Here is a 70,258-nt window from a genome sequence, read left to right as displayed (position 1 = left end):
GAACATTCTATGCCTATGAGCAGTCCCGCTGCCCCGGGTCTGACACAATCATTTCACCGGACCATTGCCCTCTTCCGTACCAATCATTTCACCGGACCATTGCCCTATGAGATCGGCATGCTCCACAATTTAGACACTCTTGATATCTCTTACAACAGATTCACTAGACATTTGCCTTTTGGGATTGGTATGTTTAGTCATTGACAGGCATGGACCTAAGCTACAATAACCTTAGTGGTGTTATAAGCCTGCACATTGATGGCTTGTCAATATTAACGATGACAGACTTGTCAAGAAATTTCATGGAGATTGAGGTGGTTCCAGAGTGGTTGCCCACATTCAGACTTGAGTAAAATGTACTAGAGGTCTACTAATTTGTAAGGGTGTGTCATTTAGGTCCACAAATTTTAAAAGTGTATTTTTAGGTCCATCAACTTGTAATTTATGTCAGTTAGGTCCATAAACTTTAAAAATATAGGTCCATAAACTCTGAAAGTGCACTTTAGGTCCATAAATTTGTAATTTGTGTCACTTAGGTCCATAAAATCCACAAGTGTATTTTTAGATCCATAAACTTCATCCATGAGCAGTCATGTTGCCACAGATGCGCCCACAAAGGTAGCTCCAATATCGTTGTCGATGAATATCTTTCAACCACTCTTCAAGAACCACTCTGGATTGACCCAAGTCTAACGTCGTCACGAGATTTTTTATCGCAACACCTAGCACCACCATATCCGTCTACCCACGCCCCGGAGGAAATAATATCTTCTACCATGGTATACATGTTGTTGAGTCTCTCTATGACATCCCCCACGTTTCCCAACCATCACTGCCTCCTCTCCATCCATATTATGGGGTAGTATCTTGATCTAAGCTCCAAAACTCACTGATGGCAGTCCGTAAGCTCCCCTCTAAATCCTGATACAAGTCAATAACCTCCAAAATAAATCTTTCATCCCTCCTATCTCCTCTCCATATGCTCTTGATTCAAAATCAGAGCTCAAATTTCACCCTTCTAGCGAAACCCTAGCAACATGTGGACATCGTGTAGATTCATATTGGTATGATATTAGTGCATGAAAGCTAGGTGGAGAGGTATGGACCTAGGTGACATAAATTACAAGTTTATGGACCTAGAAATAGACTTTCATAGTTTGTGGACCTAAATGACACAAATTACAAATTTATGGACCTAAAAATGTAATTTCGAAGTTAATGGACCTAAGTGACACTCTCCTACAAATTGATGGACATCTGGTGCATTTTACTCTTCAGACTTTATCATGCATCTTTTCGATCCTGCCATTTGGGTCCTTCATTCCCTCCTGGCTACAGTCACAAACCAATATTGATGTGCTAGATATATCAGGTGCATCTATATTTGTTTTGCTTCCAAATTGGTTTTCTACCACCTTCTTAGAGGCTCGGGAGTTGTATATTTCAAACAACGGAATCAACGACACATTGCCAACAAACATTGAGAACATAACATCATTAGTTAAACTCTCTTTGGATTCAAACAAACTAACTGGCCAAATACCTCGGTTGCCAACAAATCTCTATGCATTAGACATCTCCATGAACTATTTGTCAGGGCCACTACCATCAAATTTTGGAGCCCCAAACCTATCAGACCTGAGCCTATTCTCCAATCACATCACTGGTCATATTTTACATCTATTTGTGAATTGAACGTGGGTGCCTTGGACTTGGCTGATAATCATTTGGAGGTAGAATTCCCACAATGTTCTGAGCCAAGGATGACCTCAACACTAATATTAAGTAACAATATGCTATCCGGTAAGTTGGATACAATCTTAGAAGCATACACAGGACTAAATATTCTTGATCTGTCATGGAATAAGTTCACTGGAAGCATTCCAAAAACAATAACCAATCTTTGAGGTCTATCTCATCTAAATTTGGCAGGAAATTTCGTGGGAATGAAAGGTACACGAGATGAATTTCCAATATTAAATGAAGTCATCAAACCACTTAACTAGAGTAATTCCAGAAGAAATAAGCTCACTATATGGAGTTGACAATTTGAATTTATCAAGGAATAATCCGACTGGAAAAATTTCAGAAATGATTGGAGCCATGCAATCACCGGAATCGCTCGACCTCTCTAAAAACAAGCTTTCGGGAGGAATCTCTGAAAGCCTGTCAAATCTATCATATGTAAAAGCCTTATAGACTTATCGCGCAACAATCTCACAGGAAGAATCCCATCGGGGGGGGGGGGGTGAGTGGGGGCAGCTCTACATGCTCTAAACGTAGAATCCACTTATGTATGATGGAAACATTGGCCTTTGTGGATATCCCCTTCAGAAGAATTGCACCAATAATAGAGAACCAAAGCATGTTGATCAAAAGAGAGGTGGACATAATTATGAGGCACATGCATTTTCCTTTGGACTTGGTGTAGGATATGTGGTTGGTCTCTAGGTGGGTGGTGTTCTGTATCATCTTATTCAATAAATCATGAAGGATTGCTCCTTTCCACCTCTTCGACAAAGCATTTGACAATGTCTATGTGTTTGCCGTTGTTATATGAGTAAGGTGGGCCAAACAGACAACCACACATCAACCCAATTTGTAAACTGGGTAAAATGCAATTACACATTTATCATGCTACAAATAAAGGTGGATCCACAGATATAAGTAGCCGTCTAAATTTAGTTGTATCATTTTCTGTTGTTTTTTTGTGTGCATGATAATATAATGAAGTTTGGAGCTCTGGGATGAATGAAGGTAGATCCAAAGAACAGAAGGCAGTGCTATTGATTTACTTATTCGTGTGCTTTCTAGCTTTGGAGGCCATGACCATCTCTGTATTTTTTACTCGCAAGCATTGTTTATGATTCCAACTTCAGGGCCATGGCCTCCTAGACTAATCTCAAAATTCTAATTGTACCTTGTGATTTGCGCAGACCAAAATTAAAGGCTACCCTAGTTTCCAGTTTCAGGAAGTTAATTCCATACACTAGAGCTCTAATAACCAAAGGTTAGTAGAATAGTAGGAGTATACGAGAGTTAATGGTGCTTCCGCTAGCATGTAATCCTCGTGTTTCCCTTTCCTGAAACATCAAGATTGAGCGGGCAATTTGATCTCTAGTCTGACATGCTGATCAAACCTTCCAGCTTCGATTGACAGGAACAACTGCACCTGATGATCCTAATATAGGAGATAGAGTCAAGAAGAGAAGATTCCTTCCACTCTGCATTTCCAGTTTCTTTCTTTCTTGTTTTTTTACGGAAACAGGATCAGAGGGAGTAAGAAGGATAAGCTTTGCCAACTCAGAGGTGGAGTGCCCCCTACAACACAGTTGTGTGGGGCAAGTGCCAGTGGCGTCTCTGCATCTGGGCGACTCGATGGCGGTTGCCGAGATGGCAAGTGAAGAAGATGGGTAGTTGGGTGCAGACCTGCAGTTGTTCTGGCCCAATAGATACCAGGTTGTAGCCCACCCACCAAAGCTCTGAGGCATGAAGCATTTGCTGAGTCCATGTAGACATGAAATCAGGAAGATTTATTTCAAAAAGAAAAAGAAATCAAGAAGACACTAGAAACAGTTAACATAGAATTTAATAGAGTAAATTGCACCCGCGGTCCCTAAACTTGTTGTGTTGTTTCGTTCGGGTCCCCAAACTCTGAAATCGTCCGCTTAGATCCCTAAACAGCGTTTACGGGCCCAAATACGGTCCAAAACCCGTCTGCGTGGTGTGCTTTGCCTGTGTGGCATGCCACCTGGGATGCCGGTTTGCAAAAAAGCCCCTGCCCCTCCATTCCCGTCATATCTGACTCCTCAGCCTCCTCTGTCTCCTCGGCGAGGGAGGAGAGGCGACATGCGGCGGCGGGTTCGGCGCGACCAGGAGGGCAACGGGGGTTTGGCCGACGGCGAGGGCTAGGGGGTTTGCGGTCGCGACGGAGACGGGCTTCGGCTGGGAGGCGCACGGAAGGGGCCATTGGACCCGGCAAGGAGCTCCCCGCCGCCCCCCACGACCCAATCGGCTAGGGTTCCGGTGAGGTCGCTCTCCCCGGTGCAATGTATGGCCAAGCGAGCGCGTCGGGCTCCAATCCGGTGAGTGTTGCTCAGCTCCCGCTCATCATGTGCACAGAATGCGGACGTAGCAGAGTCGTTCAGCGTACGTCGCGGAAGGAGTGGAGCAAGGGCCGAATTTTCTTTTGTTGCCCGTTCTGCAAGGTTAGTGATTCGTCCTCGCTAATTCTGGTTTGTGGTGGATGATGTGCTGAATGATTTCATCAAGAGTACTCTTTCATCAATGTAGATGGATGGCTCATGCTGTGCTTTTTGGTACTGGGAAGAGGATTACATGAAGATCCTGGAGACGAAGGGCATTCTCACTAGTTCTGGCGGCAGGATGGTAGCTGAAGCTAGCGGCACAGATGTGGCTCGGAATGGATTGCCAGTGGAAGGAAGTGTAGTTGGTCAAGATGTAGTGATCCTACTCAAGTATATGTGCTTTGTTTGTACTTGTATGCTATTTGTGATGGTGCTTAACCTGTTTGTGGTCCTGATGAAGTGAAAGAAATAGGAGCATTATCCTTGGCCCTGCTGTCAAAGGATGCATACATATTCCATGGACATCTAGCTGCACAATGTGCTCTAACCCTCCTCTGATCATTCCTTGGCAACTTTATTTCTACTCTTTCCTTCAAAGAGTATTCTGTGATAGCTTTCCTCAACATCTGAACATAAGGAAATAACATCCCCACCTTGAATATTGGATTGCTCATGTCTTCATCCTTAAAGATTCTGAATTTCAGCCCTTTCCCCTCAGGTGTCTCTGGCAACTCGAGTTCATCATCTATTGAAGCATAATCACCATCTATATCATAGGACACTAAACCAACCTTTTCTGACTTCTTGCCCTTTGATGCACCCTTACTTGTTTCACCCTCCTCCTCTACATTGTCCACATACAGATCAAAATCATCATCTGAAACCTCATAGTCACTGTCCACAAAGTCAGAGTCTTCCTCATCCTCACTTTCTGTCTCACCACCTGAAACCTTGTCATAAGCATCATCCTCTCTGCGCTTCAGGTTGCTATAAAATGCTGGTAGTTTCTCACCCTCAGTTTTGTCAATGTGAGTAACTTTGCTGGGACTCACCACCTTGGGCAATACAGCAATTGGGTCAAGCACAACATCATCAGAGTTCTTTGCAACAAGATTGTTGTGATCAAAATATAGCACAAAGTTTTTAACCTTATGAGTAATCTGCTTCATCACTACTGTTTCTGAATCTGACTGAACAATCCTTAAGCCATCACCCAAAGACAAGCCAGGGAGTAACCAATATATCCTCAGGTTGGGTGCAGAGACAGCGTATCCTAGCATCGCACTAATCTCTTCAATCCAGAAAAAAGACCAACTTTCTGACTGACAATGATCAAACCAAGAAACTTTTCCATCAACATAGGTACGGTTGGCACCAACCCCACAAAAGAACCCCGAATGATGGACCTCTACTGAGAACTCTGTGGATTCAGGGCCTACATCGACAATGACCAACTCAATTTATAGCAAAAGAATTGAATCTACCCATTAATTCAGGAAAAAATGGCCATTCAAACACTAACGCTACCTTCAACAACATCAAATGAGCGCATTGGAGCCAACAATTTGCCCTAATCCAACCTAACCCTAGTTTCATCCACGACAAAGGAACTCACCATAGTCAGGTGCCGGTTCCCCTTCCGCGCGCTGAATCAGAGCCATGGAGCTCCTTGCCAGGTCCAATGGCCCCTTGCATGCGCCTCCCAGCCAAAGCCCGTCTCCGTCGCGGCCGCGAACCCCCTAGCCCTCGCCGTCGGCCAAACCCCCCTTGTCCTCCTGGTCGCGCCGAACCCGCCACCGCCTGTCGCCTCTCCTCCCTCGCCGAGGAGACAGAGGAGGCTGAGGAGTCGGATATGACGGGAATGGAGGGGCAGGGTCCTTTTTGCAAACCGACATCCTAGGTGGCATGCCACAAAGGCAAAAGCGCCACGCAGGCAGGTTTTGGACCGTATTTGGGCCCGTAAACACTGTTTAGGGACCTAAGCGGATGATTTCAGAGTTTGGGGACCCGAACGAAACAACACAACAAGTTTAGGGACCACGGGCGCAATTTACTCAATTTAATATCTACCTCTCGTATGAGCCTAGCAGTACCTTGGATAGTAACATGAATTTAAAACTCAAAATTGTTGAAGCTATCAATTTTCTGGATAAAAGCTGATAAAGATAAACCACCCTCCAGTCGGTTCCTCTAAAAAAACTACCATCTAGCTGCGCATAGCATATATTCCTGGAGGAAGGGCTATGTAAATGACTAACTAATTCCTTGTTCCCTTTTGTTGTCGAATAATTTCTTTTAATGTGACATACCAACTAACTCCATGTTTTTGGTTTCCTATAATACATTATATTCCAAATCAGAAATCTCTTTCTTTTTGTTCATGAAATTTCTTCCTTTTGATATTTTATATTCGCTAGGGGGCATCCCTCTTGTTTTATAAGAAAATGTGGATCTTCCCTCATATTTATAACCCTCAAACCATAAAATTAACATGAATATGGCATTATTATATGTAGGTACTTTGAAGGGAAGTTGGGAATGGACAGATGATAAATAACTTTGAGGTATGAATAACAATCAGATCAAAAGATTATAGAAGGTACATTTTGTTACATGATCGGATAAAAATCCCAGCCTCTACCAAGAGAAGTGTTTGTGGCTATTCATTATTATTAGAATAGTTATGTAGTCGCTACAAGACCACCAAATGATACTTCTCATAGAAGTGCTCAATCACAGAAAGCTTCTCATTGCGCTAACCTCCCTTTCACACCAATTTCACTTCAATTACCACAGCATGCTAGTGATGAACCGATGAACCCGGCCCCTTGATGATCTTTTCCAGGAAGTTACATGGCCGTACGTCTCTGTGACCGCCTGTGGGTGATCAAAGAATGACAAACTAGCTAGGCAACATCAGATGGAACTGCATGTCCAGCTCGTAATAATAACCTCAATGCAAGCATTTACCATTGTATGCACACAGACCAGCACCATCATCCATTAGGTCACGAAATCTCCCGATCGAGATTCCCCCACCATATGAGTTGATCTTGGCCAGTCATGGTTGCATACTTGTATGTATTCCAAAATGACGTAGCAAACCAATGTGATGGGAGGAATATCTTTATTTTTTTTTGGAGGGGGGGGGGAGGAAGGGCTATAAGTGTGTTCATCAATAGTAAAGATTATCGTTGTCTCCGTAACTAAGCTTTATCCATGTGTCATAGAGACAAAGCACTAAACACAATTCATCCCTCAATAAATCGTCTCTAATATTAGAATGATTTGATTTCAACATTTTTTAAGAAATTGGAAAGAATCTACTGTTACTTTTGTATAAAATGGAACCATTCATCATTTGTTCAATCTGAGTGTCACTTTGCTATCCAAGTTCATTTAGTGTATAGCCAAAAATTGACATTGGCCTAGATTGATTTAGAAGTAGTAGAATAGAGGAGAAACACATTCTGGTCTCTTGTAGGCTATAGGGTTCTGTCAAAATGACACCAATTTAAGAAGTCAATGATCTCCTTTATTATTTATAAAGTTTTTTAAGTGCATACACTGGTTAAGATTTTGGAGACCGTTGTAAAAGGCAGCAGCTAGAGGATATTATGTAGGCATGCCATTCCATATATAGAAGTGGTTTCCATGAACCTTTTTTAATTTTATCAAGAATGGTGTGGCGGTTTCACACAGTATACTATGTATTTGATGTCGCATGTAGGCTTTCTTTCATTTTATTTTAACCCGTTATGTTATTATGCAGTTGAATGATTGTAATATGTAATAATACCGACTGTGTACACATCACGATATGGAAAAAGCCGGAACTTATCCTTTATCTAAAAAATAACATTTATTAATAAAGTGGCCAACCTTTTCTCTCTTCTGGTGAATACGTGATCAGATCAAGCCTCCCAGTTGCAGCCTCGCAGCTGGGCGATGTGAATATGTGATCAGGCCGGCCTCCCAATAATGGCTTACCCGGTCCTACGCAAAAAATGGCAGCGCGCGTGCAGCCTCCAATGCCACACGGCCAATACATGGAGGCTGCAAAAAATTGGCGCCATTTAATTGGATGAGATCATATCAGTCATTCGTTCAATACGTAAATCTAGAACTCGTGTGGCCACGGTGTCACATAGATATATGTAGAGTCCTCAGGCACTCAACGCTCACGAGGACATCACCTACCATGGTAGTGGTACAAACGGTCAGATTGATCAAAACGTAGAAGGACTTGGACATTTCTTTCTACGACGTGTCTGGCTTCCAAACGAGCGTTCATACGGCGACATGTATAATGTGACCTACAGCATTTTACCTATTATACTGCAACATTGGTGAAGTTCAAAAATGGGTTGGATTCATCAGACGCTGATTTTGCATGTTATTAATTTCTGCTGCACCTATGTATCCAACTGGATGGTAGATGGCCATATGGTAGTAATGAGAATTTCTCAAATCATAGCTGTCAAGATTTGACATTAAATGTGTATAGTACATCTTATGCCCCAGCGAGATCACCATCATGATCTTTGTTTTTTAATTTAAAAATATCTATTTGGGAAATGATGTTTATTATATTTGTAGTCATCGGCACTGTTTTCTACAGTAATTTTTAAAAAACTTTGGCTTACTAAAATAGGATGACACACATTATGGGCAATGATTTATGGACATATATATGGAGAAACCTAAGTTGTCGGAAGCGGTTCCGTTGGTTTGCGTACCGTTATTAATTTATTTCAACTTAGTTGTGGTTTAATTCGACCGAGCACAACAGGTGGCTAAAATAATGATATGAAAGATAATAAGCACCTGCCATACCCTAAGGAACTAAAGAATATTGGATATATGGGTCATCACATGGAAAAAATCACCTAAGCTTAGCGTTGACGTTTACTCATCTAGATCTGCACCTTGCCGATGGATTGACATCTAGCTAGGCAAAGTAATTTTGTTGTTGTAGTTTTGAGGGGGTATTTTATTTTTGTGGTTATAGGTCATGAGTTCTAATTTCACTATGACATAATATATAAAAATATATAATGCCGCATTGTGGGTAATAATGCTTTTATGCACAGCTTAAAGAATTGTTCATCAGGTAATAATGTTTGCTAACGATACTATGTTGCTAACCCGATAAGTGCTTCTACTATGTACTTCGGCTAATATAATTTGATGACTGGAGCACAACAATGTCCTTTTCCAGTAAAAAAAATAACAACAAGGGGTTCTTGTTAGAGACATGCAAGTACATGATTTTTTCTCGCAGAAACAAAAATATAAGCATGGTCCTTCATCTGCTTATTTTTTGTCGCTAGCCTTAACCAGAAAGACATATTTCCGTATTTCAATATCTTCATTGCCATGCAATAAACAGCTTGCTAGCTAGCTAAGACGTTGATACTACAGACCATCATTACCCACCAGATTAAGCAGGATGTGTTGAAATCACCAAATCGTTTTTGGCTGTATATATGCTTATCAGCGCACAACTCATCCTGCATTGGCCCCTTCGTGAAAATTGCCATTCTTTACATACCTCCTTTCACCATCCTATAAAAAACCCCTTCCTGGTACCTGCTCTTCCATCATCTCAGGCCCGCAGCCATTTCTCTTTTCCGTAGCCCTCTCAGTCATTTCCAGTTTCCCTTCTAGTGCTAGCTACCTCCGTGTGACCCAATATAATGGAGTTCAATGGCCTCGGCGAGCTCGGTTCGGGCTTAGAGCTCACCATTGCTACCCCAGCAGGAATCGATCTCAACTCCTTTGGGACCAGTAAGCTTGCAAAGAAATCATAGATGCACACGCCTGTTGCTCGAAAAAAAAATAGATGCACGAGCCTGTAGTTTGTTATTGAATCTCCTTTGTCTTAGGATCGATCGATGCAGTGATCATAGACTGATTAATGATTATCGTAGTGTCGGGTGCCACAATTAGGGACACCCTAATTGAGGTACTAAAACCACTTTCAAAAACACAAACATATGTTAAGGCAACTGGGCCCACGAAGGCCCACGGCCTATTTCTCCCTTAGAGGAAAGGAAAGGACCCAAAGAAGTCCAGCATGTGGCCCAGCCACATCCCCCTCGGGCAGGTGGCCAATCTCCGCCTCGCTCGAGGGCCCCTCTCAGGCCCACCGAACAAACTCCGCCCCGCTCGAGGGTAGCGGATCTACCCTCGGGCGGGTCACTCATCTCCGCCTCGCTCGAGGGCTCCCCTCGGGACCCTCGACCGCGCAATCGCATTTCCGCCTCGCTCGAGGACAGCGGACCTGCCCTCGAGCGGGTGGCCAACCTCCGCCTCGCTCGAGGACGGCGGACCTGCCCTCGAGCGGGTGGCCAACCTCCGCCTCGCTCGAGGACAGCGGACCTGCCCTCGAGCGGGTGGCCAATCTCCGCCTCGCTCGAGGCCATCTCTCGGTACAAGGGACAAATGGCCCCGCCGCCCAACCGACCGCCGTACAAAGGCATTAAAGGCCAGCTACTCCGCCACGACTCAAAGGACGGGCGGCGTCAGACTGCCACTCCCGCAGTGGATGTGACCGGCGTCCCGTCTACTGACCCCGGTCACCGCTCTGCCACCCCAGCCGCTGTAGCAGCCCTGTGGAGCATTCAACGCGGTACAAGACAAGTTGGCGCCGCCCACGTTACTGTTCCGCCGACATCAACCATCCGAACTCACCTCCCGCAGGGGAAGGGGTCTGGCGATGGCACGTGTCCTCCCGAGAGGGGCACTCTGGATGCGTGGGCAGGGCCCCGGACCTCTCTCTTGTGGGGTCCGGGACTTCCACGCGCCCCCGGACCTTCTAGTGCGCACGCTCGCACCCCGACCAGGGGGTCCGGGACCGTCCCGCGCCATTACTACCGCTGGGACTCTGCGGGACGACCGGCACAATCTTCGCAGGGCCCAGGACGGAGCCCAGGACGACAGCGACGCGCGCCGCCTTCCCACAGTACACTTTCTACAGTGTTCGACCACTATACCCGCAATTCGGGGGAAAACGACGACTTCCGCGCCCCTACACTCATGTACGCCGCCCCTCCTTACAACTATAAAAGGAGGGGGTGGGCTTCCTTTTGCGCAGGCTGATCGACTCTCTCCAATCAAAGGTTGGAAGTAAGTTCTCTGAACTCCCCCTCAGAGGACTCTCAGCACGACCGAGCACTCCTCTCAACCAACTCCACCTCTAGCAGAGACTTGGGAGCTTCTCTCCCTCTCTCGCCTCGCTTGTATCCCCTACTACGAGCACTTCGGGTGCAAGATAATACAGTGCCCTCGCACACCCCCTTTGCTGGACGTACGGCCCCGCGGCCGGAACCAGGATAAACCGTGCGTTACTGTGATTGCCTCTTGCATCATCATCTGGGACGAGGAAACACGCAGCATTTACTAGTTGGGATTCAGGCCCCACGGGTCGGAACGCCGACAGTTGGCGCGCTAGGTAGGGGGCGCTGCGTGACTTTTTCTCTCTTTTTCCCACTTGATCTCCAGGAATGGCGAGCAGATCGAACCCATACCCTATGGGTGTTTCGGATCCGTTTCCAGCGGGACGCGCGATCTCGTTCGGGAGTCTCGAGTTCAGGACAACCGGCAATGGTTACCTCATGCAGCTCCTCTCCTCCGAACGCAACCTCATCACTTCGACTTCGCCAGCCCGGCGCAACAGGCGCTCGGGTCAGCGTTTGCGACAAGCACGCGCGGAGCGGCGTCATGCGGCACGCCACAGCTCCCCCACGTGGGTCGAGGCTGGCGTGTCGCAACTCAGCATCACGACCGATGGGGCGACCGTTTCGCCATCGCGTGCCTCGGCGTCATCTGCGCCGGTACCATCGCCTGCGGCAACACTAGTGCCTCCCAGGGGGGACTCGACTTCGGCGTCGCCCTTCCCCTTCGGGATGCGCAACGCTGCTGCCCACGCCTCGTCAACCGTTGCTGACTTCATCGAGCGTGGGGATCTGCCGGGTTATCATCTTCGGTCGATTCGCAGCCCCATCGCGTCATCTCCTGACGAATCCTACCCCGAGACGGCGAGCTCGATCGCCGACGACATCGACTTCTTCATGACCAACTTCGTAGCCGAGGAGGCCGAGGACTACTCCGGGGCCCGCGACCCCGACGCTCTCCGCGCGTTCCAGCTGGTGACGGCCTACTGCCTCACCTGCTCCGAAGACTCCAGCGAGGGGGATTTCGATCCTTCCCGGGAGTGCTTCATGGTGGACCTTGCGGACGAGCAAAATGACAACGCCCCAGGCAACGACGGGGAAGCCAGGGCGGACGCACGGGCGAAGCAACCAGCGAACCCGCCTGCAGCGCCTTCCTCGTCAAGCTCGGCGGCGCGACAGGCCCAGCTGGCGCAGCTCAAAGAGCTTCAAGCCAAGCTCGACGAGCAGCGTCAACAAACCCAGGAGCTACGCGCCGCACTCGAGCAGCAGCGTGCCGTGCCTGGTGCACACGCCCAGACGGCGGGACGTGTTGCCCGGGAGCGCATCCTGGCCGACGACAACGTCGACAAATCTCCGGAACTGAAGACGGCGGGCGAGAAGCTCGTCGCTGCGGCTTACCTACTCCAAGCTATGCCCGAGCCATCGACACCTTCGGGCCGCAACCTGCGCCGCGAGGCACAGGAGCTCATCGAGCAAGCTGCCGTGCAGCAGGCCGAGAGTTCTGCGTCTCGCATGCGCTCGAAGGCCCCGGAGCAGTGTGATGGGACTGCGCACCAGGACCGTGAGGTCTCCGTGCACACACCCCCAGCGGCGAAGGGCAAAGCAGCCGTAGCGCCCGGCGCGAGGACACCCTCGGTGCACGAGCGCATCGGGAGAGTTCCCGTAAGGGAGCAAATCCGTGACACTCGCGGGCACGCTGGCGACGGCGACGCCCGCAACGTCATCAACGGCAGGAGATACACCCCTCGACGGGGTGGACGCTTCGACCCCGAGCACGACAGGGGTGAGTCACCAAAGCCTCCGGGCACCCGGGTGTTCAGCCGGGAGATTCGAACCGCGCCTTTTCCCCCGCGCTTCCGACAACCCAACACCCTCGTCAAATACTCGGGCGAGACTGATCCTGCAGTCTGGCTTAACGACTACCGCCTAGCATGCCAGCTAGGCGGCGCGACGGAGGACGCGGCCATCATCTGCAACCTTCCTCTCCATCTTGCTGACGCCACACGAACGTGGCTCGAGCACCTGCCTGCGGATCAGATCCACAACTGGGTCGATTTGGTCCACATCTTCGTGGGCAATTTCCAGGGCACGTATGTTCGCCCTGGGAACTCTTGGGACCTCAAAGGGTGTCGCCAAAAGCCCCGCGAGTCCCTGCGTGACTACGTGCGACGCTTCTCCAAGCAGTGCACCGAGCTCCCCAACGTCACCCACGTCGAGGTCATTAACGCTTTCCTCGAGGGTATGACGTGCAGGAACTTGGTGCATGAGCTTGCGAGAAGCCGACCCGTTAACACCAATGAGTTGTTCGACGCTGCCACCAACTACGCCGCCGGCGAGGAAGCGGTTGGTGCCATCTTCGATGACAAATCGAGCAAGCGCAAAGACGATGCGCCCGCGGAGGGCGGCAGCGTCAAACCCAATGCCCCCGCCAAGAAACTGAAGCGGGGGAAGAAGGGAAAGAAGCCGGTCCCACCAAGCCAGCACGGGTCAAGACAGGCAGGGGACTCCGAGGAGGCCTTCGCTGCCGCCCCAGACCGCAATGGTCCTCGAGGCTCCCCTCGAGGTGGCGGTGGCCAGTTCGACGACATGCTTAAGAAGCCGTGTCCTTACCAGAAGGGCCCGGTCAACCATACCCTCGAGCAGTGCGAGATGCTCAAGAAATACTACAACCGCGTCGCGCATCGCGACGAGGACAAGAAGAAGGATGCTGGTGACAAAGGTGGAGATGACGAGTTCCCCCCAGTGGAGAACGCCTTCTTCATCTTTGGAGGAACAACGACGAATATGACTTCTCGGCAGCGCAAGCGTGAGCGCCGCGAAGTCTTTTCCGTTACCAAAGCCATGCCATCCTACCTCGACTGGTCGAAGGATACCATCGCCTTTGGCCGCGAGGACCACCCCGACTACGTCCCGCATCCGGGACGGTATCCGCTCGTTGTCGATCCCATCATCGGCAACACTCTCTTCTCCAAGGTGCTCATGGACGGAGGCAGCAGCCTCAACATCATGTACGCCCCTACCTTGGAGCTCATGGGGATCGGACTGGACAAGCTTCGCCCCAGCAAGTCGCCATTCCATGGCGTTGCGCCGGGGAAGTGAGTCCAACCCCTCGGCCAGATCGATCTGCCTGTATGCTTCGGCACAGCCGCCAACTTCCGCAAGGAGGTTCTTACTTTCGAGGTGGTGGGATTTCGAGGGTCCTATCATGCCATCCTTGGCCGTCCTTGCTACGCCAAGTTTATGGCTGTCCCCAACTACACCTACCTCAAGCTCAAAATGCCGGGTCCGAAGGGCGTCATCACCATCGGCTCTTCGTTCGAGCACGCCTACGAGTGCGACGTCGAGTGCGTTGAGCGTGCGGAAGCTCAAGCAAAGGACGAGGCCCTCGCAGCCACCCTCGACAAAATGGCGAGCGAGGCCTTAGACTCCACGCACCGACACGCCGGGAGCTTCGAGCCCGCCGAGAGCATCAAGAAAGTACCCCTCGACCCAAGCCACTCCGACGACAAGGTGTTGCAGATCAGCGCCACCCTCGACGACAAATAGGAAGTGGTGCTCGTCGATTTCCTCCGCGCCAACGCAGATATCTTTGCGTGGAGCCCCTCGGACATGCCTGGCATACCGAGGGAGGTCGCCGAGCACTCTCTTGATGTCCGACCCAACTCCAAGCCGGTGAAGCAGCGCCTAAGACGCTTCGACGAGCTCAAGCGCCGGGCGATCTGCGAAGAGTTGCAGAAACTTCTGGCGGCCGGATTCATCAAAGAGGTATTCCATCCCGAGTGGCTAGCTAATCCAGTATTAGTGAAGAAAAAGAGTGGAAACTGGAGGATGTGTGTGGACTACACTAGTCTAAATAAGACATGTCTGAAGGTTCCCTTTCCCTTGCCACGAATTGATCAGATTGTAGATACTACTGCGGGATGTGAGCTCTTATCCTTTCTTGATGCTTACTCCGGTTACCACCAAATCAAGATGAAAGAGTCCGACCAGCTCGCGACTTCTTTTATCACACCTTTTGGCATGTACTGCTACGTCACGATGCCCTTTGGCCTCAGAAACGCCGGAGCTACCTATCAACGGTGTATGCTCCACGTTTTCGGAGACCATCTCGGGCGTAGCGTAGAGGCATATGTCGATGACATCGTTGTAAAATCCAGGAAGGCGGACGACCTGGTTGCCGATCTCAGGATCGCGTTCGATTGCCTACGGGCCAAAGGGGTAAAACTTAACCCTGAGAAGTGCGTATTCGGGGTGCCTCGAGGCATGCTCTTGGGTTTCATTGTCTCCCAGCGGGGCATCGAACCCAACCCTGACAAAGTCTCGGCCATCACTCGGATGGGACCGATCCGAGACTTGAAGGGGGTACAGAAGGTCATGGGATGCCTAGCGTCCCTTAGCCGTTTCATCTCGCGTCTCGGCGAGAAAGGCTTACCCCTGTATCGACTCTTGAGGAAAACCGAGCACTTCACGTGGACCCCCGAAGCTCAAGAAGCCCTCGAAAGGCTGAAGGCATCGCTCACTCATGCTCCCATTCTTACGCCACCTACGGACGGCGAGCCCCTCTATCTGTACGTAGCTGCGACGACCCAAGTGGTCAGCGCGGTGATCGTGGTTGAAAGACAAGAGGAGGATCAGGCTCTGCCCGTCCAGCGGCTGGTGTACTATATCAGCGAGGTGTTGTCTGAAACTAAGACACGCTATCCACAGATTCAAAAGCTGCTCTACGCAGTGGTTTTGGCTCGGCGCAAGTTGCGCCACTATTTCGAAGCTCACCCCATCACCGTTGTCTCGTCTTTCCCCTTGGGAGAGATAGCCCGCAACCGGGAAGCCGAGGGTAGAATTGCCAAATGGTCTGTGGAGCTGATGGGAGAGACCCTCGCCTACGCCCCCCGCAGAGCGATCAAGTCCCAAATCTTGGCTGACTTCGTGGCTGAGTGGACGGACACTCAGCTACCCCCAGCACAAATCTAGGGCGAATGCTGGATTATGTACTTCGACGGGTCGGTGATGAAAACTGGCGCCGGTGCCGGCCTCCTATTCATCTCACCCCTCGGAGAACACATACGGTACGTGATCCGCTTGCATTTCCCTGCTTCGAACAATATGGCGGAGTATGAGGCCCTCCTCGGTGGCCTCCGCATCGCCATCGAGCTCGGCGTCAAACGCCTCGACGCGCGCGGTGACTCTCAGCTTGTCGTCGACCAAGTAATGAAAGAGTCCAGCTGTCACGACCCGAAGATGGAGGCATACTGCAACGCGGTGCGCCGCCTCGAAGACAAATTCGACGGTCTCGAGCTCAATCATGTCCCGCGCAAGTACAACGAGGATGCCGACGAACTGGCCAAGATAGCCTCGGGGCGGACCACTGTCCCCCCGAATATCTTCGCCCGCGACATCGCCAAGCCCTCCGCCGAATTCAAGGACCCGCCGGAGCCGGGCCCCTCGTCCACCGGGTCCCCCGGCGGGAACCCCCTGGCGGACGGGGTCGAGCCCATGGACATTGACTTTGGGACCACCTCCGCGGACGAGGCCGAAGCAATGGAAGTCGACGAGGCCCCCACCTCGCGAGACTGGCGCGTCCAGTACCTTGACTGGATGATTCGAGGGATCTTACCCTCGAACCGTGCTCAGGCACGGCGCCTCGCCAGGAGGGCCAAGTCCTTCGCTCTAATCGACAATGAGCTACACAAGCGCAGTCCCTCGAGCGTCTTGCAGCGATGCATCCCCCTCCCCGAGGGCAAGGAGCTGATCCGCGACATCCACGCTGGCATCTGCGGCCATCACGCCGCGCCACGTACCCTCGTGGGCAACGCGTTTCGGCAAGGATTTTACTGGCCCACCGCGGTCGCCGACGCCACCGACGTCGTGCGGACCTGCGAGGGTTGCCAGTTCTATGCTCGAAAAACACATCTTCCGGCCCATGCTCTGCAGACCATCCCCATCACGTGGCCGTTCGCCGTGTGGGGGCTGGACCTCGTCGGTCCGCTGAAGAAGGCGCCCGGGGGCTTCACCCACTTGCTGGTGGCGGTCGACAAGTTCTCCAAATGGATCGAGGCTCGACCCATCGGCAAAATCAAATCCGAGCAAGCAGTCCAATTCTTCACCGACATCGTCTTCAGGTTCGGGGTCCCGAACTCGATCATCACCGACAACGGCACCCAGTTCACAGGCAAGAAGTTCTTGGCGTTCTGTGACAGCTTCCACATACGTGTGGACTGGTCGGCTGTGGCACACCCACAGACGAACGGGCAAGTGGAGCGTGCCAACGGCATGATCCTCCAAGGACTAAAGCCAAGAATCTTCAACAAGCTGAACAAGTTCGGCCGGAGGTGGCTCACGGAGCTACCCTCGGTCATCTGGAGCCTGAGGACGACCCCGAGTAGAGCCACGGGCTTTTCTCCGTTCTTCCTGGTCCATGGTGCCGAGGCTATCCTCCCCACTGACTTGGAGTACGGATCGCCGAGGCTCAAGGCATATCAAGAGCAACGAAACCAGCGAGCTCGCGAAGACTCGCTGGACCAAGTAGATGAGGCTCGAGACATGGCGCTCCTCCACTCTGCGCGCTACCAGCAGTCCTTGCGAAGGTATCAAGCGCAGAGGGTCCGGCGCCGAGACCTCAACGAAGGGGACTTGGTGCTAAGGCTTCGACAAGACAACAGGGGCCGCCATAAGCTCTCACCTCCATGGGAAGGACCGTACATAATCGCCAAGGTGCTCAAGCCCGGCATGTACAAGTTGGCCAACGGAAAAGGCGAAGTCCTCACCAACGCTTGGAATATACAACAGCTACGTCGTTTCTATCCTTAGCATTTCAAGCTATTTGTATATTGTTCGTACTCGCATTTTCAATTTCTTGAAATAATAAGGAAGTACGCTTTACTTATTGCTTTTTGGGAACATTCCCGACCCTCGAGGGCTCGGGCGCGCACGAACATCGAGGTATGCTCGGCTTTACCCTCGGCAAAATCGAGCCTCCCTCGGGGGCTACTACGGGGGGAACCCCCGAACGTCCCCAAAAAGTCGCCAATGTTTTTTCGAAATATCTCCGTCTCGACCCTAAGCTTCTCGTATCCTTGGAAAAAACGGACGCGAGGCATAAGCAACTACGGTACGGGGCTGGCCGAGTCGTGGGGCCGCCTACGCCTCCGGGATACGGCACCCCCCTCACCACCCTACGCCTACGTTGCTTATGAACGCGAACTTCCTCGCAGATGTTTATCTAAGTCGCATACGAAGAACACGGAAGTAAAGTAAAGAAACACAGGCTCGAACACACAAGGCCTCGACGGGCCACACATTCAAATTACAAAAACAAATCTCTTATATTCATAAAGTGCGATTACAAGGCGCGACTATGATAAACACTAATCTATTTACAATGGGCTTCGAGGCCCAACTTTCCTACAGGCATCCATCCCCCCCTGCGGGTCTTCAGGGGCGTCGAATTCAGCGATGGGAGGGATGTCTGCCTCGAGCTTCTCGGCGAGGACGGTGGCGAATTCCTCTGTGGCTGCGTCAGCTTCATCCATGATGACCGACACGGCATCCGCATCGGCATCATCGGGAACGACGTACCCCGACGACACCCTCTGGAGATCCATGAGGTAATGCGTCGAGGCCACGGCGAGAGCCCGCAGGACACCGAGGCGGAAGGTACTCTTGGCGTGTTCGGCAATCCGGCCGCCTAGCGCGCGCAGGCGGCTGATCACCGAACTGCCCGAGACGGCACCCTCCCCCTCGAGCTCTTGACACACGCTCACGGCGGTCTGCTCCAGCTCAGCAAACTCCATCTGTGCCGCCGTGAGCGCGGTGTGGACCGCTTCCTTCGCCGCGGTCTCATCCGCCACCTTTTGCCTCAGCTCTGAGCAAAGGAAATCAACATTAGCCACGAAAGAAAGCAAAACGACGGAAAATCAAAGGTACTCACCCGCCATGTTCTTTTGCGCCTCCTCCCTCTGGGTACGGGCGGCCTCCTCGAGTGAGGAAATGGAGGCTTCCTTTTCCTTAAGGCTAGCCCCCATGTTCTGGAGGGCCACCTCCCTCTCTTCGAGGGCCACACCCTGTTCCTGGAGGGTCCCGGCGAGCGCAACCACGGCCACCTCTTTGTGGAGGAGCTCGGCTTTCTGCTGCTCAAGAGTGGCGCCGAGGCGTCGCAGCTCGGCGCTCTGCGCCTCCGCCTCCCGAGCTCTCTCCTCGAGCGCCGTCCGAAGGCGCTGCAGCTCGGCAGCTTGTGCCTCGGCCTCCTGGGCCTTCTCCTCCGCTGCCGCCCTCTGGACATCCCGCTCACCAGCAACCCGCGCCAGCTCCTCCTCCAGCGCCTGCTGACGCGCTCCCAGATCGGCCATTTTGGTGTTGGCGTCGATGTTTTTGAGCACCAGCTCGGCGTTGTGTTGCCCGAGCTGGCTCATCTGGGAGTACAGCCGGTTCATCTCGACGCTCTTTTGGCGCGAGATTTCCCTCAGCTGCTGCAAAGGGGGAGGGTGTGGGTGAGGACGCGTAAAAGCTAAAACTGAATCCGAGCAATTTTTGGGGGGAAATATTTACCTGGCTGACCTGGTAATCCGCGTTCTGATGAAGCTGATAAGCGCGGTCGAGGGCCTGCAAGATCTCGCGCCCAACGCCCATCTGCTTGTTCCAGGCCTCCTCCTCCTGCTGCTCCTTGCGAAGGAACTCTGAGGGGACACCGGACGGGACGATAACCCCGAGGTGGCTCCCCTTCGACGCCCCCGCTTCGAGCACGCCCGCGCTGGCCGACGCGAACTCGGCAATATGTGCGGCAGCGCTCGCCGCAGCAGCGGGGTCGATATCCATCGAATCCCCGTACTCCTCGCTACTGTCTGGCAGCTCCACCACCGCCGTTGCGCCCCCCTGCGTCGTGGGCACGGGCACTATCGCGGCGGTACCCTCGTCTCGGGCCTCGGTGGGCTCCGAGATGGGGGCTCCTTCTACCGCTGGCGCCTCTTGCGCCATTTCTTCTGCGAGACCCTCGCCCTCGGCCCTCGAAGGCTCGAAGACGGGGGTCTCCTCCGCAGTTTGGCCGGCAGGGTGCTCCTGCGCGCCCCCGCCAGTTTCTCCTCCTATGTCCGGTCGGGCGGCGATATCTGCGTCACCCTGACCGGCCTCAACATCAATGACCGCTTGGGCGGCACCAATAGCACCGCCCTGGCCGGTCTCCTCGGCGTCGGCCGCTTGAGCAGCCGCCTCGGCGCCACGGTGGCCGGCGTCACTCTGACCAGCGTCACCCTCCTTCTCCCGGGCTTGCTGCGCCGCCTGGGCCCCTCGGGCCACTGCCTCCCGTAGCCTAGCGGCCGCCGCCTCGAGATCCAAGGTGGGCGGGGGCTGCGGCGCCGTGTGCGGAGTGCTGCGAGCCCCGGTCTTGAGAGCCTTGGCCGGGGCAAGCCGCACTGCATCCTTGGGAACGGCCCCGGGGCTGGAAGTCAAGAGGCACGAGTTGAGCGGGATCGAGAAATTTACCAAGTACATGACAAAAAACGAAATCCAAAATGCTTACCCAGATCGAGCACTCTTGCTCCTCTTCCTCGTGGCGCTCCTTCGAGCCTGGGGCATCGGGCTGTCCCTCGAAGACTGCCCCGAGGGCGCCCCCCTCGTGTCAGCCCGATGGCTCGAGGCTGCCAGCACGGACGACTCCTCTCCCGCCGCGGCCTCGTGGCCGCGGATCAGCACCTGGGGCGCAGGCGACCCCTCGCCGGTCGCCGGCGAGGATGACCCCCGTACCGCACCCTCGAGGGTGGGATTCGCCGATGACCCCGCTACGGCCCCCGGCTCCTCTGGCGCCACGGTTGCTCCCTCTTCCTCGTCCCACAGGTAGAACGGTAGGGGGCTCGCACCCTCCCCGTCCCCCCTCGGCGCGCGGTCCTCGGCATCCGAGGCCTCCTCCGAGTCCTCCTCCTCGTCCTCCTCCGAGGACTCAGGTGTGGCGGGTCGCGGCTTCCCCTCCGCCCGAGCGAGCTGGCGCGCCTTGTCGTGCGCTGCCTTCCTTTTCCTCTTCCTCTCGGCCTTGGCCTCCACCGCGTCCTTCCGCCTCTTCATCTTCTCCGCGTGGAGGCGATTGATCAGGCGCTGTTCTGAGACCGGAGGCCTCGAGGTGCCGCATCTCAAACCCTATACAATACACACAGATGGGGTCAGGAAAGGGGAACTACACGATGCACGACGAGTTCGAAGCCAAAACTCACTAGGGAAATATACCCCGGCTCGGGACGCATCTTGATCCTCCAAAGATCCGCGGGATCTTGGGGAAACTCCGCCACCGCATACTTCGCCCTTCGGGCGGCGATGGTGTGGGAGAGAAGCTTGCTCGACGTCCTCGAGCCCTCGACCTTGCTCCCAGGGATGAGCCGGTAAATCGGCAGGGCCCTCTCCACAAGAGGGATCACCCTCTGCCGGTGAAAGTTCGCGATGACGTCCGCCGCTGTCAATCCCTTCCTCGCCAAATGCGCCAGCGCATCGGTAAGGCCCTCGAGCCTGGCTTGTTGGGCTGGGGGCGACACCCCCCAGTCCCACTTCGTCGGACGCTCCCGAAGAACCTTGTTAGTAAACGCCGGGAGTGCGCCGCTGAAGTTTCGAAGGTAGAACCACCCTCGGCTCCACCCGGAGTTGTTTGTCGTCATCTTGCTTGTGATGTAAAGATTCCGCCGGTTCGGGCGGATGTGGAACGTCAAGCCACCGGCGCGCGCGAACCGCCTTGGCTGGTTCCGCGCGTTCTCGACGAAGAGCTCGCCGCGGAACAGGTGGATCCAGAGATCCCAGTGGACGTCGATGCCGAGGTACCCCTCGCAGACGGCGACGAAGACCGCCGCCTGCGAGATGGAGTTGGGGCTGAAATTGTGCAGCTCCACTCCGTAGTACTCGCACAGCGCCCTCATAAACTTGCTGGCGGGGACGCCGAAGCCCCGTTCGTGGAGGCGCACGAAGCTCACAACATAGCCCTGCGGGGGCTTCGGCTCAGACTCGTCCGAGCGCGGGGAAATCCACACCGGCGCCCCCGCGTCGGGGTTCCGCGGCAGCAGCCGATCGGCGACCAGCTGCTCCAGCACCGCGACGGTGGCGGAGGACTTCCCCCATGGCAAGGGCTCCTGGATATCCGACATCTCCGAGAGTCGAGGTGGGATGGAAAAAGGAAGGCTCCGAAATGGCTAAGTCTCTTCCTCTCTCTTTCTCTTTCTCCTTTTCTCCTTCTCGCTCTAGGCTATGGGTTCAGGAGGCGACGGAGGCGGAGAAGGCGAAACAGGATGAAGGGCAAATGGCCAGGTGAACCCAAAACATCCCCTTCTTCTCCATATTTATGTACCACGGGGGGCGCACCCACAGCCACAGCCCAAATCTACCGCATTCAATGCGGTAGATTTTGCTATCACTAACGGGTGGGCCCCACGACCGCGGAGTTCCCCACGCGCGCACGCGGCGATAAATGCGGCACGGTAATCGGCGGGCGCGACGCGACTGTTGTGTTATCCCATCCATCAGCCGCCGCCCATGCCGCTCCGTCTGCCCGAGGCCGACGCCTGAAAAGGCGCGCCCACGCCGCACCGCACGAATCGGGCCACGTTCGCCCACCACCAGCGGAAGACCCGCGCGCACGACTTGCGACTCTGCGTCGTTTCAAACCAAGACGGAATATTCCTTCAGGGGTCTCTTTACCCTCGAAGGAATCGCATTTCGAGGCCTTACTGATCAAGGGATTGAAGCCTGGCCCTTCAGGGGGTTCGACAGGCGCCCCAGATCACCGGAGTCAGGGACTGCAGGGATGGGCCATACAAGCTACCCTCGAATGCGGAGTTCGAGACATCCTACGCAGTGTTCAAGGCCAGCCGAGGGTGCCTAGAAGGGGGATCCCATCGAGGGAGAGCATCGAGCCCTCGAACCCTACCGAATGGGTTCGAGCCCCGCCTAGCGAACCCTCGCGAGCGCTTTATGAGACGTGTCTATGGACCACGAGCCGACCCCTATCGAACGGGGCACGGACGTCCACTTGAACAACCCGCTAATAGCTCACTGAAGCAGCCATAGCTCGCGGCCCGGGCATGGGTAGCATGGTGCGCTTCACCCCTCCTCCCTGCGGAAGGGCGACGAGGGTCGAAATTGAAGTCGAGGGTTTCCCCTGAACGCCTTCACACGGGCCTAGGCTCGGGGGCTCCTCGCACACCATGGTTCAAAACCACGCCCTCGAACAAATCGATAACCATCACTTATGAAGCTCCGCGCGTAAACCGAACCCACCGCTATTAGCGTACGTCCCCCTAACGGCTAAAGCTGAACGCCGGATCGCCGAACCAACACTAAGAGTGCCGAGGCCGGCTGAAAAAGTGCCGATGCCGGCTGAAAAGACGCTGGACGGCCATCCCAGTAAAGCTACCCAGTGGGACGACGTTTGTAGCCCTTGGACGAGCACAAACGCTCCTCCAAGGCCTCGGGGGCTACACCCGCGGGTGCGCTGACGCGCCCCCGCGAAGGAGACTTCACACATATTCGAGGGTCGTAACTCTATGTACACCCCTATACCCTCGGTAATCCTCCCCGCAGAGGAGAAAGGGGACTTTATTGCTCAATGCAAGTAAAGATTACAAAGGGTCACCGGCGCGAAGCCATCGAAAGACACAAACACATTGCCACCTATGTGGCAATTTTCCCTGTCTTGGGGAGGAGCGAGCGACGAAGAAAGGCACCAAGCCCCTAGTTGACGCAGCGGCGAGGCTGCTAGGGATGCGAGAAGCGGCCCCCAGACCTCACGGGTCCAGCGGGACGCTCTCCTCGCAAGCCTTCTTCTAGCGTCTCCTCCACCGAAGACCACGCGGGGGGTCAAGCTGGCGGACAGCGCCCTCCGCACCGTCTCCCCGAGAGCAACCTTGTCACCGGGGGGGACGATGCGAAAAACAGCCGCCGAACCTGGCGCCAGCGCCCCGGTCAGGCGTCTCCATCCCCCTTCAGGCTAGGGGACATCGCAGGAGCAGGACCCCACGGGCCCAATGCTCTTCCGCTGATCCCACTGAAGCTGAGGGATGGTGCGCACGCCCACTCCGGTCTTCCCCAACCGCTCGCAAGCATTCTTCTAGCGCCAAAAGCTTAAAAAAGCCAGGCCACCCCATCTGGGGGGCGGTCACAAAAAGGCAAAGGAAACATTACAAGAATTGGGCAATGCTGGAAGAAAGAGCTGGGAGATTGGAGAGGAAAGGGAACCCCACGATCCCTATTTATAGCTGCGCCGGGCGTAAAGCTTCAAGCCTGTCGAAGAGCGGTGGCTTGTATCGCCCGTGACGACACAGCGCACCACGAGCAAAAGATATCCTCGGCCCCCGCGCCGAGACACGACCAAACGAAATAAAGCGGAGCTGGGCTCCTGGACGCTGAGCGGCGCAGCGACGGCTCAGGCCGACCGCCCTCGAACGGCGCGCCACGAAGCAACCAGGAATGCCAGGGCCAAGGCCCTGCGCGCGGGACAGCTCGGTGAAAGCACCAGCTGCCAAGCAGCGGGTGCCGCCGTCGCCCTGGCCCCCCCTCATCACACGGACACGTTTCGTCCTCCAAACAAACAAACAAAAGGGCACGCGCCTCGAGCACCCTGCCCGCAGGCGCACTACCCCGTCTGACGAGTTGTCACATCCGCGGGACCGGCGCCCAGGCGCGCCTGGCGGGGGCACGGCAGTCTCCGATCACATCGAAGGAGAAATCGCCGAAATACCCTTTGGCCGAATCCCTTGACTCGACCAAAGCCTCGGGGGCTACTGTCGGGTGCCACAATTAGGGACACCCTAATTGAGGTACTAAAACACTTTCAAAAACACAAACATATGTTAAGGCAACTGGGCCCACGAAGGCCCACGGCCTATTTCTCCCTCAGAGGAAAGGAAAGGACCCAAAGAAGTCCAGCATGTGGCCCAGCCACATCCCCCTCGGGCAGGTGGCCAATCTCCGCCTCGCTCGAGGGCCCCTCTCAGGCCCACCGAACAAACTCCGTCCCGCTCGAGGGTAGCGGATCTACCCTCGGGCGGGTCACTCATCTCCGCCGCGCTCGAGGGCTCCCCTCGGGACCCTCGACCGCGCAATCGCATTTCCGCCTCGCTCGAGGGCTCCCCTCGGGACCCTCGACCGCGCAATCGCATTTCCGCCTCGCTCGAGGACAGCGGACCTGCCCTCGAGCAGGTGGCCAACCTCCGCCTCGCTCGAGGACGGCGGACCTGCCCTCGAGCGGGTGGCCAACCTCCGCCTCGCTCGAGGACAGCGGACCTGCCCTCGAGCGGGTGGCCAATCTCCGCCTCGCTCGAGGCCATCTCTCGGTACAAGGGACAAATGGCCCCGCCGCCCAACCGACCGCCGTACAAAGGCATTAAAGGCCAGCTACTCCGCCACGACTCAAAGGACGGGCGGCGTCAGACTGCGACTCCCGCAGTGGATGTGACCGGCGTCCCGTCTACTGACCCCGGTCACCGCTCTGCCACCCCAGCCGCTGTAGCAGCCCTGTGGAGCATTCAACGCGGTACAAGACAAGTTGGCGCCGCCCCCGTTACTGTTCCGCCGACATCAACCATCCGAACTCACCTCCCGCAGGGGAAGGGGTCTGGCGATGGCACGTGTCCTCCCGAGAGGGGCACTCTGCATGCGTGGGCAGGGCCCCGGACCTCTCTCTTGTGGGGTCCGGGACTTCCACGCGCCCCCGGACCTTCTAGTGCGCACACTCGCACCCCGACCAGGGGGTTCGGGACCGTCCCGCGCCATTACTACCGCTGGGACTCTGCGGGACGACCGGCACAATCTTCGCAGGGCCCAGGACGGAGCCCAGGACGACAGCGACGCGCGCCGCCTTCCCACAGTACACTTTCTACAGTGTTCGACCACTATACCCGCAATTCGGGGGAAAACGACGACTTCCGCGCCCCTACACTCATGTACGCCGCCCCTCCTTACAACTATAAAAGGAGGGGGTGGGCTTCCTTTTGCGCAGGCTGATCGACTCTCTCCAATCAAAGGTTGGAAGTAAGTTCTCTGAACTCCCCCTCAGAGGACTCTCAGCACGACCGAGCACTCCTCTCAACCAACTCCACCTCTAGCAGAGACATGGGAGCTTTTCTCCCTCTCTCGCCTCGCTTGTATCTCCTACTACGAGCACTTCGGGTGCAAGATAATACAGTGCCCTCGCACACCCCCTTTGCTGGACGTACGGCCCCGCGGCCGGAACCAGGATAAACCGTGCGTTACTGTGATTGCCTCTTGCATCATCATCTGGGACGAGGAAACACGCAACATTTACTAGTTGGAATTTAGGCCCCACGGGTCGGAACGCCGACACATAGCACACAATGATCGATCGTTTCTCTTTGTGTCATTGTGTGTGCACTACACAGGTGGTGGTAACGACGGGTCTGGCAACGAGAACGACGCGACGGAGCTGGTCCTCGTGGACACCACCAATCACCCACAGCATGCCGGACAAGAGGACGGCGGTGTGCTGGCGAGGAGCGGCGTGGATGTGGAGGGCGATGCCGGTGGCGGGTCATTTGTGAGACGCACCCAGTACAGGAAGCTCTCAAAGGATCAGAGTGACGAGCTGGAAGCAGCCTTTCAGCAAAACAATTTCATAGACAAGGTGGGGTCGATTTTCCTAACTCTATGTCACACCCTGAAATTTTTGAATTTCAGGATGTGATTGAAATTAAAAATAAAACAATGTGATTGAAATTAAAAATAAAACAATAATTTTCTCATAATTTTAAAATTTTTGCAAACATTTTATTTTCTTTACAGGGAATTTAGTAAAAATAAAAAAATTGGTTGTTTTTCTAAATCTAAATGAGATTGTTTGTTTGCATTCATGCCGCTTTGCATTGTTTTATTGCTTGTGGTACGATTTGAATTTGAATTCGTGAAGTTTAAACTCAAATCGGATTTGTTTGAATCTTTTTTATAAAAAGAAAAATAGGAAAAAAATTCGGCCCAAACCAGCAGTCCGGCTCGTTTTTTTTCTTGGTGCGCAAGCCAAGAACTCTCTACCATCCTTATATAACCACCGCCCCCGTTTATTTATTCTTCCGTGCGCAAGCTCAAGCCGCCGCCGGCCCTAGCCCCCTCCTTTTTCCTCCTGCGCCGCCTGCTCCCTGCCGCAGTGCTGCAGGCGCCCCAGATTTCCCTGCCGTGCGCTATGCTGCTGCATGCTGTGCCGCTTTGCCCCTGTGCGCACGCCTGCCCTTCCCCCCCCTGCTGCCTTTTTCTGCACCTGCAGAGCTCTGCCGTTCCTGTGCTGCATGCTGTGCACCTGCACCTGCGCTGTTGCCTGCCCTGCACCTGCCAGGTGCCCTGTTGCCTGCACCCTCCCTGCCGCACGCTCAGATGCCCAACCTTGCATGCATGTTTTTCGTCTGGCCCCAGGACGGAACAAGCCGCTGCTGTTCTTCCGGTTTCAATTCCGGCCACTACGATTCATCTCTGTTATGGGTAAACAGTAAAACGATTTCTCCTCGATCTCACCGTTTATTCCATAGAATCGCCGTTTTTTACTCCGTTTTCCGTGTTTCTTGCACTGTCGTAACCGTAGCAGCGAGCCATATCCGTTAGTACGCTCTCTTAAAGCTTTTCTTTTGTTTGGTGTATTGTTCTTAGATGTATCTTCTTATTTGCTTTGTATGTTTGCCTGAAGATTGTTCCGAGTAGAAGGATCGCCGTTTGAAGATTGAAGATCAAGAGTTCCAAGTGAGCAAAAGCTGAAGAGCAGTAAGAATAGCTTTTCGTTAGAGAAAGGCAAGTGACCCTAACCATCTTTCTATCTATGCTTATTTACAAGAGTATTATGATGATCTAATTGGAACATGGAGAACCACCCAAGAAAACCGTACAACCACAATACTATATGGCTCTGGTCTTGGCTAAGTAATTAGATGAACTATATGTTCTGTTGGGGTTGTTCCGCTTGGTGGTTATGAGTTTGTGTTGTGGAGCGGGTGAAGGAAGCTGCGTCTTCTGAGGGACCGCACGGCAGGGACCAACACATATATATATGAATTCTTTGTAAAGGCCTCGTAGCGTCCCTATGCTATTGTGCCTGATCAGCACATATGCGTGGTTGGGTTCAAAGTTCTTCAGAACTTTTACGCAAATTGTGGTGAAAGTGTACAACCTCTGCAGAGTTAAAACTAACCGGTTAGCCGTACTCACGGTCAAGAGCGGCTTGGACCCTCACATGATTAATAAACTTAAAGATGGAATTAAATCATTTTCTGGTTATTTCTTGTGGCCTTGCTGAGTACCAACCATAAGTGTACTCACCCTTGCTTACTGCTGCTCAGAAGAAGAAGGTGTATAAAGATTTCTGAAGATGTTGCTGAGTTCTAGGCGTACGCAACCCCCAGTCGATTGCCTGTGAAGTTTGGAGCCTTCGTTTCCAGGATAAGCTGTATAACTCTGATAGTCTTTTAATTGTTTTAGTTTCTCTTTTTCGTGATACTGTTGCTGATTATTCACTTATGATGTCTCTATATGTATGAAACTTGATCCTGGCATACATATAGTTATGCATTCGGTTTTTTCCTTAAAAACCGGGTGTGACACTCTAGCTCTAGCTAGTTTATTTGGTTTCCAATCCAGAGCCGTCGAGCCTCTTTTGAACGAACTTCCATGATCTGTGTGGTAGATCTACTCGATGTTTCATTCGTAGTTTGGTTTGGGTAGATCTCATCTATCTTGGACTTAAGAGTGGTTTTGCAGTTTTGTTTTTATTTATTAGCACTTTGATTTCGATCTGTTTATTCCAGTGCACGCGTATGGTGTAGTTTCATTCAAGTCTTTGGAAATGCTTGTAGAATCTGAAACTATATGCTTCTGCTGTTGTTATTTTGTTAGGTCAGAAAAAAATCTCTAAATCATGCAATATTTCTAGCATGCTGTTCTGAAGCGGGCACTATATATACAGCAGTACTGTTCAATGCGAAACGGAATGGACCAAGTTAGCCCTAATATAATAATCTATGAAATGAATGGAACACTTTTCAGAGGACGAAAGAGGCCTTGGCTGAGAGGCTTAAGATAACGCTGAAGCAAGTGGATGTCTGGTTTTTGAACCGCAGATCCAGGTAACTCCATCATACAACAGAAGAGTGACACACACACACACACACACATCTCTAGCTTATGGGTTATACATTGTTCGCGGTTGACCACTATTGCATCATATATATCATGTTTCATCTAAGAAATCCTACATATATTGTATGTGACTGTAGGTTGAGGAAGCAGCAGGTTGAGGAGGACCTTATGCAGCACAAGCAGCAAGTTGAAGAACTGACCAAGCAAAAGAACCGCCTCCAGCGAAAGATAGACAAGCTCAAGAAGCGCAACAAGGAGCTAAAAGCGAAGCTTAAGGAAGCCACAACACAGGCGGCACCACCACCACAACCATCACCATCAGTCATGCTGGTCCCTCTCCCGGCGGCGCTTAATACGCTTGCAGGACTGTACCCGGCCGGCTTCGAGGGCAACGTGACGGACATGGCAGCCGCGGCTGCAGCTGCCCTCAACACACAGCAAGGCAGTGCGGCAGCTGCTGCTTTACCCTCTTCTAGCGCTCCACCAGTGCCGCCTTCCGACGGCCGTTCCAGCATCTGATGTGTTGAGAGGGATTGAACAAGGTTCGTCCCTGGTATCATTTGAGGTCGTGGCTGGTCAACCATTCAGTCGCGCATTTATCGGAGTTTCACTAGATCATTTTTGTTTCTTCAATTCCTTCATATATGTGTCTATGATTCAGACTACTATCGACTATGCATGTATTGATCAACAGTGATGTCAACTTAGTTAATGCATGTGTACGTCATGGACTATACATTATTATCGACCATCGTCCATCCTCAAACTGGAAATAAAATTCCATGGGTTCAGTTGAGTGGTTACTACATATCATGCTCTGTTGCGAATACAGATGATGGCAAACAATTTGGGCCTTGGGGTATATATGCAACGATCAGATCAAAAGAAAATACAAGGAACTCGTGTTTAAGCTTCATTTCCCATGACTAGTCCAAACTAAATTTCAAATTAAACTCCCAACTGATTGGCCGTTTCCCACGACATCAGGTTTGGTTCTTGCAATCATGAGTTGGAAAAGTACAGATACACCACAAATTATATACTATATGCTAGCTTCCCCCATCTGTTCCAAATTCTCAAACTAGAAGAAAATGTGTCGAAATATGGTTTCAAATCATGCTATGATCTAGTCTACAGAAAAATTGGGGATACATACGTAATTATTTTTAGACAAAAGGAATGCATTTTTGTTAAGAAACTTTCAGGTATGAATTGCACGCTTCAGATCAAATGAATACAGATAGCAGTATAGCACGCATGTGGACAAGCTTCAGTTCCCAACACCTTTAAATTTCAATTCAGGCGCTATATATTGTCTGGCATGATAATACTATTCAACTGTTGGTCTGGCCATTAGCAATTCTGGATTAAATGGCCACAAGTTCTTCTCGCGAACTATATTGATCTTGTCCGCGAGTTTCTATACATGGGTCATATCTCTTTATATCAGTCGCTGCGTGATATGATCTTGTGAATTTCGAGTTGGCAGCTGCACGCCCAACTCATCATGCCTACAAGTATATGACGTGCACCTGTAGTTCGAGCGGGAGGCGCCCGACCCGCCCGTCGCCACCTCTGCCCGCGCCCGACACGGCCGCCTCCTCTAGCGCTGTCGCCCCTGACCCCCCACCCCGCGCCCCCCGTCCGCGCCCGACCCGTGTCGTTCGTGCCCCTCCACGCTCATGGCCTCCTCCTGTCGAACCCGCGCTTCCTCCGCCGCCCGTGGTCGAGCTCCTCCGGCGCCTGCGACCCGCATCTCCAGCTCCGAATCTGAGCTATGGTGAGATTCTTGATTTATTTTTATTTTTTTATTACAGTATAAGATTAGATAGTTAGTGAAATTAGATAATTAGTTTGAGAATAACAAATGTAGTTAGTGAAATTAGCAAATTAGTTTTAGAATAAAAAATGTAGTTAGCAAAATTAACTAGTAAATTTAAGAATTTGAAATGAGGTTATTGAAAATAGCTAGTTGATTTGAGAATGTGAAATGTAGTTAGTAAAATTAGCTAATTAGTTTGAGAATAGGAAATTTAGTTATTGAAATTAGTTAGTAAATTTGAGAATTGAACACATATTATTTTCTGTATGAAATATGTGTTGACGGTCACTAACGACTCATTTTGACCGTCAACTCCCGCACAAAATTCAACCATAATGTGGAATAAATGCTAGTATAGGCTCATTTACTAATGAACTCCACATATGGTGTTTGAGAATGTGTGCAGGTGATTTTGAGCTAATATGCAGGTTGCAAGCACACTTCGGCCCGACAGAAAATCACAGAAAATACCAGAGCACAGATTCAGGCTCAATTCGACCAAGTGTAGCGCAAGAACCAAAGCAAATCCATCCAAGATAGGCCAAGCCTCAGTGTTAGGACAAGAGGGAGCCCTGAAAAGCCTAACCCCCGGCAGTTGGGGGCGGTTGGCGCCCTAGGCAGGCCGGCCGACCACCTGGTCGGCTGACCAGACCCATGGGCCCACCGCCTCAACTTGCCACATGGAGGAAAGGCATTGGCTCCTTAGGTCGGTTCACCAAGGATCAGCTGCAGATGGAGCTCTCCTCGGCCGTGGCTCCCTCCTATAAATATAAGGGAGAGGGTGGAGAAATGAAACAACACACAACACCACACCCAACACATACCTCTTCTCTTGGAGCTTGAAGGTCTTCATCCTAGATGCTCTAGGCAGCCTAGGAGTGTAGGAGATTAGGAGGAGAGTGAGGGGGAGTCGGGGGGAGTGCCGGGTTTGTTGGCACTCTTCTCCACTTGTACCTTGACAGATGCTTATTCGGTTGTAAGTGTTCGAGACTTTCTTATTTAGAATTTGGGTTTAGTCACAAGTTATTTCTTCTGCCTTTTATTGAATTGAGTGTATGCTTAGAGTAGCATTTGATCCTAGCTTAAGACTCCGGATAGAAAAGGGTAATCTTGGCCAGGGTTAGGATTAGTACGGAATAGCGTAGACGGGGTGTCTAGGCTAGACTTTACCACTCGGTTGTTCTATATTCCCACGGATTGTTAGGTAACCGGCAGGTGGTGACAGCCCTGTTCGAGCCCTAGTAACCCTCCACATTCAGTTATAGGATAGAGCATTATTGTCAGAACAACTGGCTTGTTTAAGCCAGGGCAGACCAGTAGCTCGAAGCACAAGGCGAAGTTATCTCTTCTTCTGAACATAGATTCTAGATCTTAGGAAGTCCTTCCTGTCCTATCCTTCCTACACAAGTGTGTGTTCTTGGATGAGCCTGAACCCGTAGATAGTGTACTCATATTCCTTAGTGGATATGGTACCCTGGAATACTCCTGGTAAAAGCTACAGCGGTATCCGTGCGCTTGACGATTTTATTCGTGATGTTACAAAGTACCAACAATATGCATAATTTTTCTATGAAGGTATATGGCAAGTGGTGGCTTTGATGGTGGTGTGCCGCATCAGGATTACCCTTTGCCCCTGGCTCGCCCTCCTGGCATCACTTTCAGCAGAGTCAACAGGGCTAGACCGAGGCAATATTCTCAACAGAACATTATAGCTCCAATCATAGTAAGACCCATCTTTTGTCTAGGATCCTTTTTTGGCCTAATTAATAAGAATTGTTGATACTTATTAATGTTATGTTACTTCTAATGTAGCGGATCGATTATTTTAAATGGCTTACTGAGGTACTACAATGCCTAGGTGGTACACCTCTTTAGGTGGAAACCACAGAACGCCTACAATTCAAGAAAATGACAATCTCTTTCGAGGTACCATTAAGACAAGATCTAGGTACCATGATGCCAATAATGGCTAGTGGGAAAGAATCACCAGTTCAGATGACTTACGAAAGAACTGTCGTAAAAGCATGCCTTTTGAAACTTGAGAGCTATGGTTATCTGATTCCATATTTGTCATGGTTCAAAATCCAAGCACTTCGACGGAATCAACATGATATTGTTAGTCTCTGTGAGAGCCTTTCACGAGAAAATCTACATGACATAGTATGTAAATTTTGTTAAACAAAGCATTTTGTAATATTTGTATTCCATCTCCATTGCAGGATATATTTGATAACACCTTTCCGCCGATGAGTTTAGAAGAAATTTTATGTCAAGCCGTGGAGCAGTTGGGTTATTATTCGACTGAGGAGGGACCAGTACATACAAGGAAAGGTCTCTACTAGGGTTTTTTTTCAATTTCGAACCATGCCAGATCCTACCGCAGAACCAACGTTCACCATCTACGGCAAAACACTTCCTCGTAGAAGTGAAGCAAAAGACAGCGCACTTATTCGTGCATTAATTTTCATTGACGATGCCCTGGGGTACAAGATTGGCGATGTTAAATATGTTGACTACCTCTTGCTTCGGAATAATATTCATTAGATGATGTAATGTAGGCATGCAATTGAACTTTTGTTAAATCTTCTATCTCTAAGTGTAGTTTGTGAGTTGTGACTATGTATTGCACACTATTTGTGTAGCTGTGAACTTATGTTAGTATCATTTGTTTATGAGTTTTCATGAAGTCCTATCGGGTTTGCTGGATGATTGGGTACCGTACGGGCTAGCAAGATATGGCTAATCCACACCATCGAGATCTAAATCAAGCGAGAGGCAAAGAGAGCTCCATTTGAGCCAAAAAATAAACAAAAAACCTTACATATATTTGTAGGGGAGGGTCGGGGTATGAACCGTCCCTAAAACTTCATTTGTAGAGGCGGCCGGGGGGTGAGCCGCCCCCTAGAAACACAATTTGTAAGGGCAGCTCAACCCCCCCTCCCCCCGCGCCCCTAAAATGGACGCCATTTTTAGGGGCGGCCGGGGGGTGAGCTGCCCCTACAAATTGTGTTTCTATGGGCGGGTGAGTTGCTACAGTACCGATGCCTATTTGTAATAATAGGTTAAATTTAGGCCCGCCCCTATAAAAAATTGAGCCATTGCTACAAATGTTTTTGCAGGTCCACCCCTATAAAAGTGCATCGACGAGCTCGGTTCGGGCTTAGAGCTCACCATTGCTACCCCAGCAGGAATCGATCTCAACTCCTTTGGGTCCAGTAAGCTTGCAAAGAAATCATAGATGCACACGCCCTGTTGCTCGAAAAAAAAAAGATGCACGAGCCCTGTAGTTTGTTATTCAATCTCCTTTGTCTTAGGATCGATCAATGCAGTGGTGATGGATTGATTAATGATTACAGTAGCACAAAATGATCGATCGTTTCTCTTTGTGTGTGCACTACACAGGTGGTGGTAACGACGGGTCTAGCAACGAGCACGCGACGGAGCTGGCCCTCGTGGACACCACCAATGACCCACAGCATGCCGGACAAGAGGAGGGCGGCGTGCTGGTGAGGAGCGGCGTGCAATATTTCTAGCATGCTGTTCTGAAGTGGGCACTATATAGCAGTACTGTTCAATGTGAAACGAATGGACCAAGTTATTAGCTCTAATAATCTATGAAATGAACGGAACACTTTTCAGAGGACGAAAGAGGCCTTGGCTGAGAGGCTTAAGATAACGCTGAAGCAAGTGGATGTCTGGTTTTTGAACCGCAGATCCAGGTAACTCCATTATACAACAGAAGAGTGACACACACACACACACACACACACACACACACACACACACACACACACACACACACGTCTCTAGCTTATGGGTTATACAGTGTTCGCCGGTTGACCACTATTGCATCATATATATCATGTTTCATCTAAGAAAATCCTACATATCTTGTATGTGACTGTAGGTTGAGGAAGCAGCAGGCTGAGGAGGACCTTATGCAGCATAAGCAGAAAGTTGAAGAACTGACCAAGCAAAAGAACCGCCTCCAGCGAAAGATAGACAAGCTCAAGAAGCGCAACAAGGAGCTAAAGGCGAAGCTTAAGGAAGCAACAACACAGGCGCCGCCACCACCACAACCATCACCATCACTCCATCAGTCATGGTGGCCCCTCTCCCGGCGGCGCTTAACACACTTGCAGGACTGTACCCAGCCGGCTTCGAGGGCAACGTGACGGACATGGCAGCCCTCAACACACAGCAAGGCAGTGCGGCTGCTGCTGCTTTACCTTTACCCTCTTCTAGCGCTCCACCAGTGCCGCGTTCCGACGGTCGTTCCAGCATCTGATGTGTGGAGTGTATGCTCAACAGGGATTGGGACGGTATCATTTGAGGTCGTGGCTGGTCAACCATTCGATCAGCCGCATTTATGGGAGTTTCACTAGATCATTGTTTGTTTCTTCAATTCCTTCATTTGAACTTATGTATGTGTCTATGATTCATTACTACTATCGATCATGTATTGATCAACACCAACAGTGATGTCAGCTTAGTTTATGCATGTGTCATGGACTATACATTATTATCCACCACCATCCTCTATCCCTCAAACTGGAAATAATAAAATTCCATGGGTTCAGTTGAGTGGTTACTACATATCATGCTCTGTTGCGAATACAGATGATGGCAAACAATTTGGGCCTTGGGGTATATATGCAACGATCAGATCAAAAGAAAATACAAGGAACTCGTGTTTAAGCTTCATTTCCCATGACTAGTCCAAACTAAATTTCAAATTAAACTCTCAACTGATTGGCCGTTTCCCACGACATGAGATTTGGTTCTTGCAATCATGAGTTGGAAAAGTACACATACATCACAAATTATATGTATATACTATATGCTAGCTTCCCCCATCTGTTCCAAATTCTCAAACTAGAACAAAATGTGTCGAAATGTGGTTTCAAATCATGCTATAATCTAGTCTACAGAAAAATTGGGGATACATGCGCAATTATTTTTAGACAAAAGGAATGCATTTTTGTTAAGAAGCTTTCAGGTATGAATTGCACGCTTCAGATCAAATGAATACAGATAGCAGTATAGCACACATGTGGACAAGCTCCAGTTCCCAATGTTACAAGCGACGGCGAACAAAACGATGAAAAATAGAAAGATCAAACCGTAGAAAGACACGAGGATTTAACGTGGAAAATCTCTCCAATGCGAAGGGTAAAAACCACGGGCGCCAGCCAGCAAGAACTTCACTATATCGGGTGTTTGTGTACAACGCCTAGTGGCGGCTTATAAGAGGAATAATAGGATTGATATTCTCCGGTGAAGCCTATGTGTTAGATATATAAGAGAGTCACGTGGTCTCCTCAACTTCTATTAGCAATGTGGGATTAAAAATTTGTACCACATGGGCCTTAATGGGCCAAACCCAAATTCCAACAATCTCCCATCAGAATTTGGATCACAATATAACATACTACACCTTGAGACAAATTCCTTCTTGTAGCATATCAAAATTATCACCTGAACACAACAAAGAACAAAACTTCTGGCGCCAAATAGCCTCTTGGGCTAAACTGTCAAACCAACTAAGCTTGAGCAAAGCTCAAACTTAGCTACATGAACTGGTTTAGTCATCATATCAGCTGGATTATCATGAGTACTGATCTTGCATACCTTCAATTTACCTTGTGAAATAACATCACGAACATAATGGTACTTGACATCAATATGCTTTGTCCTTTCATGAAACATCTGATCTTTAGTGAGGTAAATAGCACTTTGATTGTCACAGAATAGATCAATTCAAGAATCAACTCCACACAGCTCAGCAAACAAACCTTTCAGCCAAACTGACTCCTTGCATGCTTCAGCAATAGCCATATATTCTGCTTCTGTGGTAGACATAGCAACAACAGGCTGCAAAGTAGCCTTCCAACTCACAGCACAACTACTAACAGTGAACACATAACCTGTGAGTGATCTGCGCCTATCCAAATCAGCAGCATAATATGAATCCACATAACCAATGAGTCCCTGATCAGTTCTCCCAAACTTCAAACAAGAATCTGTTGTTCCTCTGAGGTACCTGAAAATCCACTGAACTGCCTTCCAGTGTTCTTTACCAGGATTAGACATGTATCTGCTAACCAAACTCATAGCATATGATAAATCTGGGCGAGAGCAAACCATGGCATACATCAAAGAACCAACAGCACTAGAATATGGGACTTTTGACATGTATTCAACATCCTCCTCAGAACTAGGGCACTGAGCAGCTGACAATTTAAAGTGAGGTGCAATAGGAGTACTAACTGGCTTTGAATCATGCATATTGAAACACTGAAAACCTTGTTAATGTAATTATGCTGACTAAGAAATAATAAACCAGATTTTCTGTCTCTAGTAATCTCCATACCTAGAATTTTCTTAGCAACACCAAGATCCTTCATATCAAATTCACTACTCAACAATTTCTGTACTGTAGTGATTTCTTTTCTGCCCTTGGCAGCAATAAGCATGTCATCAACATATAACAGCAAGTGTATAGGTGATTCCTCAACAATCTTAATGTAAACACAGCTATCATATTCAGATCTTTTAAAACCATGTAACAACATAAATGAATCAAACCTCGTATAACACTGACGAGGAGACTGTTTCAAACCATACAAGGACTTCTTTAATTTGCACACATAATTCTTTTTGCTTGGCACTATGAATCCTTCTGGCTGATCCATGTAAATTTTCTCCTCAAGCTCTCCATGCAAAAATGCAGTCTTCACATCTAACTGCTCAAGCTCAAGATCATGCATAGCAACAATACTAAAGAAAGTCCGAATTGAGCTATGCTTCACAATTGGAGAGAACACATCATTATAGTCAACACCAGGAATCTGACTGAAACCCTTTGCAACTAACCTTGCCTTAAATCTTGGAGGCTCACTAGAAGACAAACCCTCCTTTCTCTTGAAGACCCATTTGCAACGAACAGTCTTCTTTTTCTCAGGCAAGCTTACAATCTCCCATGTGCCATTCTTCTCAAGAGACTGCATCTCCTCCTACATGGCTGAGATCCACTTCTCCTTATCAATAGAATCAATGGCTTCAAAATATGTTGCTGGCTCACTAGCATCCTCCACCTATTCAGCACAACTCAAAACATAATAAGTCAGATTACACTCCTCAATTAAACGGTTTGGAGGTCCACAACTCCTCTTTGATCTGCGAAGAGCAATAGGTAAATCTACATCCTCCTCATGCTGCAAATCAGACTGTGAAACTGGAGGTGAGTGCTGAACAGTATCAGGAACACTATCTGAAACATCATTACCAACAACTTCATTTTCTTGGTCATCCATAAGCTCCACCTGCACACTAACTTGTGACTGCAATTTCTCAACTAAAGCATCATCTGTGGATGAACTGTCAGTAAACATCACAGATTCATTGAAAACAACACTTCTGCTCATGAAAGTCTTTCTAGTTTCAGGATTCCACAATTTATACCCTTTGACTCCCGAACCATAACCAAGAAACAGACATTTAATAGCTCTAGGCTCTAATTTTCCATTATCAACATGAGCATAAGCAGTGCAGCCAAAAACTCTCAAGTGTGAATAATCTGCAGGTGTATCAGACCATACCTCAATAGGAGTCTTCTTGTTGAGTGGAATAGAAGGCGATCTGTTGATCAAATAACATGCTGTATTAGCAGCCTCAGCCCAAAAACGCTTGTTCATATGGGCATTGGACAGCATGCAACGAGCCTTCGAGATGATAGTCCTATTCATACGCTCGGCCACACCATTCTACTGAGGAGTGTATGGTATGGTGTGATGCCTAACAATGCCTTCTTTTCTGCAATAATCATCAAAAGCATCCTAACAGAATTCTCCACCATTATCAGTTCGAAGCACCTTGACCTTCTTCTCAGTTTGCCTTTCTATCATAACTTTCCATTCTATAAAAGCAGCAAAAGTATCATCTTTGCTTTTCAGAAAATAAGGCCAGACTCTTCTAGAGTAATCATCAATAATGGTAAGCATATAACGAGCACCACCATATGAAGGCTTACGTGAAGGATCCCACAAATCAGCATGAACATAATCAAGTGTACCTTTTGTGGTATGAACAGAGGTATTGAATTTGATCCTCTTATACTTACCAAATACACAATGCTCACAGAACTTCTTGCCACTCAGAATGCAGCCATCCAGCAGGTTTCGCTTCATCAATTCTGCCATACCGAGTTCACTCATGTGTCCAAGACGCATATGCCAAAAGTCAGTCTTACTAGGTTCAGCATTAGCAACATTAGCAGCAGAAACAGAACCATGCAAAGTACAACCTCTGAGAACATATAAATTTGAAGGATTGAGATCACCCAGCAAACATACAAGAGAACCTTTAGATACCTTCACAACTCCACCTGAACTGGTGTATTTGAGTCCTTCTTTATCAAGTGTGCTCAACGAGATCAGATTTCTTTTCATCCCTGGTATGTGCCTTACACTCTTCAGTATGCGAATCATGCCATCATGGGTCTTGATCTGAACAGAGCCAATGCCAATAATCTCACACGGGTTATCATCTCCCATGCGCACAAAATCACCGTTCTGTAAAGACTCATAGGAACTGAACCAATCTCTATTAGTGCAGATATGAAAAGAACATGCAGAATCAAGAATCCACTCATCATGACCAGCAACACAACCAGCAAAGACAACCAAACAATCTGACTCAGAGTTTTCACCAGCAGAAGCAACACTAGCCTTACCATCAGATTTATTTTTCTTCTTCTCCTTATTCTGCAATTTCCAGCAATCCTCAATCATATGAGATTTCTTCTTGCAATACTTACAGAATTTCTTCTTGGGACCTTTGGACTGGGAGCGGCCTCTACCGTCATTGCTCTTGCCACGATCGTTGTTATCACTTGAGGATCTTTGCTCTGATCTGCCTCTGACATGCAAAGCGTCGCCCCTAGAGGACGAGCCATCTGTCTGCACCATGCCTTTCATCTTCTCCTTAGACTGGAGTGCCTCACAAACTTCCGCAAGGGTTAGTTCATCACGGCTTAATAGTATGGTGTCACGGAAACTTGCATAAGAACTTGGCAAAGAGCATAATAAAAGAAGACCTAAGTCCTCATCTTCATACTTAACCTCCATCGACCCTAGGTCAGCAACGATCTCCTTGAAGGCAGATAGGTGACCCATCACCGAATCACCCTCCTGCATCTTAAGCGTGTACAGCTTCAACTTCATATGCAATTTACTGGTAAGATCCTTCGACATGCAGATCGATTTCAGTTTTAGCCACAATTCTGCAGCAGTCTTTTTCTGCAGCACTTCTTGTAGAATATCATTAGATAGATGAAGCTGAATAAGAGAAAGAGCCTTACGGTCCTTGCGCTTCTCCTCATCGGTCCACTCATCCTTCTTTTTCTTCCCGAATTTTTCCAGCGCCTCATCAAGATCATTGGTTTGCGCCAGAATAGCTCTCATCTTGACTTGCCACAGCGAGAACCTTGTCTTGTAGTCCAACATCGGTAGATCATACTTCATCGACGTCATCACGGAACCCTAACTTGAAACCACGGCTCTGGTACCACTTGTTAGAAGCGACGGCGAACAAAACGATGAAAAATAGAAAGATCAAACCGTAGAAAGACACAAGGATTTAACGTGGAAAACCCCTCCAATGCGAAGGGTAAAACCACGGGCGCCAGCCAGCAAGAACTTCACTATATCGGGTGTTTGTGTACAACGCCTAGCGGCGGCTTACAAGAGGAATAATAGGATTGATATTCTCCGGTGAAGCCTATGGGTTAGATATATAGGAGAGTCACGTGGTCTCCTCAACTTCTACTAGCAATGTGGGATTAAAAATTTGCACCACATGGGCCTTATTGGGCCAAGCCCAAATTCCAACAATCTCCCATCAGAATTTGGATCACAATATAACACCCAACACCTTTAAATTTCAATTCAGCCGCTATATATTGTTTGATGATACTATTCAATAGTTGGTCTGGCAATTAGCAATTCTTAAATGGCCACAAGTTCTTCTACTGAACTATCGATCATGTTCGCGAGACTCTATACATGTGTCATCTCTTATATCAGTCGCTGCGTGATATGATCTTGTGAATCCCGAGTTGGCAGCTGCACGCCCAGCTCATGCCTACAAGTATGACGTGCACCTGTAGTTCGAGCGAGAGTGATAACATAGTAGACCAAATTCCACTACCGGATTCCTATTATTTGCCGAGTGCACCAGACACTCGGCAACCGAGTGTTTTCTATCGGGCACTCGGCAAACACTTTGCCGGTGACGGGGAGTTTGCCGCCGAGTGTCGTAACGACAAGACACTCAGCAAAAGTTTCCCATTTGCCGAGTGCCTTTGCAATATACTCAGCAAATCCTCAACCTTTGCCGAGTGTCCTAGTCAGAGCACTCGGCAAAGCCTCGATGTTTGCCGAGTATCATGGTCACTGCACTCAGCAAACGTTTGTTTCCGATAGTGGAGGTTCTTCTCCATCATAAGTCTCTATCGTCTCTCAAACTTATATGTTCAATTGTGTGCTTATTACATAAGCATGACCCTCTATATGCTTCACCTTTGTCATTAAGTTCAATCATGTCATAGCTAATATAGTGTGATTAAAAAAACTTGTTATCTTTAACTAGATTGCTAAAGATAAGCACCATCCAACAAAACAGAAGGTATTGATGAGCTGAATACATATCATCACATGATCACCCGAGTCGTCTAATATGATTGTTCGCTTGTATCCACACAACCCATTTGGCTCCTTGGGGGAAAAAAAAGGCTGCTATCTATGGCTCCCTCCATCACAAACTCTTAAGGATCATAACTTCTCATGTAGCAAACTCTCCTCCCGCTTTTCGTTTGGCCTATCCCAATTTCCTTCGTTCCATGGGAAACATGGAATAGTCTATGGGGTACACACACAACGTGTGCGTGTGCGCGCAAACAACACAAAATTACGTGCACAAACACAATGGTCAGGACGTTAGGTATTGATAAATACTATAAAAAATGAGTGTTATTCCTTTTTGCAATGAGTGTTATTCCTTTTGTAATGAGTGTTATTCCTTTTGTCCTCCAGCCAGCAATTGTCGTTCTTGTAGCTAGTGAACTCATTTATCTTGGCCCATGAGGTTCCATGGGCGGTCTCTCGGTCTCGGTATGATCTGCTAAGATCAAATGATCGATGAACGCCGAGTCAGCAGCTGCAGGCATGCATGCCTCATGCCTACAACTTCCTGGACATGCACTGTTGTCCGTCGTGGTTTTGCATCGTCTCTCTAATGATCTGCATGTGCTAGGAATGAGCTTTGCCGCAGTCGTTCTTGGCCACCAGTCATAGTAATCCGAGGATGATGTAGTAGACCAAGGCGATGGGAAGACCGATTAGCATGCCAAATATCACCCTGAAAAGGATGTAAACATTTGGCAAAAAAAAGTTAGGCACACACCCACTCTTTCAGAATTCAGTAACAACGACCCTAGCTGCTGGCAACCAACAGAATGAAGATGATCTGTTTGCATTGGCTTACCCGGTGCAGAGAATGGCGGCGTGCAGATCGTACTCCTTGGCGAACACAAAAGGCACAATTCCTTGCGGCAGAGCGGCCTGCCAAGATATACGCACAGAATCAGCAGCAGCATTTTGGCTGGAATGGATCAATGTGTGTGCCAAAAAATGTATCCTCGACTAGCGGCTACCTGAACAATGGCGATGCAGAGGAGCGTGCCTCGGAGGCCGACAGCGGCAGAGGTGACGGCCATGACCGCGGGGCCGAAGAGGAAGCGGATGGCCATGGTGATGGCCGCGACCGAGTTTCCGCAGGCGATGATCTTCGGTTGCATGGCCATGAAGAGTCCTGGAAGCAAAAGAATTGTTGCAGGGATAGCCCGGGCTGAACTAGACCAAACCCAAAAAGAAAAAAAAACTTTATTTTTGAAATGATTCTGGAGGTGAACAGACCTAAGCTGAACATGGCCATCCCTAGCCCTGCATCGGAGAGTATGGAGATGGAATTCTTCACTATGATTGGCATCGCGATGTGGAATCTGCAGAAACCATTCCAACTAATATATGACAATGCCATAGGAATCATGGAAAATTCTGTCTGATACAGCACACTCAAATGCAGTAGCAGCATAGAGCAACACTAGGATTGTGGATTGAAGTCGATTTACCTGAACGAGATGAGAGACCAAGTGAGGCCGACGACGCTGGCGTACGTGTTGGGGTTGCGGATCAGCCGCCGCCACACCATTGTGACGATGAGCCGCATCATCACGCCGGCCGGTGCCTTTTGCTGCCCTCCCGCGCCGGCGCCGCCGCCGTTCTCCCCGCCGGCATCCTTCACGTTCTGCCGCTGCTCCGTCGAGCCGGACTCCAGCTTCGCCAGCGCGTCCTGCACGGCCTCCGCCTTGAAGCTGCCGACACGCACCTCGGGCCGCATCGCTGAAACCAAATCCGGGCGCATGCACTTGCATCGGTGAGTGCATGTTCTGCATTGGCTTGGACAGTTCTTGTGTGACGGAATCATGGAAAGGAGTTTGGATGTCGAGGCTGACCTCTCGTCGACAAGCCAACGGGCGGCGCCTCGGAGGGGACTAGTCGGCGCACATCCATGGCGCGGTGGTCGCCGCCGCGGAACACTGGCAAGCCGTTTACCTCCGACGCGGCGGAAGCACCGGAGCTCCACTCGAACGTGGGCATGTCCTTGGGGTCGTAGCAGCTGGGCGCCACCGCGGCGGCCGATCTGGCCCGGACCGCGTGCTCGTCGAAGTTGGACGCCCGCGGCGTGTGCTGCCTCGACGAGTGCAGCGAGAAGAGATCCGCCGCGCCGAAGCTCGACACGCGCATCGACGCGCTGTGCGGCGGCGGCGCGAAGCCGGCGGCGTAGACGTCGGCGTGCGCGAAGCTGCAGGATCCCCTGGGGGTGGCGTTCCGCGACGAGCTCACCGAGTATATCTCCACGCCCGTCAGGTTGGACGGCCGCGGCGTCCCGGCGACCGCCAGGGACCGCCGTGACGTCGAGCGGCGCACGACGAGGCGCGTCTTGCCGTCCGGCGAGACCTCGGCCTGCGCCTCCGCCTGGCTTCCCGCGAGCGACACGACGTCGGGGTCGACGCGCACGTCGGCGATGGACGCCGCGGTGTCCGGGCACTGGCCGGCGATGAGCACCCGCGCGGCGCGGAACTCGAAGAGCACGAGCAGGAGCGTGTACCACACGATGCACTGGAGCACGACGACCTGCACGAGCAGGTCCCCGGAGTAGCGGCCGTACATGGCGACGAGGAGCGGCAGGCCCATGATGAGCGTGTTGGGGAGCGTGGAGAGGGAGAAGAGCGTGATGGACCAGTCGATCGCCGGCGCCCGGGTCCTGCCGCCGCTGCCGCCGCCGCGCGCGGGGAGGCAGGACCAGGCGGCGAGCGCGGCGAGGACGAGGACCTTCTGCAGCGTGTCGGCGGCGACGAAGCGGAGGTTCATGACGTAGGGGTTGCTGGCGGCGATGCAGTGGAAGGAGAGGAGTGGCACGGCGAAGACGGAGACGAAGCGGTTGATGCCCGAGCACTGTTCCGGCGAGAGGACGCCCCACCACCGCACGGAGCCGTAGGCCAGGATCATGGCCACGTACAGCGGCACCACCGCGCACATCACCGTGTAAAGGTCGTGCCACGAGATCATGGCGCCCTGCCGGCGGCGGTCGAGATCGCCAGCAACCCCCTCTCGATCTGCCGATCCCTCCTGGGTCGCGCCGGGGGAAGTTTGTTGATTGAATGTGGTTGGTCGAGAGTGTAGGAACAATCAGTTCGCGTGCAATGTGGAGCCGTGGAGGTAGTTCTGTGGGAACGAGTCGGTTTGCATGCAGCAGAGAGGCAGCCAGGCAGGAACGAGTCAAAGTGAGTGTACACTACCGGCAGCCCAGAAGAAAGCAGCCCACGGATTTTCTGATGGGCTGGCTATCCCAACCCGCACAGCAAGCAAGCGCGTGAGTTCGTCCCGTTCCGGGCCGAGCCTCAGGCCTTTTTTTCATTTTTATATTTTTTTAAAAAACAAAATTTCAAAAATATATGTCGAATAGGGAAATTTTCAAAAATGGGTGCATGTCGCCCCCCAATGGGCGACAACAGGGTCCCTGTCACCCATCCAGTGGGCGACAGGACCTAAATGTAAAAAAAATTTATATTTAGGTCCTGGCGCCGGCGCATTAAACAGTAAACTTGTAAAATCGATATAAAATCGTAGAAAAATCAAAAAAATAAAAACTCAACTGTTCTGGATTCTATGAAATAATATCTACAACTTTTGTTACATAAAGTTTTTCATTTGATCAATGTATCCAAATCAAGAAAAATAGTTCTTGTACCTAAAAAAATCTAAAATAATTCATTTGATCTAGTTATGCTTATCTAAAATTTACTAAACTTCTTTTTTTATAACTCTTAGGAAATAAAATTATGGTACTGTAAAAGTTATGGCTTCTAATACTCAGTATAGCAGCATGGATAAATAACCCATTTAAACTAGACATATTGCAAGATCTAATTTAAAAACTTATTCTAGAAATGTTTTCTGGACCTACCAATTTTGTAAAAGCCTATTCTCACCATATGCAACACTCTGGCCAAAGATGACATGCATCCAAAGGATGGATCTTGAGATTTAAATAAAAGTGCATTAAACTGGTATTTAAAATAGAGCAAGATACATTGATCAAATGAAAAACTTTATGTAACAAAAGTTGTAGATCTTGTTTCATAGAATCCAGAACAGTTGAGTTTGTATTTTTTTTATTTTTCTACGATTTTATATCGATTTTACAAGTTCACTGTTTAATGCACCCTGGGCGCCAGGACCTAAATGTAATTTTTTTACATTTAGGTCCTGTTGCCCACTGGATGGGTGATTTTACATTTAGGTCCTGTCGCCCACTGGATGGGCGACAGGCACCCTGTCGCCCATTAAGGGGGCGACAGGCACCCTGTCGCCCATTAAGGGGGCGACAGGCACCCATTTTTGAAAATTTCCCTATTCGACATATATTTTTGAAATTTTGTTTTTTTAAAATATAAAAATGAAAAAAACGCGAGCCTCATGTCACATACCGGGCCATGGCGCTTGCTGTCTCTCACGAGCCAGGCTCGCCGCGGCAGAGGGGCCAGGCGGCAGGCGTCGAACCGGCGGCCATCCCAGGTTATCGGAGATGACCTTGCTCGTTGGATCGCGGAGAGTCCCCGATAAGATCGCGAATGCAAAGTCTTTAGATCCGTTTAGTTTCCAAAATTTTTCATGTGTTATAGTAACTTCAAACGTTTAACGACTAATTATAAATATTAAATATAAATAATTGACAAAAATCATTTCATAATCTCCGAATGAAATCGCGTCTTGAATCTAATAAATCTAATTATGCAATGATTACCAATGTCGTGATACAGTAAACACTATCTAATGATAAAATAATTAGGCATAATAGATTCGTCTAGCGATTTTTCATTCATTCGTGTAATTAGTTTTAAAATTAATCTATATTTAATACTTCTAATTAGTGTTGTAAAAAAGTAAAAAAAATTCGGCAAAGACGGCCAGGGCCAGCTGCTAGCCGCACGGCACTGTGCTGTGTGTACAGTCTGCTACGCTCCATGCTCCTCGGATCGACCAAAGCGAGAGATCACATCGCATCAAATCACATGCCGGCTACTCTGAATTTCCGTACCAAAGGGTCGATCTCGCAAGGTAGAAGGCACGAAAGCAGCCAAGACAGGAGAGAGACCTCACAGCCTCTCTCCCTGCTCTTTATCGAGGCCCGTGCTCCAGAGCAACTAGCAAGACGAGGAGGCTGCAAAAGCAGGTGCCACCATCCACGGTAATCATCATCATCTAGAAGCATCTAGCGATAATGATAGCAGAATGATGGGGGCCAGGACACCAGCAGCCAGGGGCACTCTGTACTTTCTGTTGGCGTTCAGAAAATTTCAGAGCTGGGGGGCCTGGTCTGGAGACGGCAAGGCCATCGCCATTGCTGAGGAAAGAAAAGCTGCTCACCTGGGGCCGTTTAGTTCCCAAAATTTTTTGCATAAATTTTTTTGTCTCCCCTCTGAACACATGCATAAAATATTAAATATAATTAAACAATAAAACTAATTGCACAGTTTGGATGGGCACGATGAGACGAATCTTTTGAGCCTAATTAGTGTGTGATTAGCCATAAGTGCTACAGTAACCCACATGTGCTAATGATACGGTCAAAGTCCTCAAAAGATTCGTCTCGCAGTTTCCAATCAAATTCTGAAATTAGTTTTTTAATTAATGCTTGAAAAATCCTCCCGACATCTAATCAAACAATCGATGTGACCTTTGAACCAAAAATTTTCACCGTCTAAACACCCCTTCCTATCCTCTGCGTTGATGATTTCTGCTGGGCCGCGGATGCTAGAATCCCTGGTGCTGTGCTGAGGTGCTACAGTATGGGTAGTGGACTCGCACTAGCGTTGCTTGCAGGTTGCAGCTTGCTTGCTGGTACTCTACTCCGGCATGCCACTGCAATCTGCACCCTGCCTGCCTCGGGATGGCAAACGGGATGCGACTAGGACTAGGCATGCATGCCTACTACACCGCTCGCCCCCACCAAAAGGTCAGTCTGTCCACTCTTCATGTCCTTGTTCCCCATGACCCCATTTGCCCCCATTTCATCACTCTACCACATACCCTACCACCACTTTTTTCACGAGAAAAAGAAAAAAAAGACACATACTCTGCCGTAAAGCACGCGTAATAACAGTCTGTATTGCACTGTATTCACGATATACGTTCAGTTGTTCACTGTAGTCTGTGCTCGGTGCTTCTGTCCCTGCTCGTCAGGCCTCCAGGTTTCCTTCCTCAGTTCCTCTTCCTCCTCTCATGTTTATGTTTGGATTAGGGGCAGTTTGGAAGAGCTCCTCCTCAAACGGCTTAACTAATGAATCCAAAGCCAGTGAAGTCAAAAAAAATGATTTTATTCGGCTTCTAACTTATTTTAGTATTAAAATAGCTGCACACAACATTATCTCGCTCTACGTTAATAGAGAAAGCCGAAGTCGGAATAAGACCAACCTGCATCTGTACTCTTCTGCTGGGTGTGATGGATGGGCGTTCTATGATACCACGGCAGAGGAGACTCGGTGTCTGAACTACTGAACCTCCTTGTTTAGTTGTAAAATTTAAAATTCCAAATCTATCACATCAAAAGAGAATCTTACATGCATGAAATATTAAATCTAGATGAAATAAAAAATAAATTACATATTTTGCTTGTAAATTGCGAGACGAATCTAATAAGTCTAATTAGACTATAATTAGCCACTAAATTACTACATTAATTGCTACAGTACACTTGCTATAGTGATAGATTAATTAGACTCATTAGATTCGTCTCGTAGTTTACAGACAAATTCTGTAATTAGTTTTATAATTAGTTTATGTTTAATATTTTAAATGTGCAAAGATTCTATTTTAAAAAATTTACAGGCGCAACTAAACGAGTCCTGATGCTTCTGGTCGGATTCTGCAGAAATAGAACACGAAGCACGGCCATTGCAGCACATCAGTGTCAGCTAGGCCTGTCGAGTCGAGGAGCTCTCAATGCTTGCAGGTCGCTGCTTCAGCTTGGATAGATAGAATGTTCAGAGAGAGAAATTAGGACGTCAACATGAAAAAAAGAAAAGGAAATACATTTGAGAAAAAAGTAGTTACATGTTGGTATGGTGCAGGCCCACAAAAAAGCAAAAAAATTGAGTCTTTTGAGAGCAACATAGCAGACTGTCCTGCCCAACTTGACATGTTTTTGTGTCACGTACGATTATACAGGCAGCGACTTAAACAACAAGCAGTCAAGCGCTAATAAGGAATATACGCGTATAATTAATAGAAAGAACTTCTATGCCTGCTTGAAATGAAGAGCTTTGAGTCTATCTTTCAGAAATTTTACAAAAAAAAAAGAACTGCTCAATCATCGTGGGAATTCATATACAACCAAAGTTTAAATAGTTTCTCAAATGAGAACAAGGAAACTAATACGGCTATTTTATTTATCATTACACCATATGCAGAACAAGTACTGCTACAACTCTACCTGATTAACTACTATTCAGCTTCAGAGCCATCACAACCTGAACAGCACAGCATGGATTCATCCTACTCCGCACCACATTTGATCACCACAAGAAACCACAAAAACATTTCTATTTCCAACCCCATCAGCTACGTTTCCAGCTACCCACCTAGGCGCCTAATCCAATTTCACAGCATACCATGCACAAAAAAGGGGACGTGATCGACGCACAGCTGAAGTGCCATGATCGATCAGACTCTGAGGAGGTAGACGCTGAGCTCGGGTCCGCCATGGCCGCCGCTGTTGTCCGGGTTCATCATGTAGAACGCCTCCGAGTCGCGGGAGCCCACCACGCGCTCGAACCGCGCGCGCATGTACATGACGTCGCCCTCGCCGCCGCCGCAGCTGGCCGCGGGGATGACGCCGGCGCCCATGGACACGGGCTCCAGCGCGCGGAGCACGCGCCAGTCCGCCGCGCCGCACTCGCGCCGCACCGCGTACCCGCAGCTCTTGCCGTTACAGTACGCGCGCCACACCGTCTCCTCCAGCAGCTTCTTCCCGTTGCCGCTGTTGGGGCCGGCGGTCGGGGTCGGGAGCGCGGAGCCCTTGGCGCGCTCGCACTCCAGCGCGATGCGCACCAGGCCCGAGGCCATCTCGCGCACCAGCGCCGCCGTGGGTGCGGCGAGCTCCAGCAGCAGCGCCGGGCACGCGCGCGGGTCGACCTGGAACGCGAGGTGCACGTGCCCGCGCCGGTGGCCGTACAGAGTGCCGGTGAGCCGCGCGCCGAGGCCGACCTGCCGGTGCCGGCCGGCCACGGCATTGGCCAGCGCCGACCGCAGGCGCGAGACGGCCGTCCGGACCTTCCTCCGCCTCGGCGGCTGCTGCTGCTGCGCCGGCGCGGTGCCCGCCGCCGCCTTCAGCGGAGGGGACACGAAATCCTCGGAGTGGAAGGACGGACAGGCGGAGGAGAAGGCCACGGTCGCCTCATCCTCCTCCTCCGCCTCCGAGCTCTTCATGTACTCCTCGTCCCCGAACGTGGCGCCATGGCTCTTGCTCTTGCCAAGAACCGGCCACTTGAAGTGCCGCCGGGAGAAGGAGAGCGAGTCATGGGGGTTTCTCGCCGTGATGGTTTTCATGGTGCTCGCTGTCTTCTTCTACCTGAGCTACCTCGGCTTCTTGAAGCAAGCAAAGCAGAGGAATGCGATGGACCTATGCTTGCTTGCTTGACTAGAGAGCTGTGCTTTGTGTTGGGCTGTGTGCGCGAGGTGGGTGTACTATTTCAAGGCATTGAGCTGCTACTCCACCTTCACGGTTCCACTCGTTTCTCGCGTCCTCTGTCCCAGTGTCCCTGCAGCTAGCAGGGGCTACTGGGGCTTTTGTACTGGGGAGGAGGCTGGTGGCCAGATTCCACCAGAACGGAGCAAACAGCGAGGAGTTCCTTGGCATCTTTGGTTCCCGCTATGCTATTTTATTCTACTAGAAAATCTTCTATGCATGAAGTAGTAAATGAAGTTAATTTCTAAAATTTTTTTAGAGGTAGATGTAACTTTTTCGCGACGAATCAAATGCTGGTAATTAATCGATGATTTGCTACAGTGATACTACAGTAACCATCCTTTAATCGTACGACCAAAAGCCTCATTAAATTCTTCAGAGTCACTAGTGCGGGGTTCTGAAATTAATTTTATAAACTGACTTTATTTGGCACTATAATTAACGATAAAAGTGACTAGCATTCACTGGCACGGCAAAAAAACAAACGAGAAATCGGTCTTGTGCTGTGGCTGAGGCCCTGGGCCCTGCAGTCCTTAGCCCTTGTTTTTTATGAGGAAATGGTAGACAGGAACTGATATTGTGGCAGTGGGGGGGAGGCTTGATAAAATTTATGCCTGATTAGATAATTGAGGCTAACTGCGTGTCTGTCGTGCTGTGGAAAACTACAGCCGGCTGGTGAAATGCACCCGCCTAATTCTAAATATAGAATGAGCTTGGGGGCAGTCAAGGAATGCTCGATTTAGAGGTGTAAGAACACGGAAGCACACAAAGATTTAGAGTGGTTCGGGCCGCCGGAGCGTAATACCCTACGTCCACTGTGTGTTGTATTGCTTGTGCTATCAAGAGGTTGAGAACGGAATTGTTCGGAGTGAATCCGAGCTTGTGTTGCTTCTGGCTTCGGCTTGGCTTTACGTACTCCTCCCTTTTATATCTCAAGGGAGGAGTGTACATAGTCGTTGGGTCCCCGACAGATGGGCCCAGCGATGTAGTATAAAATAACATATTGTACAGACTTTATGGCGTTGCAGGCGACGGAGACCTCATTCCTGGATTTTCTTGCTTTGCCCGTGGGAATTTTCCGTCCGGCATAGCCATGCCCTGTCTTGTCGAAACGGCGCCAGGACGTAGCTTGCGGCGTAGCTTGCCGTAGCCTGCCGTGTAACTAAACGGGCCGTGTAGCTTGCGGCCACTGGCGGAGCTAAGTGTAGACAAAAGTGGGCCATGGCCCCCTCTTGCCATGCAAAAACTCCACTAGATGAATAGTATTTTTGATACTTTTTATTAGCTTAGCACCTCAATTACCAAGGCTGGACCCCCTAATTCTCAGGTCTAGCTCCGCCACTGCTTGCGGCATAGGCGGTATGATGAAAGAGTGATGTGCCGTCATTTCTGACGTCCTCTGTCCCAGTGTCCCTGCAGCGAGCAGTGGCCACTGGGGCTTTTGTACTGGGGAGGAGGAGGCTGGTGACCAGATTCCACCAGAACGGAGCATACAGCGAGGAGTTCCTTGGCCTCATTTGGTTCAGGCTATGCTATTCTATTCTACAAGAAAATCTTCTATGCATGAAGTAGTAAATGAAGTTAATTTGTAAAATCTTTTTAGAGATAGATGTAACTTTTCGCGACGAATCTAATGCTGGTAATTAATCGATGATTTGCTACAGTGATACTACAGTAACCCTCCTTTAATCAGTCGCAAAAAAAACCCTCCTTTAATCGTGTGGTCAAATGTCTCATTAGATTCTTCAGGATCACTTGCGCGGGGTTCTGAAGTTAATTTTATAAACTGACTTTATTTGACACTGTAATTAGCGATCAATTGACTAGCATTCACTAGCACACAGCACAAAACACAAACGAGGAATCGGTCTTGTGCTGTGGCTGGGCCCTGCAGTCCTTGCCCTTGTTTTTTATGAGGAAATGGTAGACAGGAACTGAGATTGTGGCCGGGGGGGGAGGCTTGATAAAATTTATGCCTGATTAGCTAATTGAGGCTGCCTGTGTGTCTCTGTGGTAGAGAGTGACAAGAGAGAGGGCATGCCTGGTTTGATGCCTACGAGTATTGATTTATTAATGAAGTGATGAAGGGGATTGTTAATAAGGGAGTACATGTGATTATGTGAGTGGATGATGATGTACTGATGAGGCTGGAGTGAAGTGTGCATCGGTTTGTCAGAAGATTCCAGCTCCAGGTTCTCAGCAGTTTTCATGGGCAAGAGATTAGAAAAAAGCTACCAGGGTGGTTCAGTACTAGTATAATAGCCACGAGTCAGTGATCGCTGAGCATTGCCATACTGATGGAAACTAAGTAAGAATCGAAGCATCTCTGTGAGCAGCAAGTGAAATAGTGCAACAAGTGAAGCACCTTTACGCGAACTTTTCTTTTTATTAATATAAAAAAGAGGATAAGCTTATCAAAGGAAACTGCCTGCCAAGGGACAATTCCACAGTCCTCATTGTTTCACCAACAATTGTATCTATATCAGAGATTTTGTAGCATACTAGTCTTTATCAGAGTCGATGAGCTGAACACCAGCACCGTGATCCTGAAAGAGATGCCAGTAACATGTAATTGTAGCTCCTTTCCGCTTCAATCGTGTACAACTTTTCTTGCTTTTGAAATCGGGAACGAGAGTGTGAGATCCAAAGTCCGAACTGATGGCGCGCCTGCACTGACTGCCGCAGCAGATTGCAGGACAGAAAGACGACGAGGGCGGAGCGCAAAGCAGAAAGCAGAGGTGGCCGTTGTTGTTTCCTTGCTCTCCGAGCCCGCCTGGGGATCGGCGCCATGCGAGGCGGGTCCCAAAGGTGCGGCTAGATTACAAAGCGAAAGCTGCCGGCGCTGCTGCTTTGACCACGGGGACCGACGGCGACGATGCGTGGCGCGGTGGCGGCAAGGGATCGGAAGCGCGCAGGCGCAGCCCGTGGTGAAGACCGGGTCCAGGTGAGGACGCGACACGCCGTACGAGCCGCCCTCCCTCTTCTTGCTAGTACAGGCGAGTAGGCGAGGCCTGAGGCCTCCGCGCAACGAGGCCACGACGCTGCGGGGGGGGGGGGGGGGTGGTGGTTATTAAGTAGGTGAAAAAATTTGAATTTGGATACTGTAGCATATTTTGTTGTTACTTAATAATTAATATCTAATTATGAATTAATTAGTATCATTAGATTTATCTCGTATGAACCAGTTAGACTATGTAATTAGTTATTTTTTCAACTGCATTTAATATTTCATACATGTGTTTGAAAACTCGATTTGACGGACACTATGCAAAAAAAATTGGAAGGGCCGCAGCTACCTCTGTTGCTCATCTGATCTGATGGATGCATATGGCAGTGCCTCGCGTCTGCTCTCCGCGGTTCCTCAGGATGTTGCCTAGTACACCAGCAGTCCTTCGTCCTTCCACTGCTGATGGCTCAGCCGCTCAGGGAGGAGGAAGGGGAGAGGAGGACGGCAGCAACAGCAGGGGTTACTTGTTACTGTACCTCCACTGATTCTGTAAAAACACCAAGCAAGCAGGATGGAAGGTAAAACCACTGTGCATTGTTAGCCAGGCACCAGGGTATAGGGTGCGTGCATGCTGAATTTCTGATAGCCTGAACCTGATAAGTCTACATGTTACCAGAGCTCCATAGCTGACCATTTGTGGTCACCTCAGCTGCTCAGTACCGCAAATCGCGTGCTAGTATGGGTGTGTTTAGATTCTTGAAAAGGTGGGAGAAAAAGTCACATCGGACACTGTAGCATTTTTCGTTTGTTCGTGGAAAATATTGTCCTACCATGACCTAACTAGGCTCAAAAGATTCGTCTCGCAACTTATATCAAAACTATGCAATTAATTTTTTTATTTACCTACATTTAGTACTCCATGCATGGGTCATTTGCTATATTTAATGTTTCGATGTGATGGAAAATTAAGAGTTTTTGTGGGAACTAAACACACCCTATAATAATCTTTAATCATAGAGCTGCACACCGGCATCTGAACTGCAATGGACTAATCTTCTGGTGAGTGGTGACGAGGATTACATGTGTCATCAGGAGCAAGATTTGACTCCCTGACACGTACGCGTGCTTGCAATTAGGTGACCTAATGAGTTGTGCAGACGTGATGCGATGCAGCCAGCCATACCGACCATACGGCGAGCAGAATCCTTTGGACGAGATTTCGTCAGCAGATCGGTCGGATCGGCACGGCCGCCGCCGGCATCCGATGTTGGTCACCTAACTTGCTTGCATGCACGATGAGAGTCCAGGAATGGGAGGTGAGAGTGACAGGAGCAAGACCATCACACGACACGAGCTGCTACTCCTACAAAGAGGATGCGGCACGGAGAGGAGGCCACCGCGCCCGGCGACACGGCGTGGAGCGCGGCGCCGACCTCCCGGACGCAGGCACGTCGGTTGCCGACACCTCGCTGCTCGACCAAACAGCGGACATTGGCAGGCCATGTACAAAATGTCTGAGCTCAATGGCAACAGATATATATTGCTCCTGTTCCTGTAGGATATTTTCTACTCCAAACAAATTCTATTGTTGAGCAATGTTTTCTTTTAAAAAATGGAATGTCATGTCAGTAAATGTGATGCAGTGCATTTCTACATCTAACAACTTTTCCCATGAATTGGTGACATATTATGATACAACATCCTATTGTATTTACAGATCGTATTGTCATTCTGTAAACTTTGTACGCATTCGTCAAAAGCAACAAAAAAAAACACGTCTAATGCATAAGAAAGTACAGTATGCAGTAGAGCATTGCCTACAGCCTAGAGATCCCTAAAAACTTTGTTCGATCAGTGACCACCTGGCGCCCTCAGCCAAGGACTGAAGTTGAAGCTCCGTTCGCTTGGCCCAGATTCTGAACCCCCATGTAGTACCCAAGTTGCACACATTCACCATAGATGCATATACCTTTCTTGTGCATGCTTGCTAAATAGTACCAACGAGCAAATGTCTTGGTGAACCCCTTTCTGCGTGCAGACCTATCACAAAATAAACTAAAAATCTCAGCAGTACACAAAAGCACGCATATCGCAAACACTGAAAGAGGAACAGGAGAAACCTAAGCGGAACCAAAAAGATCATTCTGACCGCAGAGTATTGATTTGAAAAGAAACAAAACCTGTTCAGAAGGGACTAATTTGGCGTGCCAGCTTTATTTGCCACTCATAAACCAGGCGTTCAGGGGTAGGTGCCAAAGCATCCTTCTCGCGCGCATGTGCATCATCAGCGTGGATAACAGAAATAACATCTTCAACCAGTTGGTCTCTGCCGCCTCTAAGTGGATCCTACAATGGAGCATGAAGTCAAGACTAAGAACAAAGTTGTCCTTTTTCTTATGTATTTTGTACCGGTGGCTTTAGGCACGTTAAAAGGTTAAGTATTTGAAGTTCTGGATGGCAGAAATTTTCCAATGAATTTTGTGCAGAACTCCTGTAAAATGGCAGCATTCAAATAGGTCTTTACTGTTTTACAGCTCAGGCACATGTTGAAGTTTATTATCATTTCTTTGGAATAAAACATGATGAAGTTCATGCAGTAATATATGTAAAAAAATGAACATTGTTCTGGAATCCTACTCGTTTGAGTTACACAACAAATTCATGAAATTTCACAAAAGCAATTCACATAGCAGCATGTTAGTTGATCAAGCGTATGAGCCAAGGTGATATGTCTACTTCAGCACTAATATTCTGACATTCAAGATAACCTACCTGTAAAAACACATCTGTATGCGTTTTCCCTTCATACAATTTTAGCTTTACTTTCCCACCAGCTTGTTTAAGGACATCCGCAAAAGTTTCACTGCACGAAAAATAAACAGAGTTATCCACAGCTTGAAGTTGGAGCAGGAAAGGATTGTATTGAATAGAAAGACATAGGACGCCCAACTAATAATACAGTTCTAAAGTTGCAGACAAGAATAATGGTCACAAACTAATTTTCATTGAAAAATGCTACAAGCAGCACAAGAGAGTGTTTACAAACAACAGTACAGCTGAAAAGTCTAAGCATTTCTGGAACTTGAAGCATTTGCCATTCTAAATGATATTAAAAACCAGAATCTAAATCTTAATTGCCAAATTGGTATAGTGTTCCCTATCTACAAGTAGAATTCCAAGGGAGAATAACGGCTGAAGTGTGCTTTCAGCTTTGTTTATGTATCCAATTTGAATTTTAGAGAGGAAAAAAGAAAGCATGATAAAGGAATAGATATATGTAACCGGTTCAAGTATAAATAACATAACTAAAATGAGCAGCCCAGAAGGAAAAACAACTGAACCTGGCAGATGATGGTATGGAGTAATCTGCTGTTCCATGCATTAGTACAATTTCAGGTAGTAGAGCTATCGCTTCAGCACTTGATTTCTTGGTGACAATTTCAGGAGAGAAATGTGGCAGCGATTCCTCTCCCTCCATTATGCTGAAATATACTTGTATTCAGTTAGTACTGGTAAAGTAAGAACACATCTACAACACAAGTATAACACATTATTTACCTGAGAAATATTGAACGATAAAGCCCACGTTCATGAAAGTGATTGACCAAATTTTGAATGTTGTATCTACAAAGTGTAAATAAGCATATATGTCATGTAGGATTGGTAACACCATATTAGTGTCTCAGTTTGAGACCCATGAAAACAGAGTAGTTTTCTCTCTTAATTGAAAGGCAGAGCTCCTGCCATTACGTTAAAAAAAACAGAGTAATTGTATTACTGTTTCTCAGATAGATTATTGTACATTCTTTTGTGCTAAAAGGAAATATCAGATGAGCAAAAGTCAAGTGAAGGGTTAGATACAGGTTCATATTGGGGTTCATCAGTCAAGCATGATGCAAACGTTTTTAGTGTTTGTGTCAGACAAATAACTCTCTGTGCCAGTACTCTTAAGACGTGATTGATCATTAATGATACAATATTTAATTAATAATATGCATTTACTATTATAATAAAAAACAGCAGCCTAGCCTAGGCATTCAAGTTCTCACCCTCCAGATAAACCAAAATATGCTTTTACTTGAGCCATATTCCAAGATGTATGCTCTCCCTTAGATTCTTTAACTGCTTGGTCTAAGAGAGCGCAAGCCGCAATATGTGCTCCTGCTGATTGACCCATCAAATATATTCTGCAGATTTGTCATAATTTGATTGATTAAAAATACAATTAAATGGATCTAAAGCAGGCTACAAAATTTAAAGAGATAACTGCAAGTACTAGCAAACAAATGGCGAAGTATCACTTACTTATTAGGATCCCCTCCAAAGCTAACAGCATTATTACAAACAAATGATATCCCCTCAGAAGCATCAGTGACCATGTCACTTATTGTTCCTTGAGGGAAATTTCTGCAAGACATTCATATTTTCACCAAACAAGCGAAGATAAATCAATCATTCAATACTCACCAATTAAAAAAAAAAGGTCGAAAACATAATCTGGATGACAGGTACATGGTGAACAACATCACAAAAGCCTTGTATGTTGTAAGGCATCAGCACCTGTAATCAATACAAGCTACTATAATTCCTCGCTCTGCCAACCGCCTTCCAAGGAGAGCACCCCATGCCTTGTAACTAAATATAAGAGAGATCATTAACGAGGAAAGTCACCATGAAGGAACCTTACAATTTATTGTGAGGAGACTGTCATTTACCCAATGATCCAAGCTCCGCCAGTTACAAATGCCACAACTGGACAAGATTTGCTGTGATCTTTGGGTATGTACAGATCCAACCTGCATACTAAAATCCTCAATAAATCCAGCATAGTAAAACAAAATTTGTTGCAGTTATATAGCACATTACTTTCCTGTTTCTTGGTTGTTCTCCATAGACTACACTTCTACAAACCTGACTTGAAAAGAAATAATAGTACCCAACTGAAAACAAAGAAAAAAGGGATAAATATTAATTGTTAAAATATGTTATGCCAACCATACTGCAGTGTCATTTATATATCAATAGCATAAAGAAACAAGAAAAGGTTGCAAATGCAAGAACTATTGAACAGCAAAGAGGCAAAGAATATGTAACTGTAATTTTTCAAGATAACCAAAAGGACAAGAACAGCCAAAATCTAAATTACTTATTGTGCACCTTTTATGAAACCAGGCATGAGTAAAACTGCATAGAGAAGGAGCGCAATAAGCTGCGATATCCACCGATAGCCTACCCTGAAAAATCAGAAAGCATGTAAAAAATTTGATCATGGAGCTATGCATTTGTGCATTGTGGTGAAAGGACAAAAAAACTGTAGATACCATAATATGAATCTCTAGCTAGCAACATAAATTAACATTTTGGTACACACATGTAAAAGATGCAATGGTATCCCTCTGAAACAGTGAAAAAAAGGCAAAGCAATGTTTCATAATTTTCTCCCAATAATACATGTTTTTATCACCTTAAGAAATAGGGATGCAGCCATGCAGGTTCCTAGAGCAGCTCCAGCGTAGGATTTTGGGGTGCTGGAGGGGAGGGTGCTGCGAAGCACCACCTTAGCTGCGCAACTTCATTTTGCACCGAGTGCTATAAGCACAAAATAATATTTCTTATCTATTAACCTACGGGATTGTGGGAAGGAAAACAGTAGGGGGCCAAAAAAGTTAGGCAAGAATGATTTTTTTTTCAAGGTAGGACTTGGCATGCTTATCTATATGCTGGAGATTCTATATATCTGGATGACGTGTCCAGCCTTAGCACTACCTCATGATCTATATGCTGCTGCTGCTCTTATAAATTATTACCCTTGACATTCCACATACAGTATACAACAACTGTACTTAGGTATGTGATTTTTCCCCTTTGGGCCTGGCCCAAAACTCATCCAAATTCAGCCAACCAGCTAGCTGTGCTTTTCTCTCACACCAAATCAGCATCACCCACCAACCACCAACCAGCCAGGAGTACTTTTCTCTCACAACAAATCAGCACCAGCCACAGCCAGCCGAACAGAGTCACAACTAATGCAGTACCCACTTGCATCCTGGCTGTAATACATAATGATCTACCGGGGAGGTGTGAGATGAACGCCGGTGCAATTCTCCAAACGGTAACCACTGTCGATCAAGGAAACGGTAAACGAATTTAACACTGAAACTACGCATAGAAGCATATCAAAGGATCCAACTCGATAACTACCACGTGATCGCAGCATCCGAAATTTCAGCAGAGACCGGAGCCAGCTACATTAAGAGAAAGAGGGGATCGCTAATCGCCAGTAAATGGTAAATGCAGATCACCCGAGGTATCCGAGCAGGGTGAAGGCGAGGCCCGTGACGAGGTACGTCTCGGCGGCGGCGTGGCCGACGTCCTCCCGGAAGGTGGACCGCCTCCCGTCGCCCGCACGGCCGCTGCGGGGACTCGAGTCGAGCGAGACCGGCCCGGTGCGCCGGCGCAGGCCGTGGAGCCCGCCGACCGGGACGAAAGCCTCCGCCTCGGCGCCCGCGTCGCCGCCGGAGGTCTGGCCCCCGGGCTGCATCGCCACGGTTGAGAGCGTTCCGTTGGTGGTGGTGGGGGCGAGGGGAGCGGATCGGGCTGGCGGGACGAGTTTTTTTTTTTTTGAGAGAAAGCTGGCGGGACGAGTTGGTGGGTGGAGATGGAGTCATGGAGAGAGATTGGGGGAGCGAGCTTTTTTTGAGAAAGCTGGCGGGACGAGTTGGTGGGTGGAGATGGAGTCATGGAGAGAGATTGGGGGAGCGAGCAGCGAAGAGGGGCGGAGCGCCCCCCCCCCCCCCCCCCCCCCCCGAAATTAGGAGGCGGATGAGCGCGCGAGTCGCGACGCCGAGAGTGCTTCTGGGTGCGTGCGATGACGGTGCGAGGCGGGGAGGGGGCGGTTACGTGTCACTTCTTTTCTGAAAAATTCCCATCATTTATTATGTGTTTAGTTCTTCAGTTTCAGACATAGGGGGATAGGATTAGATTAAGCGCTGAGTCACCAGTCAGTTCATCTTCATACGTTAGGCTAATGTGTTGCCGTCCAGAAAGCCCTTACCTCTCTCTCAATCAACATGTTGGTTAGCAGTTAGCACTACCCACAAGGTACTTCCTCCTTTTTGTTTCTGTCAGTCGCGCATGCAACCAGACTACCAGAGATTCAAACCTGGTAATATTTGAGTAATATACTAAACAAGTTCGGATCATTGTATTCATAATATCTGAAAATATTTTCATATAATGCGAACTTCACACTATCATTATAGCGTGCATATGAGATATTGAATTGTTAAAGTACGACCACACCGGCTCAAACCACACCTTACGGACTAGTTTGGAAGCCCGGAATCCCGCCGGGAACCCGGCCTTTTCCCGGGGCTGAAAACCCACGTGGAACCTGGCCACGGGCCAAATCTCCCCGCGATTTGGAAGCCCACCAAAAGGGGATGTCTGACCCTATCCGCGAGTTTTCCACGGGGCCAACCGTCCCGACCTCCAGGGGCCGGGCGTCACTTCCCCGTCGCGAGGAAAAAGCAGCGTCGCCTTGCCTCCGCCGCCTCCAAGAGCTGCCGCCGCTCCTCCTCCGCGTCTGGGCGCCGCCGCTCCTCCTCCGCGTCTGGGCGCCGCCACCCCTCCGCCCCTTCATCCCCGTTGCTAGCTCCGCCTCCGCCACCCCTCTGCCGCTTGGCCTCCCCGTCGGCGCTGCAACACCAACACCCCCTCGGAGATCTTGATTTGCACCCGCGCCTCCAGCTCGGCCGTCTCTACCTCGTCTTCCTCCTCGGCACATGTGAGTTCTCCCCTCCTTCACTCTCTCCAATATTGCCTAGGGTTTGTACTCCACTCTCCTGATTGCTTGCTCTTGCAGAAATTGTTGGCTTCAAGGTCGTTATCTCCAAGATTCAGTTCTTGTTCACTCGGTTCATATCTCCTCCAGACATTTTTGTTCTAGGTAAGCCTCCCATTCTTCGTTTTAACTTTGGCCTCCCATTCTGTTCTAGGTAAGCATCGCAGTAAACTATCACATGTGAGCTCCGAATTTTCTTGCGCTGATTTAGGGCCGCTATTACCAAATTCTCCATCCTCTGGAGTTCTTGGGTTGGAGTGCCTCTCATGAATCTCGACGTTTCCATGGGTGACAGATTGTGTTAGGCGTATGGCCTTCCTGCCAAATTTTTTCTCACTCACTTTTACCCAATTTTTACCTTTTGTTTGTCGTGATTGTGATTCTTGTGTGAGCTTGAAGTCAATAAGGTCAGATAATAATTTGACGGCTCCTGTTCATGGAAAATTCCCTTTCACTGAATTTTCTGGGACTTGTCAGTCAGGCCAAATAAAATGGAAGGAGTAGTAGATTAGTCCCGTTTACATTGTTACATTGTTCTGCCATCAAACATCTATTGGTAACCTGAAGAAATAATTATTATAGAATTACACCAGTAACACTTTGGGTGGATCAGTTTTCTTCTTGTGCTGCTCATGCTTGCTAGCATCAAGTAAACCTGCTGATTGCAAATAAAGACTGTGCATGCAGAATTATGTTTGATGCTGATTCAAACATCTATTGGTAACCTGCTGATTATGTTGCTATGGCATAGAAAACTTACGTTATTGGATCTCATGTTTCACTAACTACAACACTAATTCATTTTAGCCTTAAGTTTGCATTGTTGTTGTTGAATTTTCAGTTAGCTTGATCTCATGTTCCCGTGTTTAACAGATGGGCACATGAGCAGCTCATGATTAAATGTATCTTGTTGTGAAGATGACATCTGGCTGTGAGGATGTAATACTGATCTCAGATGTGAGAACTAATGTGTATCTAATTGGCAATTGCAGATGTCTTAGGACCAAACCAGCGACGGTCTTCTTGAGGGACTCAACTGGCAGATTTGAGTTAAATGATTGGGAAAAAGTGTGCCCTGTTCTTCGGTGCTTTGATCAAATTTTAATTGCTCCTTTGTTGTTCACGCATCTACTGTGCTCAATTATAAGTATAGTGGTGGCTCCCTGTAAAGGTTTCCTGAGATGTGTTAGTGATTTAACAGAGTATAGTTCAGTTACCATCAATTTTACTTGGCAGCCTTTTTTCAATGCTGCTGCTAATTAGAGATTGTCTCTTGTAGAGTATGCAGTTAGCAGCTGGCACTGGCCAGTATGGCCATATCCTTTTACTATTCTATTTAGATCAAGTGATCAGCATGAGCATAATCGGGGAGTTAGAGTACTATTGTTGATACTATGGCTTTTCAAACAGCAATTGCAGGGACCATCTAATTAAATCAGAATAGTGGCTTGCAACTGGTACTAGGCTACTAGCCCCATTGTTCTCTTAGGTATTAATATATGCTCATTTTTTTTGCTCAGGAATTACGTATTGGAGAAACGATTTTTCAGGTAATTACATATTGCTTTTCTGAGATGCATTAATGATCTCACATGTATAGTCCAGTTGCCATCAATTATGATTGGAAGCTACTACTAATAATTACATATTGCTTTGTCACCTAACCAATGGTCAAAAGGATGATATTTCCCCTGTTTGCTTTGTCCTTCAGTAAACATCATTAGAGCATTTTAGGATTCAGCATACTTGGCCCACACAAATTAGTTTGCTTGTGGCTATTACACAGGAGAATTTTTTTACACCGAAACAGCTATATGATGTATTGGTTTTCATAGAAGATGAATCTTGTTTTATATGGCTTGCGGTGGATACAAATCAACATTCGATGTGTTGTTTATCTCCGGATTGACATGGTGCTCCTGGAAGGCTATCCATCTCTATGATGGAATTATATCTATTTAACTCATAGTTGTATATTGTAATTTGAATATTTGTGTAAAGATCGTGAAATTATTTCTCATCTATTTCTTGCTGTTGATTGTGTGAATTGCTGGGTTAAATATTCAGAACACGTGATGAAATTTGGTAGCTACCAAAGTACTAGAATTGTCAGCTGTGAATTTACTCGTGTACATGTAAAAATTAGCAACCGCCAATTTACTAGGAGTAGCAGCATATCGGATGACAGCTATCAATTTATTTGCCACTGGTCTGCCCTTGCTGTCCTCTGTCCTCCAAACAGCGACAGGGATGGGGGGAGGGGTTGGGGAGCGCTGCCCAGGGAATCGCCTCGCTAGTGGAATTCCCGCCGGGGCTTCTATTCCACGGGATAATCTGGGACTGGCTCCCAAACTAGCCCTACATGAGAATTCATCCTTAAACAGCAAAGCATGTCATACTGGATTGCAGATTACATAGATTCAGTATGGGAAAACCAAGCAGGACGTCCCTTGCACACCGTTTCATCATTACCTGGCGTCGGCACGACCGCAATCTTTGGCAGCATAGGCGTGATCATCCCATTTCTCACGTGGAACAAACCACAATCGTGAAAAGGATCTTTATCACAATATCCACTACCCTGGTCACACATGAAGTAGACACAATCCTCCTGAGCTCCACATTCAGAAAGCAGGAAGAGACCTAGAGTATGTGCCAACGAAGATAGCTTGCCCTCCCAAATTGCTGACCGGTCTCCATTGGCCACAGGAACCGGTCAAGTCTGCTTCGAAGAGGTCAAATGAAACAGTACGACACCGTCGCGCTCTATCACAACCTCGCGCAATGGAGGGGATCCTAGCCAGCCGCCTTATCTGCAGCAACCTGCCACCAGATTCAACAAGATATCTCCAATATGTGTGGTCGACATACCCGTCAGGAAAGGCTCGCGATGTAGTCCCTGAATCATTGATGGAGTCAGCTACGCATCTCATAGATTGGATTCTGGGCTCGCCTTGTTCGCTCGAATCAATGTCGAGGGCGAAGAGCTTGTTGCTGTGCGAGATCGCGTACAGCTTTCCGTCGAAGAACGCGGCATGATATGGCAGTGGCAGAGCTAGAAATGAATCGAAGGGGGGCTATTTTTCCCTGACTAAGAACCAAGGAGGAAGAAGTATGTTCCTAGTAGGTGGCGCTAGGGATTGGATCAACCACAAACTGATTGAGATTGATGGGTTGCGGCAGCCACAGTCCGATTCATCTCCCAACCGGCTGCAGACACCGGCGACCGGCAGACGATGGAGACTGTAGACCGGGGGGCAAGGGAAGACGAGGCGACAAGGCATGAGCGGCGATGTGCCAGTCATCTCGGCGCTGCGTGCCGTCTGCAATTTCTAGCCCAGTCTGGGTGATTGGGTGTACACAAGATGGGCCTTGAAAACTTCAATTTTGCATATATCTATGTATATACCTATGTGATTCTATTTTGATCTAGGAGGCAATGGCCCTCTTTTGCCGACACATAGCTCCGCCACTGTGATATGGCCTCATGGGGCACTCTGAATGACGCAGCACCAGCAGCAGTCGAAGCCTGGCCGACAGAAATCGAACTTTTATCTCCGATGGTGATCAGCACAGCGAAAAGGGAATCCGGAGACACGCGCCTGGACGAGGGCAGCGCCAGCTTGAAGAACGACCTCGTGGTATGTGCTCCCAGGGGAGCAAAGGAGGGCAGCCGAGGAAGCCGCACTGCAGCGGCCCTGGAGATTGGGTCCACGAGCGAGCACGCGCCGTCGATTTTGTCCTGGAAGAGGAGCCATCTGCCCACGGAGCCATGGCAGCCAAGACGGCGAGCGCCGTCGTCCGGTAGAGGCACGCGGTGGGTCTCCCCGGCCGGGAGGCTGACGAAGGTCGCGTCGTGGAGGGCCACCCACGGGTGGGCAGCAGGGGCGCCATCCGGGCGGCGCGGCACCACTGGTGGCAGACCTCTCGGAGCCGGATACGGTCGGTTAGGGAGGGGAGCCGGCTGAGGACGAGGCCCAGAAGTTCCGGCTGGAGGTCTGACCATGACGGCGTGGATTGTCTGGGCCTGCCCGCCATCATGCAGCACAGATCGAGGATATGGATTGTACAAACCGCGGCGAAGACGACGGAGGTGTTGGAGGTTGGCTGCCTATATAATTTTCGTGCGACGGGAAGCGCTGGCGTTGCCCGGCCCAACACGGCCCGTTAGGCCTCCTCCAACGGTTGCGCGGTTTTTTATTTTTTTTATTTTTTATTTTCGTTTTTTACAAAAATATATTTTCGTTTTCGAAATTTACAGGAATATACCCCGGCCGCCCCGCTGCCGGGCGGCCAGGACCCCGCAGTGGGGCTTTTGTGCAAAATTTTTTGCGAAAATATTTGTGCGCAGGTCCCTGGGGGCCGGCCGCCCGGCAGCGGGGCGGCCGGCCCTGGCCGCCCGGCTGCAGGGCGACTGGCCGCCGTCCCGAGGCGGTAGTCGACGCCGGCGACGTGCGCCAGGAGGTCGTGCGCGTTGACGGCCAGCACGGCAGCGAGCCCGATCGCGATCGCCACGAGGCCCGCCCGGCCGATCCACGGCGCGAGGAGGAGGAGCTGCGCCAGGAACCCGGCCACCAGGAGGACCACCGCGAACACGTACACGCCGGCGTTGATGTACTCCCACCGGTTGTGCGACGCCGCGCTGCCGGACCCCGCGCCGAGGCTGTACGCGCGGCACTTGTGCACCGTCGCCAGCTTCACCATGGCCGCGCGCACTAGCTAGCTTCACCATCGCCGGCGTCGACTACCGCCTCGGGATGGCGGCCGGTCGCCCTGCAGCCGGGCGGCCTGGGGGGCCTGACGCCCCGCTGCCGGGCGACGGACCCAGGGATCTGCGCGCAAATATTTTTGCAAAAAATTTTTCACAAAAGCCCCTGCCGCCCCGCAGCGGGGCGACCAGGTCCCGGTCGCCCGGCAGCAGGGCGGCCGGTGTATATTTCTGTAAATTTCGAAAACGAAAATATATTTTTGTAAAAATAAAAAAAAACCGCAACGGTTGCAACTAGTTACTCGCTCTAAGGCCGCGTTTAGTTCCCAAAAAGTTCCCAAATTTTTCCGTCACATCGAATTTTTCAACACATGCATGAAGTATTAAATGTAGTTAAAAAAAATAACTAATTACACAGTCTGACTGATTACCACGAGATGAATCTAACGACGTTAATTAATCTATGATTGGACATTAATTACCAAATAAAAACGAAACATGCTACAGTATCGTAATCCAAAGTTTTTCGCGATCTAAACGCGGCCTAAGACAATCCAAATCAGCACAAGAGGTACTCTCTCCAACAATCCCGCTTTTGATCCACTTTCCAATGTTTTGTGGGACCCACATGCTTTCTCTCCCCTCTTGCGAACCTTGGACTGGAGGCGGGTCGCGGGGAGGACCGGAGGAGCTGCCCACCTCGATTTCTACATGGTCCCACCAGTAACTCGATTGCCGCGCCACACTCTCCATGGTCCAATCAAGCAATCACCGACACGTGGGTGCTAGCCAACATGCGGTCACCAGGTGGCAGGTATGTCTTTCAATTCATTATTTTTTGTTATGCGGCTTTGTAACCTATATGTTTAAAATATTAATCTAATATAGTCAACAATTTAAAAGATCAGATTCACATATATATAAACTTTGTTCAATATTTTAGATAAACTGGTTCAACATCTTACATGAAAATGTTGAAAATATATATTCAAATGTTGAAAGATTGTGTTCAAATGATGATTTTAAAAATATAATATATTCATACTGGATCATATTTTATTGTATAAATTTTCAGTAACATCATGGTTCAAATGGAATCCAACACGTATTTATAGTTTTTTTTCGAGCAATATCAAGGGGTCCCCACCTGCCATTAGAAAAAACTGTTTTTACAAAGATTATCTCCCGGCATACCAGGAGTGAATTACAAGGGAGGGTTTGGGAAGGAATCAGGAGAGATACAGAAGGCGAGCCATGCCCGCCACTCTAGAATCGCCACAAAGTGTTTCTTGTATCTGCACGACCAGTGGTCGAGGTCCTTGGCCACGCGATTAAGAACGTCCAGGGGGGAGTAGTTGGCTTGTTCAAAGATCATAACGTTCCTAGCTTTCCATACATGCCAAAGGGTCAGCAAGAAGAAATCCACTCGAACTGCATCGGGGAGGGGGATGTGCGCGCCAATGTCCCACGGACGGTGCACCAGGGTGTCTGGGACGGAGATACCAAGTGTTGCCCATATCGACTGGGCTTTGGGACAGCGGGAGAAGATGTGAATGTCCGTCTCGAGCTCACCTGGACAGTGAACACACCAAGATTCCTCAAGGGTCCTGATGTTTCTGTGATGGAGGTACGCCCGCGTGTTAAGGCGTCCACGTTTCCGAAGCCAACCAAAGAACATAACTTTCTTGGGCAGCCGAGTCTCCCAGATTTTCATGGCTTCGCCCGGAGAAGCCACATCTTGGATGGCCTGGTAGGCTGCACGGGTAGAAAAAGGAGCACGAGATGTGGTGTTAAGAAGACGGACATCTTGACGTTCATTGAGGAAGAAGTGCTAAAGGCAACTCTGGAGAACTTCAAGCTCGGCGCTGGTGGCGTTGGTGAGCCGATCGCGCAGGTGGTGTTGGAGATCAGGGACCAGCGCATCTCGAACAAGGATATCCTGGGTGAGAACATCGGAGTAGAGTGCCGGGAAAGTCTCTCGCAGGGGGCATCCAAGAAGCCAGCGATCATGCCAAAAAGAAGTATAAGCACCATTGCCAATACGAACGGTAGTCAGCTCTCGGTACCGATCAAGCTCAGTAGCAACCAGCTTACCAAGGTAGGAGTCATGAGTGGATCCACGGCCCAAAACAGAATGTGACAGGAACCATCGCTTCCAGGGGGGCGAGCTGTCATCATGCAGCTTGTGAACAAATTTCAGCAACAGGCAATGATTCATGTCGTCTAGGTTCCTGAGGCCGAGGCCACCATGTTCTTTGTTTCTACAGACGTCCTCCCAAGCCACTAAGCAGCTAGAGCCGTGGCACTTTTCCTCCCCAGTCCAAAGGAAAGCACGGCGTCTTGCATCAATATAGTCCCTGACATACTTCGGCAAGAGGATAGAAGACATGTAGTAGATAAGCAAGCTGCTCAAAACCGCATTGACCAAAACCATGCGGCCACCAGTACTCAGCAAGCGTGCTTTCCATCCTGCTAAGTAGCGATCAAAGGGATTGAGCATGGGCAAGTAATCTGAACACCTGAGCTTGTGCGGTGACAGGGGGAGGCCCAAGTACGTTTGGGGGAAGGAAGAGATGCCGCAGCCTAAGATGTCGGCCATCTCGGTGGCATAGGTTGCGTCCACATTCATTGGCACGAAAGTGGACTTGTGGAAGTTGATAGCAAGGCCGGTCGCGCAAGAGAAGTGTCATCCAGAATTCATTTGAGAGCTGTCAGTGTCCTGATCCGGCGGTCCGGCACCAACTAGTGAAGATGATGCGTGATCTCTCATCCTGGATGGTTGATGCAAGAGGCAACACAGGAACGCACGAGGGGGAGTGCACTGTACTATCTTGCACCGGGAGTGCCTGTAGTGGGGGTACAAGCGAGGCGAGAGAGGGAGGGAAGCTCCCAAGTCTCTGCTAGGTGATTGAGGCAAGTGCCAATATCAGGAGAACGAGCGGGCGAAGCTAAGGAGTTGGTCATATGAGAGCGTGGAGGCAAGAGAGATGATGGAGAAGATAGAGCCCGCCTCCCCTTTTATAGAAACAAGGAGGGGTGGCATGTACGGGAGGGGGAAGAAGTCGCCGTTTTCTCCCCGAATCGGGGGCGCACAGCGAACAACTAATGTAGATAGTACACTGTGGGACACTGGAGATCATGGCGTCGGGGGTACGGTTGTCCTGAGCGTCGTCCTTAGCCTTGCGGAGATCGCGCCGGCGTCCTTGCGGCTCCAGTGGGCGTCGTGGTGATTGCTGTGGAGGGTACCGTCCTCCGTACTCGACGTGGCAGGGCGCCGAGGGTCCTGCGGGCGGGGGTCTTGCTCTGGTCAAGGCTCGAGCCGCATTCGAGGGTCGCACCCATGCCGGTCAAGGGTTCTGTAGGGGAAAAAGTACACGGGGTAGTACGGGGAGTTGGCAGCACAGTGGTGGGAGCAGTACTGGGCACGCTCGCACAGGGAGTCGTAGGTTCCCACAAAGGCACCACAGTGCTGGGGATGGCTGAGCAGTGACTGGAGTTGGCGGATGGGATTCTGGTCACAGCCGCTGTGCGGCGTGGTGGCCTGATGCCGCCTGACCTCCCACTCCGCGGCGGAGTGGTTGGCATTTATGGCTTCTGTCAGGCGGACGGTGAGCCGGCGGATCGGTAACTCCGTCTGCCGAGGGGTAGCCTCGAGCGAAGCGGAGTTGGCCTGCTCTCTCGAGGGTAGGTCCACTACCCTCGAGCGAAGTGGAGCTGCGGTGCGCTGTCGAGGGTCTCGGCGGGGAGGCCTCGAGCGAAGTGGAGATCGCTCCGCGGGTTCGAGGTTGGTTTCGAATGGGCCGTACTATGGAGGTGGGCTGCGTATTGGGCCTTTTTGAGTCATTTCCTTTCCTTTGGATCGGAAGGAGACTGTAGGCCTTCGTGGGCCTGGTTGCTTTAACACATGTTTTGCATTTTCAAGGCGGTTTAGTCCCCTGGTTAGGGTGCCCCTAATCATGGTACCCGACAGTAGCCCCCGAGCCTTTGATGGGATGAGCATCAGCCCTGCAGAGGCTTGATCCCTCAAGGGCGTGACTCGGGTGCTGACCGTGGGTTTGGTTTGCCCCGCGGGGGCGTGTCGGCGCGCCTGCGGGTGTTGTTGGAGGAGATTAGTTCAAGATCGGGGTTCACCGACAGAGAAACGGCGGTAAGGCCACTCCGAGTTGTCTATGCAGATCATAGTCACCTCGGGCGCCATGGCATTGCCGCTG

The 70,258-nt window shown here is 49.5% G+C and overlaps 5 protein-coding genes and 1 long non-coding RNA gene across 7 annotated transcripts; 1 reads left to right on the top strand and 5 right to left on the bottom strand.

The window, feature by feature from the left end:
* Window positions 1–42,310: 42,310 nt before the first annotated feature.
* Window positions 42,311–44,977, bottom strand: LOC120667373 (probable auxin efflux carrier component 3b). The gene is made up of 6 exons (XM_039947460.1): window positions 43,753–44,977; window positions 43,369–43,639; window positions 43,154–43,239; window positions 42,892–43,049; window positions 42,723–42,799; window positions 42,311–42,596 (listed from the first exon to the last, which is right to left on the bottom strand). Exons 1-6 carry the CDS (start codon window positions 44,867–44,869, stop codon window positions 42,527–42,529), a joined length of 1,779 nt encoding a protein of 592 aa, XP_039803394.1. The 5' UTR covers window positions 44,870–44,977; the 3' UTR covers window positions 42,311–42,526.
* Window positions 44,978–49,162: 4,185 nt separating this feature from the next.
* Window positions 49,163–50,648, bottom strand: LOC120664546 (protein MIZU-KUSSEI 1-like). Its single transcript, XM_039943810.1, has one exon. It carries the CDS (start codon window positions 50,408–50,410, stop codon window positions 49,526–49,528), a length of 885 nt encoding a protein of 294 aa, XP_039799744.1. The 5' UTR covers window positions 50,411–50,648; the 3' UTR covers window positions 49,163–49,525.
* A 4,433-nt stretch (window positions 50,649–55,081) lies between these two features.
* LOC120664543 (probable isoprenylcysteine alpha-carbonyl methylesterase ICME) lies at window positions 55,082–60,202 on the bottom strand. Its single transcript, XM_039943808.1, has 13 exons — window positions 60,142–60,202; window positions 59,799–60,106; window positions 58,654–58,730; window positions 58,367–58,436; window positions 58,212–58,292; window positions 58,057–58,131; window positions 57,802–57,903; window positions 57,546–57,683; window positions 57,055–57,120; window positions 56,838–56,978; window positions 56,269–56,359; window positions 55,677–55,842; window positions 55,082–55,536 (listed from the first exon to the last, which is right to left on the bottom strand). Exons 2-12 carry the CDS (start codon window positions 60,035–60,037, stop codon window positions 55,681–55,683), a joined length of 1,242 nt encoding a protein of 413 aa, XP_039799742.1. The 5' UTR covers window positions 60,038–60,106; window positions 60,142–60,202; the 3' UTR covers window positions 55,082–55,536; window positions 55,677–55,680.
* A 759-nt stretch (window positions 60,203–60,961) lies between these two features.
* Window positions 60,962–63,386, top strand: LOC120664545. Of its 2 annotated transcripts, XR_005670956.1 has the most exons (4): window positions 60,962–61,282; window positions 61,361–61,444; window positions 62,332–62,889; window positions 63,126–63,386. It is a non-coding gene; the product is annotated as an uncharacterized LOC120664545 (long non-coding RNA). The 2 variants fall into 2 exon arrangements; XR_005670955.1 differs by having other exon boundaries at window positions 60,963–61,282; window positions 62,332–63,192.
* Window positions 63,387–63,815: 429 nt separating this feature from the next.
* LOC120664544 lies at window positions 63,816–65,430 on the bottom strand. The gene is made up of 3 exons (XM_039943809.1): window positions 64,975–65,430; window positions 64,824–64,868; window positions 63,816–64,384 (listed from the first exon to the last, which is right to left on the bottom strand). Exons 1-3 carry the CDS (start codon window positions 65,343–65,345, stop codon window positions 63,964–63,966), a joined length of 837 nt encoding a protein of 278 aa, XP_039799743.1. The 5' UTR covers window positions 65,346–65,430; the 3' UTR covers window positions 63,816–63,963.
* Window positions 65,377–66,043, bottom strand: LOC120667586. The gene is made up of 2 exons (XM_039947632.1): window positions 65,755–66,043; window positions 65,377–65,450 (listed from the first exon to the last, which is right to left on the bottom strand). The coding sequence occupies exons 1-2, from the start codon at window positions 66,041–66,043 to the stop codon at window positions 65,377–65,379; spliced, it is 363 nt and encodes a 120-aa protein (XP_039803566.1).
* Window positions 66,044–70,258: the final 4,215 nt, after the last annotated feature.

Source organism: Panicum virgatum, chromosome 3N (assembly GCF_016808335.1).
Source record: "Panicum virgatum strain AP13 chromosome 3N, P.virgatum_v5, whole genome shotgun sequence".
NCBI classification, from domain to species: domain Eukaryota; kingdom Viridiplantae; phylum Streptophyta; class Magnoliopsida; order Poales; family Poaceae; genus Panicum; species Panicum virgatum.
This window is presented reverse-complemented; position numbering and strand designations above follow the sequence as displayed.

Coding starts and splice junctions, on each gene's coding strand:
- LOC120664543 (XM_039943808.1), bottom strand. CDS start 60,037: ATGCAGCCCGGGGGCCAGACCTCCGGCGGCGACGCGGGCGCCGAGGCG. Junction 58,731..59,798: donor ACCCTGCTCGGATACCTCGG/GTGATCTGCATT, acceptor CTGATTTTTCAG/GGTAGGCTATCGGTGGATAT. Junction 57,121..57,545: donor TATTTTGGTTTATCTGGAGG/GTGAGAACTTGA, acceptor TACACTTTGTAG/ATACAACATTCAAAATTTGG.
- LOC120664546 (XM_039943810.1), bottom strand. CDS start 50,410: ATGAAAACCATCACGGCGAGAAACCCCCATGACTCGCTCTCCTTCTCC.
- LOC120664544 (XM_039943809.1), bottom strand. CDS start 65,345: ATGGTCAGACCTCCAGCCGGAACTTCTGGGCCTCGTCCTCAGCCGGCT. Junction 64,869..64,974: donor CTGGGAGCACATACCACGAG/GTCGTTCTTCAA, acceptor TCTGTCGGCCAG/GCTTCGACTGCTGCTGGTGC. Junction 64,385..64,823: donor CATTCAGAGTGCCCCATGAG/GCCATATCACAG, acceptor AGCTCTGCCACT/GCCATATCATGCCGCGTTCT.
- LOC120667373 (XM_039947460.1), bottom strand. CDS start 44,869: ATGATCTCGTGGCACGACCTTTACACGGTGATGTGCGCGGTGGTGCCG. Junction 43,640..43,752: donor CGTTGGCTTGTCGACGAGAG/GTCAGCCTCGAC, acceptor ATTTGGTTTCAG/CGATGCGGCCCGAGGTGCGT. Junction 42,597..42,722: donor GCCGCCATTCTCTGCACCGG/GTAAGCCAATGC, acceptor CATCCTTTTCAG/GGTGATATTTGGCATGCTAA.
- LOC120667586 (XM_039947632.1), bottom strand. CDS start 66,043: ATGGTGAAGCTGGCGACGGTGCACAAGTGCCGCGCGTACAGCCTCGGC. Junction 65,451..65,754: donor CCGCCTCGGGACGGCGGCCA/GTCGCCCTGCAG, acceptor AAAATTATATAG/GCAGCCAACCTCCAACACCT.